General features: G+C 44.6%; 3 pseudogenes across 1 annotated transcript; all 3 read left to right on the top strand.

The window, feature by feature from the left end:
* Window positions 1–9,457: 9,457 nt before the first annotated feature.
* LOC125541039 (uncharacterized) lies at window positions 9,458–22,441 on the top strand (annotated as a pseudogene).
* A 1,310-nt stretch (window positions 22,442–23,751) lies between these two features.
* LOC125535059 (uncharacterized) lies at window positions 23,752–27,686 on the top strand (annotated as a pseudogene). Its single transcript, XR_015615377.1, has 6 exons — window positions 23,752–23,823; window positions 24,723–25,047; window positions 25,378–25,952; window positions 26,607–26,762; window positions 26,863–27,052; window positions 27,342–27,686. The product of XR_015615377.1 is annotated as an uncharacterized LOC125535059 (transcript).
* Window positions 27,687–29,413: 1,727 nt separating this feature from the next.
* LOC147983931 (uncharacterized) lies at window positions 29,414–32,069 on the top strand (annotated as a pseudogene).
* The last annotated feature ends 28,074 nt before the right edge of the window (window positions 32,070–60,143 follow it).

Raw genomic sequence — 60,143 nt, 5'->3', positions numbered from 1 at the left:
CCGTTCGTTTAGTATGTTGCTATTGCTTTCTTCATGACTTATACATGTTCCTATGACTATGAGATTATGCAACTCCCGTTTGCCGGAGGAACACTTTGTGTGCTACCAAACGTCACAGCGTAACTGGGTGATTATAAAGGAGATCTACAGGTGTCTCCAAAGGTAAATGTTGGGTTGGCATATTTCGAGATTAGGATTTGTCACTCCGATTGTCGGAGAGGTATCTCTGGGCCCTCTCGGTAATGCACATCAGATAAGCCTTGCAAGCACTGCAACTAATGAGTTAGCTACGAGATGATGTATTACGAAACGAATAAAGATACTTGCCGGTAACGAGATTGAACTAGGTATTGAGATACCGACGATCGAATCTCGGGCAAGTAACATACCGATGACAAAGGAAACAACGTATGTTGTTATGCGGTCTGATCGATAAAGATCTTCGTAGAATATGTGGGAGCCAATATGAGCATCCAGGTTCCACTATTGGTTATTGACTGGAGACGTGTCTCGGTCATGTCTACATTGTTCTTGAACCCGTAGGGTCCGCACGCTTAAGGTTTCGATGATAGTTATATTATGAGTTTCTGAGTTTTGATGTACCGAAGTTAGTTCGGAGTCCCGGATGTGATCACGGACATGACGAGGAGTCTCGAAATGGTCGAGACATAAAGATTGATTTATTGGAAGCCTATATTTGGACATCGGAAGTGTTCCGGGTGAAATCGGCATTTTACCGGAGTACCGGGAGGTTACCGGAACCCCCCGGTAACCTAATGGGCCTTAATGGGCCTAGTGGAGGAAGACGAGAGGAGGCCTAGGGGCTGCCGCGCGCCCCTCCCCCCCCCCAAGTCCGAATTGGACAAGGAGGGGGGGCAGCGCCCCCCCTTTCCTTTCTTTCCTCTCCTCCTTCCCCCCCAAGTCCTAATCCAACTAGGGAAAAGGGAGGGGAGTCCTACTCCCGGTAGGAGTAGGACTCCTCCTGCGCGCCCCCTCCTAGGGCCGGCCGCACCCCCCCTTGGCTCCTTTATATACGGGGGCAGGGGGCACCTATAGACACAAGTTGATCTCTAAGATCGTTCTCTTAACCGTGTGCGGTGCCCCCTTCCACCATAGTCCTCGATAATATTGTAGTGGTGCTTAGGCGAAACCCTGCGACAGTAGAACATCAAGATCTTCACCACGCCGTTGTGCTGACGGAATTCTTCCCCGACACTTTGCTGGATCGGAGTCCGGGGATCGTCATCGAGCTGAACGTGTGCTAGAACTCGGAGGTGCAGTAGTCTCGGTGCTTGATCGGTCGGGCCGTGAAGACGTACGACTACATCAACCACGTTGTCATAACGCTTCCGCTGTCGGTCTACAAGGGTACGTAGATCACACTCTCCCCTCTCGTTGATGTGCATCACCATGATCTTGCGTGTGCCTAGGAATTTTTTTAAAATTACTACGTTCTCCAACAGTGGCATCAGAGCCTAGGTTTTATGCGTTGATGTTATATGCACGAGTAGAACACAAGTGAGTTGTGGGGGATATAAGTCATAATGCTTATCAGCATGTCATACTTTGGTTCGGCGGTATTGTTGGACGAAGCGGACCGGACCGACATTACGCGTACACTTACGCAAGACCGGTTCTCCCGACGTGCTTTGCACAAAGGTGGCTAGCGGGTCAGTTTCTCCAACTTTAGTTGAACCAAGTGTGGCTACGCCCGGTCCTTGCGAAGGTTAAAACAGCACCAACTTGACAAACTATTGTTGTGGTTTTGATGCGTAGGTAAGATCAGTTCTTGCTAAGCCCGTAGCAGCCACGTAAAACTTGCAACAACAAAGTAGAAGACGTCTAACTTGTTTTTGCAGGGCATGTTGTGATGTGATATGGTCAAGACATGATGCTAAATTTTATTGTATGAGATGATCCTGTTTTGTAACTGAGTTATTGGCAACTGGCAGGAGCCATATGGTTGTCGCTTTATTGTATGCAATGCAATTGCGCTGTAATGCTTTACTTTATCACTAAGAGGTAGCGATAGTCGTGGAAGCATAAGATTGGCGAGACGACAGCGATGCTACGATGATGATAAAGGTGTCGCGCTGGTGACGATGGTGATCATGACGGTGCTTCGAAGATGAAGATCACAAGCACAAGATGATGATGGCCATATCATATCACTTATATTGATTGCATGTGATGTTTATCTTTTATACATCTTATCTTGCTTTGATTGACGGTAGCATTTTAAGATGATCTCTCACTAATTATCAAGAAGTGTTCTCCCTGAGTATGCACTGTTCCGAAAGTTCTTCGCGCTGAGACACCACGTGATGATCGGGTGTGATAGGCTCTACGTTAAAATACAACGGGTGCAAAACAGTTGCACACGCGGAATACTCAGGTTATACTTGACGAGCCAAGCATATACAGATATGGCCTCGGAACACGGAGACCGAAAGGTCGAGCGTGAATCATATAGTAGATATGATCAACATAGTGATGTTCACCAATGAAACTACTCCATCTCACGTGATGATCGGACATGGTTAATTGATTTGGATCACGTGATCACTTAGAGGATTAGAGGGATGTCTCTCTAAGTGGGAGTTCTTTAGTAATATGATTAATTGAACTTAAATTTCTCATGAACTTAGTACCTGATAGTATCTTGCTTGTTTATGTTTGATTGTAGATAGATGGCCCGTGCTGTTGTTCCGTTGAATTTTAATGCGTTCCTTGAGAAAGCAAAGTTGAAAGATGATGGTAGCAATTACATGGACTGCGTCCGTAACTTGAGGATTATCCTCATTGCTGCACATAATAATTACGTTCTGGAAGCACCACTGGGTGCCAGGCCTGCTGCAGGAGTAACACCAGATGTTATTAACGTCTGGCAGAGCAAAGCTGATGACTACTCGATAGTTCAGTGTGCCATGCTTTACGGCGTAGAATCGGGACTTCAACGACGTTTTGAACATCATGGAGCATATGAGATGTTCCAAGAGTTGAAGGTAATATTTCAAGCAAATGCCCGGATTGACAGATATGAAGTCTCCAATAAGTTCTATAGCTGCAAGATGGAGGAGAACAGTTCTGTCAGTGTGCATATACTCAAAATGTCTGGGTATAATAATCACTTGATTCAATTGGGAGTTAATCTTCCAGATGATTGCGTCATTGACAGAATTCTCCAATCACTGCCACCTAACTACAAAAGCTTCGTGATGAACTATAATATGCAAGGGATGAATAAGACTATTCCCGAGCTCTTTGCAATGCTGAAAGCTGCGGAGGTAGAAATCAAGAAGGAGCATCAAGTGTTGATGGTCAACAAGACCACTAGTTTCAAGAAAAAGGGCAAAGGGAAGAGAAGGGGAACTTCAAAAAGAACAGCAAGCAAGTTGCTGCTCAAGAGAAGAAACCCAAATCTGGACCTAAGCCTGAAACTGAGTGCTTCTACTGCAAGCAGACTGGTCACTGGAAGCGGAACTGCCCCAAGTATTTGGCGGATAAGAAGGATGGCAAGGTGAACAAAGGTATATACGATATACATGTTATTGATGTGTACCTTACTAATGCTCGCAGTAGCACCTGGGTATTTTATACTGGTTCTGTTGCTAATATTTGCAAGTCAAAACAGGGCCTACGGATTAAGCGAAGATTATCTAAGGACGAGGTGACGACGCACGTGGGAAATGGTTCCAAAGTCGATGTGATCGCGGTCGGCACGCTACCTCTACATCTACCTTCAGGATTAGTATTAGACCTAAATAATTGTTATTTGGTGCCAGCGTTGAGCATGAACATTATATCTGGATCTTGTTTGATGCGAGACGGTTATTCATTTAAATCAGAGAATAATGGTTGTTCTATTTATATGAGTAAAATCTTTTATGGTCATGCACCCATGAAGAATGGTCTATTCTTATTAAATCTCGAGAGTAGTGGCACACATATTCATAATGTTGAAGCCAAAAGATGCAGAGTTGATAATGATAGTGCAACTTATTTGTGGCACTGCCGTTTAGGTCATATCGGTGTAAAGCGCATGAGGAAACTCCATACCGATGGACTTTTAGAACCACTTAATTATGAATCACTTGGTACTTGTGAACCGTGCCTTATGGGTAAGATGACAAAAACACCGTTCTCCGGTACTATGGAGAGAGCAACAGATTTGTTGGAAATCATACATACAGATGTATGTGGTCCGATGAATGTTGAGGCTCGTGGCGGATATCGTTATTTTTTCACCTTCACAGATGACTTAAGCAGATATGGGTATATCTACTTAATGAAACATAAGTTTGAAACATTTGAAAAGTTCAAAGAATTTCAGAGTGAAGTTGAAAATAACCATAACAAGAAAATAAAATTCCTACGATCTGATCGTGGAGGAGAATATTTGAGTTACGAGTTTGGTGTACATTTGAAACAATGCGGAATAGTTTCGCAACTCACGCCACCCGGAACTCCACATCGTAATGGTGTGTCCGAACGTCATAATCGTACTTTACTAGATATGGTGCGATCTATGATGTCTCTTACTGATTTACCGCTATCATTTTGGGGTTATGCTTTAGAGACGGCCGCATTCACGTTAAATAGGGCACCATCAAAATCTGTTGAGACGACGCCTTATGAACTGTGGTTTGGCAAGAAACCAAAGTTGTCATTTCTGAAAGTTTGGGGCTGCGATGCTTATGTGAAAAAGCTTCAACCTGATAAGCTCGAACCCAGATCGGAGAAATGTGTCTTCATAGGATATCCAAAGCAAACTATTGAATACACCTTCTATCACAGATCCGAAGGCGAGACTTTTGTTGCTAAATTCGGAAACTTTCTAGAGAAGGAGTTTCTCTCGAAAGAAGTGAGTGGGAGGAAAGTAGAACTTGATGAAGTAACTGTACCTGCTCCCTTATTGGAAAGTAGTACATCACAAAAACCAGTTTCTGTGACACCTAAACCAATTTGTGAGGAAGCTAATGATGATGATCATGAAACTTCAGAACAAGATACTACTGAACCTCGTAGATCAACCAGAGTAAGATCCGCACCAGAGTGGTACGGTAATCCTGTTCTGGAAGTCATGCTACTAGATCATGATGAACCTATGAACTATGAAGAAGCGATGGTGAGCCCAGATTCTGCAAAATGGCTTGAAGCCATGAAATCTGAGATGGGATCCATGTATGAGAACAAAGTGTCGACTTTGGTTGACTTGCCCAATGATCGGCAAGCAATAGAAAATAAATGGATCTTCAAGAAGAAGACTGACGCTGACGGTAATGTTACTGTCTACAAAGCTCGACTTGTCGCAAAAGGTTTTCGACAAGTTCAAGGGATTGACTACGATGAGACCTTCTCACCCGTAGCGATGCTTAAGTCTGTCCGAATCATGTTAGCAATTACCGTATTTTATAATTATGAAATTTGGCAGATGGATGTAAAAACTGCATTCCTGAATGGATTTCTGGAAGAAGAGTTGTATATGATGCAGCCGGAAGGTTTTGTCGATCCAGAGGGAGCTAACAAAGTGTGCAAGCTCCAGCGATCCATTTATGGACTGGTGCAAGCCTCTCGGAGTTGGAATAAATGCTTTGATAGTGTGATCAAAGCATTTGGTTTTGTGCAGACTTTTGGAGAAGCCTGTATTTACAAGAAAGTGAGTGGGAGCTCTATAGCATTTTTGATATTATATGTAGATGACATATTACTAATCGGAAATGATATAGAATTTCTGGGTAGCATAAAGGGATACTTGAATAAGAGTTTTTCAATGAAAGACCTCGGTGAAGCTGCTTACATATTGGGCATTAAGATCTATAGAGATAGATCAAGACGCTTAATTGGACTTTCACAAAGCACATACCTTGACAAAGTTTTGAAGAAGTTCAAAATGGATCAAGCAAAGAAAGGATTCTTTCCTGTGTTACAAGGTGTGAAATTGAGTAAGACTCAATGCCCCACCAATGTAGAAGATAGAGAGAAAATGAAAGATGTTCCCTATGCTTCAGCCATAGGCTCTATCATGTATGCAATGCTGTGTACCAGACCTGATGTGTGTCTTGCTATAAGTCTAGCAGGGAGGTACCAAAGTAATCTAGGAGTGGATCACTGGACAACGGTCAAGAACATCCTGAAATACCTGAAAAGGACTAAGGATATGTTTCTCATATATGGAGGTGACAAAGAGCTCATCGTAAATGGTTATGTTGATGCAAGCTTTGACACTGATCCAGACGATTCTAAATCGCAAACCGGATACGTGTTTACATTAAACGGTGGAGCTGTCAGTTGGTGCAGTTCTAAACAAAGCATTGTGGCGGGATCTACATGTGAAGCGGAGTACATAGCTGCTTCGGAAGAAGCAAACGAAGGAGTCTGGATGAAGGAGTTCATATCCGATCTAGGAGTCATACCTAGTGCATCGGGTCCAATGAAAATCTTTTGTGACAATACTGGTGCAATTGCCTTGGCAAAGGAATCCAGATTTCACAAGAGAACCAAGCACATCAAGAGATGCTTTAATTCCATCCGGGATCTCGTCCAGGTGGGAGACATAGAGATTTGCAAGATACATACGGATCTGAATGTTGCAGACCCATTGACTAAGCCTCTTCCACGAGCAAAACATGATCAGCACCAAGGCTCCATGGGTGTTAGAATCATTACTGTGTAATCTAGATTATTGACTCTAGTGCAAGTGGGAGACTGAAGGAAATATGCCCTAGAGGCAATAATAATGTTATTATTTTATTTCCTTATATCATGATAAATGTTTATTATTCATGCTAGAATTGTATTATCCGGAAACATAATACTTGAGTGAATACATAGACAAACTAAACGTCACTAGTATGCCTCTACTTGACTAGCTCGTTAATCAAAGATGGTTATGTTTCCTAACCATAGACATGTGTTGTCATTTAATTAACGGGATCATATTATTAGGAGAATGATGTGATTGACATGACCCATTCCATTAGCTTAGCACCCGATCGTTTAGTATGTTGCTATTGCTTTCTTCATGACTTATACATGTTCCCATGACTATGAGATTATGCAACTCCCGTTTGCCGGAGGAACACTTTGTGTGCTACCAAATGTTACAACGTAACTGGTGATTATAAAGGAGCTCTACAGGTGTCTCCAAAGGTAAATGTTGGGTTGGCGTATTTCGAGATTAGGATTTGTCACTCCGATTGTCGGAGAGGTATCTCTGGGCCCTCTTGGTAATGCACATCACATAAGCCTTGCAAGCAGTGCAACTAATGAGTTAGCTGCGAGATGATGTATTACGAAATGAGTAAAGAGACTTGCCGGTAATGAGATTGAACTAGGTATTGAGATACCGACGATCGAATCTCGGGCAAGTAACATACCGATGACAAAGGGAACAACGTATGTTGTTATGCGGTCTGACCGATAAAGATCTTCATAGAATATGTGGGAGCCAATATGAGCATCCAGGTTCCGCTATTGGTTATTGACTGGAGATGTGTCTCGGTCATGTCTACATTGTTCTCGAACCCGTAGGGTCCGCACGCTTAAGGTTTCGATGACAGTTATATTATGAGTTTATGAGTTTATGAGTTTTGATGTACCGAAGTTAGTTTGGAGTCCCGGATGTGATCACGGACATGACGAGGAGTCTCAAAATGGTCGAGACATAAAGATTGATATATTGGAAGCCTATATTTGGACATCGGAAGTGTTCCGGGTGAAATCGGCATTTTACCGGAGTACCGGGAGGTTACCGAAACCCTCCGGTAACCTAATGGGCCTAGTGGAGGAAGACGAGAGGAGGCCTAGGGGCTGCCGCGCGCCCCTCCCCCCCAAGTCCGAATTGGACAAGGAGGGGGGGCGCCTCCCTTTCCTTTCTTCCCTCTCCTCCTTCCCCCCCAAGTCCTAATCCAACTAGGGAAAAGGGAGGGGAGTCCTTCTCCCGGTAGGAGTAGGACTCCTCCTGCGCGCCTCCTCCTAGGGCCGGCCGCACCCCCCTTGGCTCCTTTATATACGGGGGCAGGGGCACCCATAGACACACAAGTTGATCTCTAAGATCGTTCTCTTAACCGTGTGCGGTGCCCCCTTCCACCATAGTCCTTGATAATATTGTATAGTGGTGCTTAGGCGAAGCCCTGCGACAGTAGAACATCAAGATCGTCACCACGCCGTTGTGCTGACGGAACTCTTCCCCGACACTTTGCTGGATCGGAGTCCGGGGATCGTCATCGAGCTGAACGTGTGCTAGAACTCGGAGGTGCCGTAGTTTCGGTGCTTGATCGGTCGGGCCGTGAAGATGTATGACTACATCAACCGCGTTGTCATAACGCTTCCGCTGTCGGTCTAAAAGGGTACGTAGATCACACTCTCCCCTCTCGTTGCTGTGCATCACCATGATCTTTTGTGTGCGTAGGATTTTTTTTGAAATTACTACGTTCTCCAACAGATTGGATCCACAAAGATTCATCGATGACGAACATCGATTGAATCCTACAAGATTTTCCGAAGACACACCTCCACATGCCCTTCAACGACATTAGACACACTGCCGAAAACGATGGCTAGATGTGAGGACCTTATTCCATTCGCAAGGAGCCGCCACCGCCGCCCCGCCTTACCGAGAAGGACACAAACCCCAATCGACCTTAAAACGCCTAAAATTGAGTAGGAACCCTCCCGCCGGCAAGGGTTGATGCCCACCACGCCTTCATGGCCCTAATACAGCCTGTTTGGTAAACACTCGGGCAGGGGAATGGGAGTTTGCACAAGGGTGTTTATGAAGGGATTAGGCATGGGAAGTAGATTTTTACTGCCATTACCTTGTTTGGCATATGATGGGAACTCTGCTCAGGAATTAACAGGGTACCCCCTGGGAAGAAATCGGTGGGAATTGGCTTTCTCAACTCCCAGTCCCCCTCCCACTTAAACTCCCATTCCCTCTAATCAAACAGTGGACTTTTAATCTCCTTACCCCTCAACTCCCATTCCCCATCTCTAATTCCCCCGATCCAAACACGCTGTAAGGTCACAGAAGACGAGGTGGACCGACGGCGGCATTGACGGGAGGTAGAGATACCCTAATCACCTAGGCAGTTGTGAGAGGAGGCAAAGTGGTACATGTGATCCAGAGTAGTATATCCAATCTGCATTTTTAGCATATATCTTTTCTTTTCCTCAGAATCTTTTGAGCAAATGTCCTTTTTTAGAAACTTCTGAGCGTTTATCCAATCTGCATTTTTTGAGATAAATATCCAATCTGCATCTAGTCCGTTTACGCCCTAACTAACTAGGCCAAAGGCCCATTGACACCTAATCCGTTTACGCCCTAACTAACGAGGCCAAAGGCACATTGGAACAAAACGTGATTTAAGCGGACACCACCCCATTTGCGGAGAAGGCACGTAACAATCACCTCTATCCCCAAAATTTCGAGTTTTCGTTTCAAAAGCGGCAAGAACTCAACACCATTTCGGTGGATCTCTCCGTAAGTTCGATCCCTTCCTCGCTCCCTCCGATCCCCTTCCCCATAAGCACATCCCTCCATGGATTTCCCTGCATAATCTTCATAGCGGGCGTCCCTGGACCTGCACGCACGCCCTCTACCGGCTCGATGAAATGCGCCGGACGACCACCCAGCGCCGGGGGCCGCGCCGCCGCACCGACCAGGCGTCAGGCTCCGGCAGTGGAGGGGTCGACCGCCTCAGCGCCCTCCCGGACGTGATCTTGCACCACATCATGTCGTTCCTCAAGGCGTGGGAGGTGGTGCCCACCTGCGTGCTCGCGCGCCGGTGGCGTCACCTCTGGGAGTCCGCGCCCTGCGTCGACCTCCACCTGCGCTACATGAGCCGCGACGGCGACCCGCCCCAGGAGTTCCGTGACTTCGTGCACCGCCTCTTCCTCCTCCGCTACATGTCGGCGCCCGTGGACACGCTCCGCCTGCAGCCCAGCGACGAGGACGCTGGCTTCAACAAGGAAGATGCCAGCATATGGATCAGGACTGCTCTCAAGCGCAAGGCGCGTGTTATTCATCTCACTGGGCATCACAAGAGAGCCGCGTCGTTGGACAGCATGCCCTTCGTTTCGTGCCACCTCAAGATCTTGAAGTTGTCGTACGCCAGGCTCGATGACAGTGTCCTCCGACAGCTTTCTGCTAGTTGCAAATCCTTGGAAGAGCTGGATCTCAAGGGTTGCTTGGTCACAGGCCCTGGGATTGTGTCCGCCTCTTTGAAGACCTTAATCATGCTTAAGTGCAAGTTCAATTCGGGCTTCTCAATTGGACCTCCTAGCCTCTTCTCCATTGCAGCTCCCAACCTCCTACTTCTGCGCCTCATCATACCGTATGCCCAAGTTCCGTCATTTACCAACTTTGGGTCACTAGTCACAGCCACTATCTTACTTGATGACCATTTCTTGAGAAATGAATTTGAACACATCAACAATAAGGATGACTGCGATGAAACTACTGATGACGATGGCAATGATGATAAGAGGGAGAACTATACGATTCATGATGCCTCATCCTTGAGTGATGATGATGATTTTGGATACATCGGTGATTTGACGAGTTTGGATATGGATATGGTTTTCCCGAGGAAAGATATGGGCACAGTCGTTACAAGAATAATTATAATTATGGCAACGATATTGATAGTGATGACAATACCTATGAATACAGTGAGATTGCAAATGATGCAAAGTATGGCTACAACGGTAAAGGAAAGCTTTCCAGTGAAGATGGTGACTATGGAAAAATCAGTGGTGGAAATTATAGTAACATTCTAGGTGGCCATCTGCTCGAGAGCCTTTCCACAACTACGAGTTTGGAGTTGTTAACTGATGTTGGAGAGGTATAACAATCACCATCTTTTACTAATTTCTCTTTTTCCTCTCTTATTTTCTATTTATATTTTCCTTGGCATGGTCATAGTAATAACGGGACATTTTTTCCTGCATGTTTCACAATGAAATGTCGGGTTCCCTCCAATAGAACAGATGTTGAATGAGCACATTTCCGACCTTCTGATCTGGTGTAGTACTAGTTTGTTTAATCATCAATTGTAGCTTCAAGGGAGTATTATTCATCAATTATGTTCTCATTGCAACTTTGCTATTTTTCTCTTTGTTGCAACAGTGTATCTTTTCAACAAATTAGCTATATATATTTAGTTTTTATAAGAGTGTCTAAGGCCAATGTTCCTCCAGTTACTAGAAAAGAAAGATGAATGATATGAAAGCAATCCGTTCTACTCTTCTAGCAATACATCACTATATGATAGATGTTGTTTTCCCTTCTTTTTTGAGATGGGTATCTTTTTTCTGTTGAATAAACCATCCATATGCATTTTTTACTGTGAGAAGTTGATTCGAGTTACTACCGTTCTTTGCTGAATACTCTTTTGTCTGCATTATGAAGGTGGTTCTGACTAGGGAATTGAGAAGGTGTCCAACTTTTAGCAACCTGAAGACCCTGTCCCTTGGCGAATGGTGTATGGCCGCTGATTTCGATGCATTAATTTTCTTGCTACAACATCCACCTAATATAAAGACGCTTTTTCTCCAACTCAAATTGGTATGTGTGATCACTGAAGGAAATATGCCCTAGAGGCAATAATAAAGTTATTATTTATTTCCTTATATCATGATAAATGTTTATTATTCATGCTAGAATTGTATTAACAGGAAACATAATACATGTGTGAATACATAGACAAACAGTATGTCACTAGTATGCCTCTACTTGACTAGCTCATTGATCAGAGATGGTTAAGTTTTCTAACCATAGACAAAGTGTTATCATTTGATTAATGAGATCACATCATTAGAAGAATGATGTGATTGACTTCACCCATTCCGTTAGCTTAGCACACGATCGTTTAGTATTCTGCTATTGCTTTCTTCATGACTTATACATGTTCCTATGACTATGAGATTATGCAACTCCCGTTTATCGGAGGAACACTTTGTGTTCTACCAAACGTCACAACATAACTGGGTGATTATAAAGGTGCTCTACAGGTGTCTCCGAAGGTACTTGTTGGGTTGGCGTATTTCGAGATTAGGATTTATCACTCCGATTGTCGCAGACGTATCTCTGGGCCCTCTCGGTAATGCACATCACTTAAGCCTTGCAAGCATTGCAACTAATGAGTTAGTTGCGGGATGATGTATTACAGAATGAGTAAAGAGACTTGCCGGTAACGAGATTGAACTAGGTATTGAGATACCGACGATCGAATCTCGGGCAAGTAACATACCGATGACAAAGGGAACAATGTATGTTGTTATGCAGTTTGACCGGTAAAGATCTTCGTAGAATATGTGGGAGCCAATATGAACATCCAGGTTCCGCTATTGGTTATTGACCGGAGACATGTCTCGGTCATGTCTACATAGTTCTCGAACACGTAGGGTCCGCACGCTTAACGTTGCGATGACGATTATATTATGAGTTTATATGTTTTGATGTACCGAAGGTTGTTCGGAATCGTCCCGGATGTGATATCGGACATGACGAGGAGTCTCGAAATGGTCGAGACATGAAGATTGATATATTGGAAGCCTATGTTTGGATATCGGAAGTGTTCTATTTGAAATCGGGATTTTACCGGAGTACCGGGAGGTTACCGGAACCCCTAGGGGGCTTAATGGGCCTACATGGGCCTTAGTGGAAATAGAGGGCAGCAAGGGGAGTGTGGGACGCACCCCCCAAGGCCCAAACCGAATTGGTTTAGGGCAAGGGGGGCCGGCCCCCTCTTTCCTTCTCCCCCTCTCTCTTTCCTTCCCCCTCTCCTACTCCTACTAGGAATAGGAGGAGTCCTACTCCTAGTGGGAGTAGGACTCCCCCTTGGCGTGCCTCCCCCTGGCCGGCCGTCTCCTCCCCTTGCTCCTTTATATACGGGGGCAAGGGGGCACCCCATAGACACAACAATTGATCGTTTGATCTTTTAGCCGTGTGCGGTGCCCCCCTCCACCATAGTCCACCTCGATAATACTGTAGCGGTGCTTAGGCGAAGCCCTGCGTTGGTAGAACATCATCATCGTCACCACGCCATCGTGCTGACGAAACTGTCCCTCAACACTCGGCTGGATTGGTGTTCGAGGGACATCATCGGGTTGAACGTGTGCTGAACTCAGAGGTGCCGTACGTTCGGTACTTGATCGGTCGGATCGTGAAGACGTACGACTACATCAACCGCGTTGTGCTAACGCTTCCGCTTTCGGTCTACGAGGGTACGTGGAAAACACTCTCCCCTCTCATTCTATGCATCACCATGATCTTGTGCGTGTGTAGGAATTTTTTTGAAATTACTACGTTCCCCATCAGTGGCATCCGAGCCAGGTTTTATGCGTAGATGTCATATGCACGAGTAGAACACAAGTGAGTTGTGGGCGATATAAGTCATACTGCTTACCAGCATGTCATACTTTGGTTCGGCGGTATTGTTGGATGAAGCGGCCCGACTGACATTACGCGTACGCTTACGCGAGACTGGTTCTACCGACGTGCTTTGCACACAGGTGGCTTGCGGGTGTCAGTTTCTCCAATTTTAGTTGAACCGAGTGTGGCTACGCCCGGTCCTTGAGAAGGTTAAAACATCACCAACTTGACAAACTATCGTTGTGGTTTTGATGCGTAGGTAAGAACGGTTCTTTCTAAGCCCGTAGCAGCCACGTAAAATTTGCAACAACAAAGTAGAGGACGTCTAACTTGTTTTTGCAGGGCATGTTGTGATGTGATATGGTCAAGACATGATGCTAAATTTTATTGTATGAGATGATCATGTTTTGTAACCGAGTTATCGGCAACTGGCAGGAGCCATATGGTTGTCGCTTTATTGTATGCGATGCAACCGCCCTGTAATGCTTTACTTTATCACTAAGCGGTAGCGATAGTCGTAGAAGCATAAGATTGGCGAGACGACAACGATACTACGATGAAGATCAAGGTGTCACGCCGGTGACGATGGTGATCATGACGGTGCTTCGGAGATGGAGATCACAAGCACAAGATGATGATGGCCATATCATATCACTTATATTGATTGCATGTGATGTTTATCTTTTATGCATCTTATCTTGCTTTGATTGACGGTAGCATTATAAGATGATCACTCACTAAATTATCAAAGTATAAAGTGTTCTCCCTGAGTAAGCACCGTTGCGAAAGTTCTTCGTGCTGAGACACCACATGATGATTGGGTGCGATAGGCTCTACGTTCAAATACAACGGGTGCAAAACAGTTGCACACGCGGAATACTCAGGTTAAACTTGACGAGCCTAGCATATAACAGATATGGCCTCGGAACACGGAGACCGAAAGGTTGAGCGTGAATCATATAGTAGATATGATCAACATAGTGATGTTCACCATTGAAACTACTCCATCTCACGTGATGATCGGACATGGTTTACTTGATTTGGATCACGTGATCACTTAGAGGATTAGAGGGATGTCTATCTAAGTGAGAGTTCTTAAGTAATATGATTAATTGAACTTAAATTTATCATGAACTTAGTACCTGATAGTATCTTCCTTGTCTATGTTGATTGTAGATAGATGGCCCGTGCTGTTGTTCCGTTGAATTTTAATGCGTTCCTTGAGAAAGCAAAGTTGAAAGCTGATGGTAGCAATTACACAGACTGGGTCCGTAACTTGAGGATTATCCTAATTGTTGCACAGAAAAATTATGTCCTTGAAGCACCGCTAGGTGTACCACCTGCACCAGCAACTGCAGACATTGTGAATGCCTGGCAGTCACGTGTTGATGACTACTCGATAGTTCAGTGTGCCATGCTTTACGACTTAGAACCAGGACTTCAACGACGTTTTGAACGTCATGGAGCACATGAGATGTTCCAGGAGTTGAAGTTAATATTTCTAAAGAATGCCCGGATTGAGATATATGAAGTCTCCAATAAGTTCTATAACTGCAAGATGGAGGAGAAAAGTTCTGTCAGTGAGCACATACTCAAGATGTCTGGGTACTACAATCACTTGATTCAACTGGGAGTTAATCTTCCGGATGATAGCGTCATTGACAGAATTCTCCAATCACTGCCACCAAGCTACAAGAGCTTTGTGATGAACTATAATATGCAAGGGATGGATAAGACAATTCCCGAGCTCTTCGCAATGCTAAAGGCAGCGGAGGTGGAAATCAAGAAGGAGCATCAAGTGTTGATGGTCAATAAGACCACCAGTTTCAAGAAAAAAGTGCAAAGGGAAGAAGAAGGGGAACTTCAAGAAGAACAACAAGCAAGTTGCTGGTCAGCAGAAGAAACCCAAGTCTGGACCTAAGCCTCAGACTGAGTGCTTCTACTGCAAGCAGACTGGTCACTGGAAGTGGAACTGCCCCAAGTATTTGGCGGATAAGAAGGATGGCAAGGTGAACAAAGGTATATGTGATATACATGTTATTGAAGTGTACCTTACTAATGCTCGCAGTAGCACCTGGGTATTTGATACTGGTTCTGTTGCCAATATTTGCAAGTCAAAACAGGGCCTACGGATTAAGCGAAGATTGGCTAAGGACGAGGTGACGATGCGCGTGGGAAATGGTTCCAAAGTCGATGTGATCGCGGTCGGCACGCTACCTCTACATCTACCTTCGAGATTAGTATTAGACCTAAATAATTGTTATTTGGTGCCAGCGTTGAGCATGAACATTATATCTGGATCTTGTTTGATGCGAGACGGTTATTCATTTAAATCAGAGAATAATGGTTGTTCTATTTATATGAGTAATATCTTTTATGGTCATGCACCCCTGAAGAGTGGTCTATTTTTGCTAAATCTCGATAGTGGTGATACACATATTCATAATATTGAAGCCAAAAGATGCAGAGTTGATAATGATAGTGCAACTTATTTGTGGCACTGCCGTTTAGGTCATATCGGTGTAAAGCGCATGAAGAAACTCCATACTGATGGACTTTTGGAACCACTTGATTATGAATCACTTGGTACTTGCGAACCATGTCTCATGGGCAAGATGACTAAAACGCTGTTCTCCGGAACTATGGAGAGAGCAACAGATTTGTTGGAGATCATACATACAGATGTATGTGGTCCGATGAATGTTGAGGCTCGTGGCGGATATCGTTCTTTTCTCACCTTCACAGATGATTTAAGCAGATATGGGTATATATACTTAATGAAACATAAGTCTGAAACATTTGAAAAGTTCAAAGAATTTCAGAGTGAAGTTGAAAATCATTGTAACAAGAAAATAAAGTTTCTACGATCTGATCGTGGAGGAGAATATTTTTTTGGTCTTCATTTGAAACAATGCGGAATAGTTTCGCAACTCACGCCACCCGGAACACCATAGCGTAATGGTGTGTCCGAATGTCGTAATCGTACTTTACTAGATATGGTGCGATCTATGATGTCTCTTACTGATTTACCGCTATTGTTTTGGGGTTATGCTTTAGAGACGGCCACATTCACGTTAAATAGGGCACCATCGAAATCCGTTGAGACGACGCCTTATGAACTGTGGTTTGGTAAGAAACCAAAGTTGTCGTTTCTAAAAGTTTGGGGTTGTGATGCTTATGTGAAAAAGCTTCAACCTGATAAGCTCGTACCCAAATCGGAGAAATGTGTCTTCATAGGATTCCTAAAGGAGACAGTTGGGTACACCTTCTATCACAGATCCGAAGGCAAGACTTTTGTTCCTAAATTTGGAGTTTTTCTAGAGGAGTTTCTCTCGAAAGAAGTGAGTGGGAGGAAAGTAGAACTTGATGAGGTAACTGTACCTGCTCCCTTATTGGAAAGTAGTTTATCACAGAAACCGGTTTCTGCGACACCTACACCAATTAGTGAGGAAGTTAATGATGATGATCATGAAACTTTAGATCAAGTTGTTACTAAACCTCGTAGGTCAACCAGAGTAAGATCCGCACCAAAGTGGTACGGTAATCCTGTTCTGCAAGTTATGTTACTAGACCATGACAAACCTATGAACTATGAAGAAGCGATGGTGAGCCCAGATTCCGCAAAATGGCTTGAGGCCATGAAATCTGAGATGGGATCCATGTATGAGAACAAAGTGTGGACTTTGGTTGACTTGCCCGATGATCGGCAAGCAATTGAGAATAAATGGATCTTCAAGAAGAAGACTGACGTTGACGGTAATGTTACTGTTTATAAAGCTCGACTTGTTGCAAAAGGTTTTCGACAAGTTCAAGGGATTGACTACGATGAGACCTTCTCACCCGTAGTGATGCTTAAGTCTGTCTGAATCATGTTAGCAATTGCCACATTTTATGATTATGAAATTTGGCAAATGGATGTCAAAACTGCATTCCGGAATGGATTTCTGGAAGAAGAGTTGTATATGATGCAACCATAAGGTTTTGTCGATCCAAAGGGAGCTAACAAAGTGTGCAAGCTCCAGCAATCCATTTATGGACTGGTGCAAGCCTCTTGGAGTTGGAATAAACGCTTTGATAGTGTGATCAAAGCACTTGGTTTTATACAGACTTTTGGAGAAGCCTGTATTTACAAGAAAGTGAGTGGGAGCTCTGTAGCATTTCTAATATTATATGTGGATGACATATTGTTGATTGGAAATGATATAGAATTTCTGGATAGCATAAAGGGATACTTGAATAAGAGTTTTTCAATGAAAGACCTCGGTGAAGCTGCTTATATATTGGGCATCATGATCTATAGAGATAGATCAAGATGCTTAATTGGACTTTCACAAAGCACATACCTTGACAAAGTTTTGAAGAAGTTCAAAATGGATCAAGCAAAGAAAGGGTTCTTGCCTGTGTTACAAGGTGTGAAGTTGAGTAAGACTCGATGCCCGACCACTACAGAAGATAGAGAGAAAATGAAAGATGTTCCCTATGCTTCAGCCATATGCTCTATCATGTATGCAATGCTGTGTATCAGACCTGATGTGTGCCTTGCTATAAGTCTAACAGGGAGGTACCAAAGTAATCCAGGAGCGGATCATTGGACAACGGTCAAGAACATCCTGAAATACCTGAAAAGGACTAAGGATATGTTTCTCGTTTATGGAGGTGACAAAGAGCTCGACGTAAACGGTTACATTGATGCAAGCTTTGACACTGATCCAGATGATTCTAAATCGCAAACCGGATACGTGTTTACATTGAACGGTGGAACTGTCAGTTGGTGGAGTTCTAAACAAAGCGTTGTGGCAGGATCTACGTGTGAAGCGGAGTACATAGCTGCTTCGGAAGCAGCAAATGAAGGAGTCTGGATGAAGGAGTTCATATCCGATCTAGGTGTTATACCTAGTGTATCGGGTCCAATGAAAATCTTTTGTGACAATACTGGTGCAATTGCCTTGGCGAAGGAATCCAGATTTCACAAGAGAACCAAGCACATCAAGAGACGCTCCAATACCATCCGGGATTTAGTCTAGGTGGGAGACATAGAAATTTGCAAGATACATACGGATCTGAATGTTGCAGACCCGTTGACTAAGCCTCTTCCACGAGCAAAAGATGATCAACACCAAGGCTCCATGGGTGTTAGAATCATTATTGTGTAATCTAGATTATTGACTCTAGTGCAAGTGAGAGACTGAACGAAATATGCCCTAGAGGCAATAATAAAGTTATTATTTATTTCCTTATATCACGATAAATGTTTATTATTCATGCTAGAATTGTATTAACAGGAAACATAATACATGTGTGAATACATAGACAAACAGTATGTCACTAGTATGCCTCTACTTGACTAGCTCATTGATCAGAGATGGTTAAGTTTTCTAACCATAGACAAAGTGTTATCATTCGATTAATGAGATCACATCATTAGGAGAATGATGTGATTGACTTGACCCATTCCGTTAGCTTAGCACACGATCGTTTAGTATTCTGCTATTGCTTTCTTCATGACTTATACATGTTCCTATGACTATGAGATTATGCAACTCCTGTTTACCGGAGGAACACTTTGTGTGCTACCAAACGTTACAACGTAACTGGGTGATTATAAAGGTGCTCTACAGGTGTCTCCGAAGGTACTTGTTGGGTTGGCGTATTTCGAGATTAGGATTTATCACTTCGATTGTCGCAGAGGTATCTCTGGGCCCTCTCGGTAATGCACATCCCTTAAGCCTTGCAAGCACTGCAACTAATGAGTTAGTTGTGGGATGATGTATTACAGAACGAGTAAAGAGAATTGTCGGTAACGAGATTGAACTAGGTATTGAGATACCGACGATCGAATCTCGGGCAAGTAACATACCGATGACAAAGGGAACAACGTATGTTGTTATGCGGTTTGACCGATAAAGATCTTCGTAGAATATGTGGGAGCCAATATGAACATCCAGGTTCCGCTATTGGTTATTGACCGAAGACGTGTCTCGGTCATGTCTACATAGTTCTCGAACCCGTAGGGTCCGAACGCTTAACGTTTCGATGACGGTTATATTATGAGTTTATATGTTTTGATGTACTAAAGGTTGTTCAGAGTCCCGGATGTGATCCCGGACATGATGAGGAGTCGCGAAATGGTCGAGACATGAAGATTGATATATTGGAAGCCTATGTTTGGATATCGGAAGTGTTCCGGGTGAAATCGGGATTTTACCGGAGTGTCGGGAGGTTACTGGAACCCCCGGGGGCTTAATGGGCCTACATGGGCCTTAGTGGAAATAGAGGGCAGCAAGGGGAGTGTGCCCCCCCCCCCCCCGCAAGGCCCAAACCGAATTGGTTTAGGGCAAGGGGGGGCCGGCCCCCTCTTTCCTTCTCCCACTAGTAGAAAACAGGGCTTTGGTCACGGGGCAATATTCACATTAGTCCCGGTTCAGTCACGAACCGGGACTAATGTGAGCATTGGTCCCGGTTCGTGTGGCTAAGGCATTAGTCCCGCTTCACCTGAGCCCTTTAGTCCCGGTTTGAGACATGAGCCGAGACTAAAGGGTGCGATGCCCTTTAGTGAGACTAAAGATTAGACCTTTAGTCCCGGTTTGAGACACAAACCGGGACTAAAGGGTGCAGTGACCTTTACTCCCGGTTTGTGTCTCAAACCGGGACTAAAGGTCCCATTTTCAAACTCCCCCCCCCCCCAGTGGATCGCCTTTTTTGTTTTGAAAAAATTAAAAGAAAATGATAAAGACTTCAAAAAATAAAATCCTTCGAGAGGTAGTTATATTACTACATCTACTAGTTAGGAAAATTTAAAAACTTAAATTTGGACATGTTTTGCAAAAAGTGTATGGAAATGTAAAACGGCTATAACTTTTGCATACGATGTCGGAAAAAATGTATAATATATCAAAATATTCAGAACGAAAATCCGCTTATGATTTTGACGGCCTATGGCCTGTTTGCAAATTTTTTGAATCCTCAAATTCTAAAAGGAAAAAAAGTTATGCTCAAATTTCAGTTTTTTTTGAATTTTTGTTAAATCTGGTCAAACTATGGTCAAACTACTTATTCAAGAAGTATTAGTGTTACTAAATAATTATTCAAGAATATTAGTGTTACTAAATAATTATTTCAGTTTTTCTGAATTTTGGTCAAACTGTGGTCAAACAATGGTCAAACTACTTATTCAAGAAATATTAGTGTTACTAAATAATTATTTCAGTTTTTTTGAATTTTGCTCAAATATGGTCAAACTATGGTCAAACTGTGGTCAAACTAGGGTCAAACTGTGGTCAAACTACTTATTCAAGAAATATTAGTGTTACTAAATAATTATTGTTTTTTAGAACAATAGTTTCAAACTCAAACAGTGAAATGTGTGACTTCATGCTCAAACTAAATTCCTGAGGGTTAATAGGATTGACATCTTACTATTGTTAGGAAACAATAAGTGCAGACTTGGAAACAAGGGAGAATAGAACCTAAAAGTTAAGCGTGCTCAGGCTGGAGTAGTGAGAGGATGGGTGACCGTTCGGGAAGTTAGATGATTTGGAATGATGAGGGGTGATTAGAAATTAAAGGTTAAATTGAGAAGTGATGAGGGGTGATTAGAGATTAGAGGTTAAAATAATTCATAAATTTGAAAATAAAATAAAATTCAATTTTTTTTCAAAAAAATCATAAAATTTCCTTTAGTACCGGTTGGTGTTACCAACCGGGACTAAAGGTGGACCTCCAGGCAGCGGCCACGTGGAGGGCCTTTAGTCCCGGTTCGTATAAGAACCGGGACTAAAGGGGGAGGCTTTAGTACCGACCCTTTAGTCCCGATTCCAGAACCGGGACTAAAGGCCCTTATGAACCGGGACTAAAGGCCCTTTTTCTACTAGTGTCCCCCTCTCTCTTTCCTTCCCCCTCTCCTACTCCTACTAGGAATAGGAGGAGTCCTACTCCTAGTGGGAGTAGGACTCCCCCTTGGCGCGCCTCTCCCTGGCCGGCCGCCTCCTCCCCTTGCTCCTTTATATACGGGGCAAGGGGGCACCCCATAGACACAACAATTGATCGTTTGATCTTTTAGCCGTGCGCGGTGCCCCTCTCCACCATAGTCCACCTCGATAATACTGTAGCGGTGCTTAGGCGAAGCCCTGCATCGGTAGAACATCATCATCGTCACCACGTCGTCGTGCTGACGAAACTCTCCCTCAACACTCGGCTGGATCGGAGTTCGAGGGACGTCATCGGGCTGAACGTGTGTTGAACTCGGAGGTGTCGTACGTTCGGTACTTGATCGGTCGGATCGTGAAGACGTACGACTACATCAACCACGTTGTGCTAACTCTTCCGCTTTCGGTCTACGAGGGTACGTGGACAACACTCTTCCCTCTCGTTGCTATGCATCACCATGATCTTGCGTGTGCGTAGGAAATTTTTTGAAATTACTACGTTCCCCAACAATTACATATTTGGTGTATGCTACTTGATCCTTGACTTCATTGTTATTAGTTTTTTAGTATCTGATCGCACACTTAATGACAATTTGGTTAATGTGCTAAAGAACTTCAGCACAAGGATGGCATTGGAAACATGTATCAAACTACAGGGAAGATCATTTACTTGCAAAGAACTTAGAATGGTGAAGATCAAATGTTCAAAGGACGATGGGAGAGTCCACACGTTGGCACATATGTTCAGGGCAAATGGTATATCACTAGAGAATATTTATGTGCGTCGGAGCGGGAATGCTTGTGAGTCATACCTATACCATTTCGTATTTACTTGCAATATCATCATTTCCTTACTGGTTTATATGTTCATATGCTATTTACTGAGATGTAAAGAGCACATTGCCTTGTTCCTGAAAAGCTAAATAGGTATAAATGGGCATATAATCTGCTTAGTGTATTCATCGATATTCTGTTACATGAGAAGTGTATTCTGTAAAATTAAAAGATGTCCTTTCGTACATGGTCCTAATCCACAGTCATCTACTTTTTGGTATTTCTAACAGATCTCCGTGGCCAGAAGTTTATGAGGGACCTCGCCAAGCAAGAACTGGATGAATGTGGGGACGAGTGGATGTAAACGTCTAGAAGTTTACGAGGGGTCTTCTAGATATTAAATCCTGCCGGCCATCGACCATCCATTATGTAGTTAGCAAGGTGCAGTAAGAACCCTTGATTTCCATGTAGTACTGATGATGCTTTCAAAGCTTCACCGGATCTTTTGACGTCCTTTTTAGTAGCATGGGCTACAAATCGCTGGGATGTTCTTCCTATACTATAAACTAATTCATCTGTATGGTCTGTAGTAAACTTTGCTTTTTTACCAGAACAGAAAATAAATTATGGATGCGCCGTGCCTGAATTGTGGTGCAGCTGAGATACGCTTTGTTATTTCACTCCGACAGTATGACTGTAGGGTTCATTTGTCAGGGTTTTTTTATCTTCGGAAGTTTAGTATAGTTGTATATTGAAATCAATGCAAAATTGAAAATTTGAAATGTGTTTCACATGCAGTGAAAAGGAAATACACTTCATATACGACAGGTTGAATACTGAAGTAAACTTCATGCTCTGAATCATGTGTGCCTACAACTACGAGCGGTGAGGTATTTTCTCTCAGAATAATAGATATTAACACCTGAAAAAATACACCGCATTTTTGTTGTTGAAAAAGGGCACTGGTAATAAGATGGTGAATTTCACTTTTTACCGACTGTTTGTGTATGATAGTATTTGCCCCATTTAAATTTTCGGCTACATTGTACCCCAAAATTGCTGTGATGTGTCGTGTTTAACCCAATTTAACACTTTGCCCTGATTTTAACCAGTTGGGTCCCCTTATCAAGATGATGTGTGTGATGACCAGTATTCCAACTAGGAGTCTAGGAAGCGTAAACAAGATGGCACTATCCTCTACCCACCTAATCGGACTCACGCCCCCGTCCACCTAATTGGCAAAACCTTGCCCCATGGCAAATCTTGATTTGGTTGTCGCCTGACGGCTCCTCTTTGCCGCCCTTTATTCCCTCCGCCCCACCACTTGTGGTCTCGCAGAATGGGCCTGGCTTGACCAAACCACAAAATATGGTGCAGAGCTGGGGTGGTTTTTTATGGGTTGTGCTGGCGAGATATAAGAGCAACTCTACCAGAGTCGTCATACCGTGCATTTGAAAACTGGCATGAGCGCGGCGCCCATTTCGGCCTAGGCTGCCACCGACATTCATTCAAAATACTCGAGGGCGGTGGGTAGGCGGGCACGGACAACGACTGATTCTATCTTACGGTGCGCGTCATCCTCGATCCACTTGAAGTAGTCCCACATCCTCCCCCAGAACCCTCTCTCGGTGTGGACCTCTTAGGTCTTGCTGGGGAGGACGTGACCGCATCGACATGGTCGATGAGATTGAGTGTGGTGGCAGGGATGGAGAGGGCAGGGTGGCGGCCGGTGAAGGGGGCGGTGAGGTGAGTGTGTTGGCGACGGGGATGGGGGAGAGTGGTTAAATGTGGTGCTGATGGCGAAGGTAATGGGTCCATATACCAGCGAATGGGCATGTTCGCGATGGAATTTGGGGCTGATTTGCTATGTACGGGAGGGGAACGTGACGAAGAGCATTAGTTGGCACTCTTCCAGGTGGATACGAAGTTGCAACATTGTCAGGGCGGAAGCGGCAATTGCATGGGCGACAACGACATTGATAGGGCTGCATGCAAGAGGAAGAGTCCGAGGCAAAACTTTCCTCCCGCTCGAGCAGATGGTGGATGATGCATGCTCCAAACCAATGCCCCCACATTATTTGAAGGGTTGAATTGGAGCACCCTTCACAAATTATGCATGCCGAATGCCGGATGACTAGTGCTAAAATGACATTCTCAGTCAAAAGTCGCCATATTGGTCAGTCGACTGCTATAGAATCTGGCCTTTAGTTGCAAAAATAGAAAACTGGAAGCTGGACCACTGGATTGAGGATGGATGGCACAGATTCAATGGGACGGATGTGTACACAGAAATGCACGCTTCTGTGCAAAAAGGACCCTCGTTTCTAACGAATTTGCTCCCGCAATAGCCCTAGCATTGATTGGGAAAGAGGCAGCGACACGGAAAAGGCAAGTGTTGACCTAAGACGTGAAATGACGAAAATGCCCTCGGCGGGGCCTAGAAACAATGGGCGGTGGCACGCTGGAGGGCACACTACTCACTGCGGCAGTGTTTTCGGTTTGATCCGACGGCCAAGGTCTTCCAGGAGCGAGATCGAATGGTCGAAAACGCATCAAGAAATTGATCTGATGGCTGAGAGTGCCTAAGCTCTAAGAGAGTGCGGGGGCGCTCACGGTTCTTATTTCAGGATTTGCTCCCGTGATAGTCCCATCTGACCATCTCCCCTGTTGCTTCACGGCGGCGCTCCAGATCTGGTGCCAAGCGCATCCCTTCCCTTCCCTTCCCCAGCTACTCCGACTCAAGGCCACCACCAGACATCGCGCCCCAAATCTCCGAGCGGCAACCGGTCGTCGTCGTGACGGTGAGCTCCACGGCGGGGCCGGGCCCCGCCGGCATAGGTGCCTTCGAGGCACCACGTGACGTTCATCGTGCCCTCCTCCGGCACATCTACGACGTGGATGAGCCCACGCCGTCCGCGCCCAAGCTGCAGGGTGGCCACCTCTCCCCTGCTTTCCTTTCGCCGCCGCTATGTACAATCATTTTATTACTATTTTAGGTAGTGGATTTGGAGAATTTGTGACATTCCACTCCGCAGTTTGTTTGTGCCGGTTTCCTTAACAAACGGCAATGTGCTCCATATCCTTTGATGATGGTTTTAAAAATCTTCAACTTTGTACTACAAGTCAGGCTCATGTGTACGTGAACCGATCAAGTGCTTCTGCTAGCTCTTGTGTACGTGAGTGTCTCTTGGCGGAATTCAGTTTAGGCCATCTCAAGCAGTCTCTCTTGGTATGTTATGTTCCGTTCCATCATTCAAGGCTGACAAGGCTGAGCCGCGGTGTCGCTAAACCTGCATGCAGATCTTCCGCTCGACGAAATGCACCGGAGCACCACCCAGCGCCGCGGCGCCCGCCGGGCTGCCGCCAAGCCCGACCGCCTCAGCGCCCTCCCGGACGAGCTCCTGCATTACATCATGTCATTCTTGAAGGCGTGGGAGGTCATCCGCACCTGCGTGCTCGCGCGGCGGTGGCGCCATCTCTGGGCGTCCGTGCCCTGCGTCGATCTCCGCGTGCGCCCCTCCACTGGCCGCTACGGCGACCCGCCTGAGAAGTTCCGCGACTTCGTGCACCGGCTCTTCCTCCTCCGGGACGAATCGGCGCCCGTGGTCATGCTCCGCCTGCGGTCGAGTGACGAAGAAGCGGGCTTCACCGATGACGACGCCAGCGCGTGGACTTCACCGATGACAATACCTATGCATACAGTGAGATTGCAAATGATGCAGAGTATGGCTACAAAGGTAAAGGCCTGATTTCCAGTAAAGATAGTATCTATGGTGGATATAGAGAATGCAATGATGCAAAGATTTTAGGTGGCCGTCATATTCTTCAGTCTTTCAAGTGCTAGAACTTTGGAGTTGTTGACTGATGCTGGAGAGGTATAGCTGTCACCACCTTTTATTATTTTCTCTATCTCCGAGTATGAAAAATTTCTTGATATAGCTATAATTTTTTCTTTTTCATAACAACTTTTTTCTGATGTTTGCAAAAGAAATTTATGTTGCTCCCAACAGAATACACATGTACAATGACCACATTTCTTACATAAGTAGCAACACCTGGTTAGAAAGGCACTGTTGACTTGTAGAAGAGTTCAGATCAAGAAATTAGTACTAGCTCATTTCATCATCAAATGTAGTAGGTGAAATCAATGAGATATGAAAGTATGAAGCTTCAAGAGAGCATTATATATTATTTCAGATTATTGTTTCTTATTTTTTACATTCTTGAAGTAGTGTATCTTTTTAAATGATTATTGTTCAAATCGTTGTGTAATTAACTATTTTGAGTCTGTGTACCAGTATAATGGCAATGTCCCTTCACATTATAGAAAAGAATGAGGAATCTTATTTTACCAATAGGTACTAATCATGGTAACACATCACTATATGTCTTAATTTCTTTCTCGTGGTTGGTAAGTTTGTTTTCTTCTCTGCATATTTAATAAACCTCTTATATTCAATATATAAAATATAATATTGATTCAAATCTATGTTTAATTGCTGAACACTCATTTTATGTGCAATGTGTAGGTGGTTCTGAGTAGGGAACTGAATACATGTCCAATTTTTGGCAACCTGAAGACCCTGTCCCTTGGCGAATGGTGTATGGCTGCAGACTTTGATGCATTAATTTTCTTGCTGCAGCACTCACCTAATATACAGAAACTCTTTCTCCAACTTAAAATTGTATGTGTAATTATATATTTGGGGCTTATGCTTACCTGATTATCTTTTAGTTTTGAGTATTTTAGCGCATGCTTAACAACAACTTTTTTATCTGCAAAAGAACTTCAATGCCAAAAAGGCATCAGAAACAGGTATCAAACTACAGAGAAGATCATTTACTTGCAAAGATCTTCGAATGGTGAAGATCACATGCTCAAAGGATGATGGGAGAGTCCATAAGCTGGCAAATTTGTTTATGGAAAATGGTATGCCAGTCGAGAAAATTTATGTCCGCCACAGCGGGAGTGCTTGTGAGTCATACCTTCTCTTCAGATAGCATTTTGTATTTATTTTCATTATCTGTAGTTTTACTTGCTTGTATGTTCATGTGCTACATGCTTACGGATGTCCACTGCATACTGTCTTGGTCCGCTTTCCCTGAAAAGCCACATGCTTTTATGTGCATATATAATCTGTTTAATATCTTGTCAGCATTCTGTTAAATTGGAAGTATGTTTTTCTAACTTAAGTATTGTCCTTCTGTACATGATCCTAGACTACACACTTATACACTTATACACTCCCTGATATTTCTACCAGATCTCCGCAGCCAGAAGCATACGAAGGAGTTCTGGGGGGTGTAACATCCAACATCCTCATGAGCAACTGATCGTGCTCTCAAAGCTCCGCTGGGTTTCTTGATTGCCTCTTTTTGGTAACATGGATGACGTTGGTGATTATTGAATCGTTGGAATGTTGTTGCCAGTGGGATGAGCTGAGAAGTTCAACTAGTAGTAGGTCTAGCCTCTAGTACAACTTTGCTTTGTTCCTGGAACGGATATGAATGCTCGTCGTTTGAATGCTTCAGACTTGAGAGTGGTGCATCTGAGTCTGTCATGCGTTGTGCTATGCTCCAGTAAGCTTTACTACCGTACAAATCCTGATGTCGTGTAAAAGGAAATGAACCTTCATTCCGATTTCGGCGATGAAGGTTTACATTGATGTCTAACTATTCAGATTTCGGTGCTCTGCAATCATATACAATAGGTAGAATATTGAAGTAAGCTTCATGCTCTGCAATCATGTGTGCCCACAACTATGAGCAGAGAGGTATTTTCTCTCTGAATAACAAATACTGACACACCTGAAAAAATACACCACAATTTTTTGGTTGAAAAGGGATATAGTTAATAAGAGAGTTAATTTAACTTTTTACCCATTGTTTGTGTATTTGTGATAGTATTTGCCCCATTTAAATTTTCCGCCACATTGCACCTCAAAATTGTTTTGTTGTATCTAGTTTAACCTGTTGGGTCCACTTGTCAGGATAATGTGTGTGATGGCCAGTATTCCAACTCGGAAGCGTAAACCAGATGAGAGTATCCTCCCTACCCACCAAATCGGACTCGCGTCCTCGTGTGCCTAATTGGCAAAACCTGGCCCATGCAAATCTAGTTCTAGTTGTCGCTTGCCGCCCTTTGTTCATCTTTACCACATCGCTTGTGGTCGCATAGAGTGGATTTGGCTTGACCAAATCACCAAACAAGTGAGCTGGAGTGGTTTTATGGCTCGTGCTGGTAGATGGGGATGTAAGAGCAACTCTAGCAGAGTCGCCATATTGTGCATCACGCGCGGCGTTCATTTCTGCTAGGCTGTTGTTGACACCGAGTCAAAATACTCAAGGGCGGCGGGTAGGTGGGCACGACCGGCGACTGATTCAGCTTCATGGTGCGCGTCGTCCTCGATCCACTCAAAGTAGCCCCACACTCTCTCTCAGAACTCTCTCGGCACGGGCCTCTTAGTTCTTACTGGGGAGAGCACGACCGCACCAACATGGTCGATGAGGTTGAGTGTGGCGGCGGGGACTAATGAGGGTTGAGAGGGGGCGAGGTGTCGGCCGGTGAAGGGGGGCAGATAAGGTGAGTGTGTCAGCGATGAGGAGGGGGGGGGGGTGGTTGAATGTAGTGTTTCTCTGTAACGCTAATCCCATATGAAGTTGTCCTTAGGTCTAGCATCACTTGGTATGCACTGCCACAAATTTACAAACCGGAATACAAGTGGAGTTCACTTGTAAAATCCAATTTGGCTCCCAGAAGCACGTGATCTTGCGCGTGAAAATGATTTTTGAGATGTCGAAAAAATCTTAATTTTTTTTACGTAATCATAGTCACATCCAAATGCTGCCTGCAAAGTCTTAGGCAAAAAGTTAAACATTTTGGCCTGTGCAAAAAATAAATAAATTGAACACCAAATGTTACCTCAAAATGTCATTCAAATATGTTTTTTTCAGCGAGAAACCCTAGTGCTCCGTTTTGTATGAAAATTGCCAAACATGCTTACTAAACTAGCACAAACATCCGCAAAAAAATCAAGAATTTTTAAAAACATTTTACCACTTTTTTAAATTACCGCGCGGGAGCAAATGCTCCGGAGCCAAAACGCCTCCCTCTGCTCACTCTCAATAAGAAAAGACTTTGAGTGTACGCCATCCCACTCCGCAACTCACTCCGAAGCAGCCGCCACCGGAAAACCGAGAAAGCGGCACCAAACTCCGCCCATTTCGCCGAGTTTCTCTCGGTAAGTTCCCTTTCCTCCTCCCGATCTCGTCTCCATATGCATCTCCCCCGCAGAGATTTCAAAATCCTGACTGACAGGGCCTTCTGCTCGACGAAATGTGCCGGAGCACCACCCAGCGCCCGGGGCCGCGCCGCGGCGCCGGCCTCAAGCCCAGATCCCGCGGCCCAGCCGCCGTCAAGCCCGTCCGCCTCAGCACCCTCCCGGACGCGCTCCTGCACCACATCATGTCGTCCCTCAGGGCGTTGGAGGCGGTCCGCACCTGCGTGCTCGCGCGCCGGTGGCGCCACCTCTGGGCTTCCTCGCCCTGCGTCGACCTCCGCGTGCGCCACTCCTCCGGCCGCGACGCCGACCCGCCGGGGGAGTTCCGCCACTTCGTGCACCGCCTCTTCCTCCTCCGCGACGCGTCAGCGCCCGTGGGCACGCTCCGCCTGCGGTCCGGCGACGAGGACGCCGGCTCCGACGAGGACGACGCCAGTGCGTGGATCAGGGCTGCCATCAACCGCAACGCACGGGTCATCCATCTCGCTGGGCATCGCTCGGAGATTGCATCGTTGGAACGCGTGCAGTTCGTCTCGTGCCACCTCAAGGTGCTGAAGCTGTCGTATGCCAGGCTCGACGGCCGGATCCTCAAGCAGCTCTCTTCCAGCTGCACGTCTTTGGAGGAGCTGGATCTCAAGGATTGCCTAGTGACTGGTGCCGGGATTGTGTCTGCCTCTTTGAAGACTTTGATCATGCTCAAGTGCAAGATCAACTGCGCCTTCTCCATTGCTGCTCCGAACCTCCTACTTCTGCGCCTCACCACGCCTTACGTCCGACAACTTGGGGTCACTTGTCACCGGCACTATCATACTTGATGACTCTTTCTTGGGTGATGACTTTGAACACATCAGTGATGAAGATGGCTGTGATGGAACTACTGATGATGATGGGGATGATAGCGATGATAATGATTGGACAGATACCTCTAAGATTCATGATGATGACTCTTCCTTGGGTGATGATTTTGAATATGATCATTTTATAAGATTTGGATATGGAGATACTTTTACTGAAGAAAGTTACACGCAGGGTCGTTACAAGGATAATTTTGATTATGGTAGTGATATCGATAGCGATGACAATACCTATGAATACGGTGAGATTGCAAATGATGCAAAGCATGGCTACAAAGGTAAAGGCCAGATTTCCAGTAATGATGGTAACTATGGTGGAAACAGAGAATGCAATGGTAGGAAGATTTTAGGTGGACGCCATATTCTGGAGTCTCTTTCAAGTGCTAGGACTTTCGAGTTGTTGACTGATGCGGGATAGGTATATATAGCTGTCACCACCTTTTACTGGTCTCTCTATCTTTGAGTAAGAACATTTCCTTGATATAGCCATCATTGTTTTTTTAACAGCCTTTTCTGATGTTTGCCAAAGAAATTTATGTTGCTCCCAACAGAACACACATATGTCCAATGAGCACATTTCTTCTTACATAAGTAGCAACACCTTCTTAGAAAGGCGCAGTTGACTGGGAGAAGAGTTCAGATCAAGAAATTTGTACTAGCTCATTTCATCATCAAATAGTACTCTGTAGGTGAAATCAATAAGATATGGAAGTATGCAGCTTCAAGAGAGCATTATTTATTATTTCAGATTATTTTTTATATTCTTGTAGTATTGTATCTTTTTAAATGATTACAGTTTAAATCGTCGTGTAATTAACTATTTTGAGTCTGCATACCAGTATAATGGCAATGTCCCGTCACATTATAGAAAAAATGATGAATCATATTTTTACCAATAGGCGCTAATCATGGTAACACATTACTATATGTCTTAATTTCTTTTTCATGGTGAGTATGTTTGTTTTCTTCTCTGCATATTAAATAAACCTCTTGTATTCAGTATATAAAATATAAAATTGATTCAAATTACTATGTTTATTTGCTGAACACTCATTTTATGTGTGTAGGTGGTTCTGAGTAGGGAACTGGAAATGTGTCCAAGTTTTGGCAACCTGAAGACCCTGTCCCTTGGCGAATGGTGTATGGCTGCAGACTTTGAAACACTAATTTTCTTGCTGCAGCCCTCACCTAATATACAGAAGCTCTTTCTCCAACTTAAAATTGTATGTGTAATTACATATTTGGGGCTTATGCTTACTCGATTATTTTTTAGTTTTGAGTACCTGAACACATGTTTAACAACAACTTTCTTGATCTGCAAAAGAACTTCAATACCAGAAAGGTATCAGAAACAGGTATCAAACTACAGAGAAGATCATTTACTTGCAAAGACCTGGGAATGGTAAAGATCAACTGCTCAAAGGATGATGGGAGAATCCACAAGTTGGCAAATTTGTTCAGGGCAAATGGTAATACCCCTCGAGAAGATATACGTCCGCCGGAGTGGGAGTGCTTGTGAGTCATACCTTCTCTTCAGATAACATTTCGTATTTATTTGTGTTATCAGTATTATTACTTGCTTGTGTGTTTCTGTGCTATTGGCTGACGGATGTAAGCTGCATATTGTCTTGTTCCACCTTCCCTGAAAAGCTACATGTTTTTATGTGCATATAATCTGCTTGATGTCTTGTCACCATTCTGTTAAATTGAAAGTATATTTGTTAACTTAAATATGTTTCTTCTGTGCATGATCCTAAACTACACACTTATCATCTCCCTGATAATTCTACCAGATCTCCGTAGCCAGAAGTAGATGAAAGAATTCGCCAGGCGTGAACTGGAGTTTTGGGGGATGTAACATCCAGCAGCCTCATTTGCTTTCAGATAAGAAATCCTGTACCATGGTCTCCACGAAGCACTGATCGTGCTCTCAAAGCTGCGCCGTATTTCTTGATGCCCTCTTTTTTTTCAGTAACATGCATGGCTGATGTTTATGGCATCAATCATTGGAATGTTCTTCCCCATATGATGAGTCGAGACTTTAATTTTTTTTTTAAACCAGTAGTAGGTCTAGGCTCAACCGCTCAAGTACATTTTTGCTTTGTTCCAGTAACGGATATGAATGATCCTCGTTTGAGTGTTTTAGACTAGTGCCTCTCAGGAGTTTGCCATGCAACCATGTCGTTTCTACGATGACAAATATTGATCCTTATATAGGCGGCTTTAGTGCCGTGCAAATCCAGATATTATATACTAGTAGTAGAAGGAGCTGACCATTGTTTGACATAAAGACCATTGTCAAACTAGGTGCATATTTCCAACTCGTTCTTAGACGTACAGTAACAGGCAAGATGCGGCAGCATCAACTGAATGCAGTGCTGGTAATACCGGCAAGTAAAATCCACAAACACTTAGGGCTCACATTTGGTTGTTGAGTAGGAAAAAAACCGGGAAAATAAACCCTTAGGGGAGATTCTCCTGTGCACATGAGATCTCTTCCACCACGTGGGAGAAGTTCCCACTACCCTGGGTGCCCAAATGGCAACAAGGGGAGCTCCTTCCCACACTAATGCCTTTTGTATTTCAAGGCAAATTAAAATAAGGCATACTCCCTCTGTTCGCGAATAAGTGTACTTCTAGCTTTTGTCCAAGGTCAAAGTTTTAAAACTTTGACCAACTTTATAGGGAAAATTACTAGCATTTATGACACTAAATTAATTTCACTAGATTCATTTTAAAATGTACTTTCATAATATACCAATTTAATGCGATATATGTTATTTCTCTTTGTATATAGTTGGTCAAAGTTTCAAAACTTTGACTTAAGACAAAACCTAGAAGTACACTTATTCACGGACGGAAGGAGTATGTCTACGGGGAGCTCTTGGCTAGTTCATTGTGACTTATTATCATAATTATTTTGCTACTCTATCTATTATGTTGTCATCAATGCCAAAAGGGAGAGGTTAAAAGGGCATTTGTGCCCTTAATTGTTTTTTGTGCTAATGACAACATAACTTGCTGTTCTAACCATATGCTTGAGTCTATAAATAGTGCTGCCACATCAAGGAAGAATGCATCGATGGTTAGATATGCTCCTCAATTTGAAAAAGGTAAAAGAAGAATTTTGCTAGTGTCTTTACTTCTTAATATTTTAGTCCATAATAGGGCAACCACACTATCAAGAGGGGGTTCAGCATGAAGGTATTCTGTGAATCGACTACACGTACACCAAATATATGTACCTAAGTCATACAAAAATGTGCGAGGAGAGGTCCTCTAAATCTACTAGGGTACACATTTTTTGAAAACCCTAGAATCTCCAGGGTAGCCAGGAACTTCTGAGGCAAGGTTCAGGAAGCTTTCGGGGCGTTGAGAGAGATTGCACAAACTGTGCAATGTCTCTAGAAACCTCAGAACCTGCCAGGAACTTCTGAGGCAAGGTTCAGGCAGCTTTCGGGGCATTGAGAGAGATTGCACAAATTGTGCAATGTCTCTAGAAACCTCAGAACCTGCCTGAAACTTCTAGTGGTCAGAACTTCCAGGACTACCTGGAACTTCCAGGGCTAAAAGAATATGTGAAAATCGGTTGGATTTCCGGTGACCTTATAAATAGTCTTTTTCTTCTCCAAGAAGGTGATGACTCCATTTCTCTCACTTCCATTTTTAGAACTTGATTTCTAGGAGATCACCCCCTAGCCACCCAAAGCTCTTGATCTTTTGAGGAGTGAAGGAGTAGTGCTCCACCTACACATTCACCAAAGCAAAGGTGATTCCTCCTTGTTTTCATGGTGAATCTTGTTACTCTCGGAGGTTGAAGACTCCTAGGTGATAGGAATGCTCTGGTGAGGAACCAAATTGTGATTTACCCGAAAAGTTTGTGAAGGTTTGGAGCCGCCTAAAGGTCTACGGTCTACCACTAGTGGTTGGGCATCACATTTGTTGTGATATCTCAAGGATAATAGGGGTGAGCCTTCATGGTAACACCCAACCCTCCAACGGTGACTAGTTTCCCTCCAAGGAAGTGAACATTAAGATACATCCTCATCTCCAGAGTTTGGTTATTCCTAACCCTAGCTCCTTACTTGTGGTTACTTTTTCCTTGTCCTTGCGGTCGATATATCGTATTATGTTGTTTAATTTGTACTATTATTGCTATCATCTTTGCTAGAAACTTGACTCACCTTTGCAATTGTTAGGCGTACATTGATATTCCCCATTTTCCTAAACTTGCTAATTAACAAGTAAATTTTGAATTTTTTTCTATCCACCCCCTCTCTAGGTCCATGTCAATCTTTTCAGATGACATTCATCAGATTTTCTCAGACTTGATCTTTGTCGTGGGTTTGTCACGGCAGATGTCCTTGTGAAAGGACTTAGTCGTGGAGCCATCGCAATGGGTTAGCTTAAAGGGGTTAAACCGGACACGGGGACACGGGGAGTTTATACTAGTTCGGCCCCTTCAATGAAGGTAAAAGCCTACGTCTAGTTGTGATTGGTATTGCTAGGGTTTCGAAGGCCAGTGAGCGAATCCGCTTTGTCTGGCTCTCGAGTTTGTTGTCTGTCGTCCCTAAACCGCTGCAGGGTCGTCCCTTTATATACATAGGTTGATGCCCGCCGGTTTACAGAGTCCCGAAGCCGGATCATAAACGTGTCCGGTTCGGTCTCTATCCTTCCTATCTTACAATGCAAGTTACATAACAAGGTCGGTTTACATCTACAGGCCTTAACTCGCCTCTGGGCCTTGGGCCTTCATAAAGCGCCATCATTCTTATGTCTTCATGGGCTTCTAATCTTCATAAGGCTAATCCAGCTACCCCTGGCCGGTTTACGTCCGGTAGTAATATCCCCAACATTAGGCCCCAGATTGGTTTGAACTTGTTCATGTCAATCTTCAATACTTAGAAAAATTCCTCCCTTGCATCTTCACCTTGATCTTTTAAACCGCCGTGACGTCATACTTCAGGATCATGATAAACCGCCCTGACGTCATCTATCCGTTGAAGCTGAAGATTACCTTCATTAATGCATATCCAGTCATCGAAGTGACACCATTATTAACTATCCATTTTTGACCTCCTCGATTCCCGCACTTGTCGCCTTATCGCTCACCTTATAAATAGGGCCACGGGTCCTTATCATTTTTCCCCTCGTCTCGTCCGCTTCTTCTTCCTCCTCGTGACACCTCCGCACCTGAGCGCCGCCGCCATCGTCAAGCCTCGCCTCTGCCTCACCATTGGCCGCTGCATCAACCTGTTCGTACCAGAGTTCCGCAGCACACCTCTGCTGCTTCCACGGCCACAGTAAGTCCTTTCCTCCTTCCTTAGATTCATTAGGGTTTCCCTGTTCTTCGTAGTTCTCTGAAGTTCATCAGTGCTTCGGTGCTGTTCTTCCCTGTTCCTCCTTAATCTATAGATGGACACTTCACGCCTGACGTATCCCTTGCCGTGGCTAATCTTCTGTTACCACCACAAACCCTTATGCGCAAAAACTTATCTAGTCCTTCATAAACTGTTTCGGGTCCTACCCTTTTTAGGTCAAAATATTTTTGCCTTTCTGTCTTCGGTAGATCCAAAATTCCCATGTGATCCTGTGAAACTTGTTTTTCCTTACTTAGCCCTTTTCGCCTTAGATCTGTATCCTCTGTACTACGTAGGCGGTTTACCTTTGCAAGAACAATCTATCTCATACCATTAGTCCCCTAGTAAACCGGCAAACCTTCTTTATGTTGATTGCAATAGTCCGGTTTAACAACACATGTATGCCCTTGATATGACTTTGCCATTCACTATTGTATTTGTCTCCGGTTTATGCAATTTCACATACATGTATATCTTTTATTCCACTACATCTTGTATACCACCGTGAATGATTTGTAAACCGTCATTTCTTTTCCAGCTTTTTGTTTCACAATGGCCAAACAGTTTGCCGCTTGCAATTGGGCTCGTTCCCGGGTCACCGAGGAACAGTTGAACGGGATGGTCAGCATTGGCACCTTGCCTAAGAAAACTGAAATTCGATGGCGAGTTCCAGGAACAGAAAATCCTCCAACCCCAAGGCAGGGCGAGGTTGTGGTCTTTGTCGACCACATAGGCCATGGTTTCAAACCGCCAGGGTCAAAGTTCTACCAAGATGTGCTTGCCAGTTTCCAACTCCATCCTCAAGATATCGGACCCAACTCGGTGTCCAATCTATGCAACTTCCAGGTCTTCTGTGAAGTGTATTTACAAGAAGAACCGCCTGCTGAACTGTTCCGGGACCTCTTTCATCTAAACCGGCGCACATAATTTGTAAATGGTCCCAACACTGAACTTGGCGGTGTTTCTATTCAAAAGCAGAAGGAAGTTGAATTCCCTCATGCCAAACTGCACAGCCATCCTAAGGAATGGAACCAGACTTGGTTTTACTGTAGAGATACTTCTCTTGAAGATGAAAATTCCCTTCCAGGCTATCGTGATCACCGGCTTTCCAACACCCATCCAATGCCGCAATGCTTAAGTTCTGCAGAACGGGCCAAGTATGCCCCTCAACTCGCCAAACTCCGGGCTTTTATGTCCAATGGTTTAACAGGTGTTGATTTCGTGCGCTGTTGGATATCTTGGAGCATCCTGCCGCTAAGCCGGCGCCCCGGTTTAATGTGTGAGTACACCGGTGATGTTGAAGACCCTCAACGCCATATCAACATTCAGGTGACCGATGAAGAAGTCACTGAAAGCGTAAAGAAAATTTTGAATGAATCGGAATCAGTCTGTAGTCAAACCGGCTTAAACCCCTTCTATACCAAGAACAAACCGCCTGCTGTAAGCACTATACTTCCTTTTCATCTTTGATGTCTTTAACTTGTTCAACTTGTAATCCTTCTTCTGTTTATGTATGAATAGGGTGATGATCCCTTCTGGAAACGGAAATCCGTAGATAAAGTAGTAAAGCCAACCGGGTATAAAGCGGTCAAACCATCTCGTCCCAAAACCAAAGCCGTCAAGCGGATCTCAAAGCGGAAAATGGCTGACCGGATCAACATGGAACTTGATGACGATGCTGATGATCCGGAAGTTGAGGTAGAATTTGACTCACTTGGCTCACTTTTCATGCACCTCATTAACAATGATCTTTATCAGGAGGACGTAGAAGGCAGCCAAGCTGATGATGTAGAGGTAATTACCCTTTCCTCCGGTTCAGAGTCTATGCCAACACAAAAAAACCCGTCAAGCAGTCCGGAAAGTAAGCTTTTCTCATCCTCTTGCTTACTTGGACCCAACATTTATTTTGAAGACACAGCAGCATGAAGCTCGCCGGACAACCCGGCACAGTGGCCAACAGGTCACTTCGGCCGGTTTACCTGATACTCCGGCTCGGAAGCGCCGGTCTGAGGTCTCTTCCACTTCTGACCATTCTTATCCCAAGGCAGGTTATTTCAGACAACCTATTAATCTGTCCGATTCAAATTATTAGGTGACACCTCCCTCATCCTCTGGCGAGTCGACAGCAACCCAACTCCCTCCTCTAAAAACTGTGGCTGGGTAAGTTTTCAAACTCCTTCTTCCAATGCGTTAGAAATCTTGAATAAGATGCTAACCCTCTTTTAATTTATTTGCAGAGCCAAAGCCAGATCCAGCAAGAAAGTTCGGGTCAACAATCCATCAGAAAACCAGGCAGTTTTTGAAGAAGAGCAGAGAGGTGAGCCGGACCAAACTCGTGAACCGGAGGATCCTCATCCTGAAGCCGCCTCTGATGAACCGCCCCTTCAAGATCGGAATACTGATGAACCACCAGAAGCTGACCCTGCCGTGCCTGACGCTGAACCGGCAGCTCCAAACCGGGCTAGTCCGATGAGAGATACTGAAACTCCATCATCACCCGCAAAACCACTGAAGGCCAAGGAGATGATGTTATCGTTACTGGTATGGGCCACAGCTCTCTGAGCCATCCCGTAGTCTTGGCCCAACATAGTGCCAAAGAAGAGCGTGCTGCTAGGGAAAAGGGCAAATGGAGTACTGACTTATCAAGTCATGCCCATCTCAACGCTGAAGAGCTTCACTCCGGTTTCTTAAACCGTCTGCACTCAAACCGTGACTATGAAGCCGGTTTAGTGAATTTGATGAAGGAACGCTATAAGGTATTTTTATCTCCCTTTATTTCTTGATTCCAAAGTTGATATGCCAGCCCAAGTAGCCCCCAGGGGCCGTTTTATGATGTTAATCGTGAACCGGGTCTTTGTAATACTTTAAGTCTCTCCCACTGACCCTCAAAATGTTAGGTCCTTAGTGAAAACCAAGGCCGATACTTTACCAATGTAATGATATAGCCCCCAAAGGCCGGTTTAGCTTTGTAAGGTAATCCGGGTTTTAATCAATGCGTCCGTTTTGAACAGATGTACATTAGCCCCCAAGTGTCAAGGATAATGCTTGCATTGTTCTGGAGACTTTAGAAAAGATGTAGTGAATCAGAGCAAATAGGCATTAGCCCCCAAGTACGAAGTGCATAACTTGTTATACGCTTTGTACTTTAGAAAATATATATCCTGTTGTTTGACATTTCTTCATTGTTGTAGGACGAACTAAGCAATAGATATGCCCGTACCACTGATTTGCAAGAGAATGTGAAGTCCCAACAAGCAGAAGCTGCGAAAGCTAAAGAGGAGCTGACCAAAGCCCTGACAGCGATGGAAAAGCTGAAAGAGTCTTTTAATAAAGATCGTGCTGACTGGGAAACCGAGAAAGCCGGTTTAACCAAAAAAGCTGAAGACGCTGAAGCAGCCCTGAAACCAGTTGTAGATGAACTAGCTGGTTTGAAACGGCAAATCAACGCCATAACTTCCGCTGTCTTTGGTAAGTATCTCCTTGTGCAGTTTATCCAATTCACTGAATCTTATCATTGATCAGAACACTGATTTGAAACCGTCACAGGCACTCGTATTGCTCATCTGGGCACAGATATGCGGATGAAGCTTAAAGCGGCATATACTTTGATTGAACAGTTGTACTCTGGGTCCCAGCGGGCTATTTTTACTGCAGCTTACAATAAACCGGCACCATCATTGATAAGGAGACTCTTGAGAAGCTGGCCATGTTACCAGCCCGGATTACCGAACTGAAGAAGGCAGTTGCAAGAGCAGGCGCATTAACCGAACTAATCAGAGCCAAGGCATGGATCCCTGATCTTGAAGTTGAGGACATTATTAAAGGATATCCAGGTGTAAAGGAGGACGGTTCAAACTTCAACAATGATGACCTCCGAAGGCTGACCAAAGAAATGCGGCCAATAGCTAGCAAACTGGCAGAGGACACAGGCTTGTCTCATTTCCAACCGGCTTATGACGCTGAAGGGAAGAGACAACCTACCGAAATCCATGAATTCGAAGAACTTGTGCTTCCAATCCGTAAGCATACCTTTGCTCCTGATATTAACCCCTCCAGCATTTTCCATGAAGAAGTCATGTTTCAAGTTTTAACTGGAATCGATTGGTCAACGGTTGATTTCCAATGTCTGGGAGGGATGAAGAAGAAGTGATCGCACCAACTAACCCACAACTGTCAAACCATCCAGACGAAGCATCTTAAACCGGCAGCCGGTTTACTAGTTATTGCGTGCCAATGTTTAAAAACAACTATTCAATTGGAGCCGTTTGAAAGCTTCATGTAATAGGATAGCAAAAACTCCTTTAGTTGTCATGCCATCGAGCATGTTTTGTGACGCTTTGATGATGTGAAAACTTGCTCTACCTTTTGGGATCGATTTATGCTTAACCCAGAAGGAGTTGTGTTCCTGGATACAAGAACTTGAAAAGTGTCCTAGTGGTTTACCACTGGACGGGTTATGATGCTCAACAAATATACAATACTTAGATGAATGAGCAAAGTTTTTGTATAAAAAGTAATATGTGCAACATACCTCATTGATTGACCAACTGCTTGTATGTTAAGGGTGCTAACAGTTATCCGGAGTGTTGATAACTTCGTCCTTATTTTGCCGGATTATGATAATAAACCGTATCGGGATATAAGAATCACCGGGTTTTCTTTATAGCACTGGTGATTTAGTCAAACCAGACCGGGGGTAAAGAACGCCGGTTTGTAACTGATCATGTACTGACAACTTGTAGTTGAGAGCCAAGCCGGGTCAAGGACACCGGTTTATCATAAGACATTATGAACCTCAATAAAGTCAAAAAACTTAGCAAATAAGATTCAAAAAATAAATATGCAAGGCTTTTTACGAGCTGCCAGGCTCCAAATCGAGGCTTTTCATGGGCTGCCAGGCCTCCGAGTTAAACCATTTAACAAAGCCTTTTAAGATGGGCCTCCAATTAACCAATCGTCATTTTAACTTTGACAAGTTCAGGGTCTATATAAGATTGACTTGTCAAACGTTCGGCGGTTCATACCAGGATTCCCTGGATAGGAGTGGCTTACTTGATGAAGGCAGGTTAACCCAGGGTTTTAGGTGAATACACCAGGCTTCCAAGCCGTGGCTTGATAGCCAATTACAAGGGTCCTTTCAAACTCTTTGTTGCTTTGCACAAAGAGCCCCCAAGTAACTTTGTGAGCTGTGCTTAGTGGGTGCCCATGTTTGAGTTTGTGCTTTGTGCAACACTCTCTTTGGCCCCACGTAATTTCCTTTGTGGCTAAACGCCTATCAAGAGGTGTAGCTATGGTGTGATAACAACCAAGCCCCCTAGTGATATCCCTTTGTGGTTTCAAACCGATCAAGAGGTGTAGCTATGGTTCAGATATGACCAAGCCCCCTTGTGATTTTATTTATATCCGTGTGGCTGCAGAGACCGGTTTAACAGAAGAAAACTCCGCTTTGTCAGTAGAAACTCTTGTAAGCACACACATGATGTAAAAAGAACAGAGACCCGGTTTTAATGGAGGCTCTGGTTTATTATATAATATATACATCATCATAAATATGTACATATGAAGAGCCTATGGCTCAAGTATAGTAAGGCCGAAGAAGAGCTATGTTCCACGGCCGCTTGGTCTCCTCCTTCGATTTACGTGAGTCTTTGTGCTCTCGAACATCAATGAGGTAGTATGACCCGTTGTGCAGATTCTTGCTGACCACAAAAGGTCCTTCCCAAGGTGGGGATAATTTGTGCATATCAGTTTGATCCTGGATAAGCCGGAGCACCAAATCGCCCTCTTGAAAGGTTTTGGTCTTAACCTGGCGGCTATGATAACGTCGGAGATCCTGTTGATAAATCGCCGAACGTGATGCTGCAAGATCACACTCCTCATCTAACAGGTCCAGAGAATCTTGACGTGTTGTCTCATTATCCGCTTCAACATAAGCTGCCACCCGGGGCGAGTCGTGACGGATGTCACTAGGGAGAACCGCCTCCGCTCCATAAACCATGAAGAAAGGTGTGTAACCCATCGATCTGTTAGGTGTGGTGTTGATGCTCCATAACACAGAAGGTAATTCCTCCACCCAACAACCCGGTGTCCGCTTCAAAGGAACCATAAGCCGGGGTTTAATACCTCTCAAAATTTCTTGATTTGCCCTCTCCGCTTGACCATTAGATTGGGGGTGAGCCACTGATGCTATATCAAGCCGGATGTGCTCACGTTGGCAAAATTCCTCCATCTCTCCCTTTGACAGATTAATACCATTATCAGTTATAATACTGTGTGGAAAGCCAAACCGGAATATCACATTTTTGATGAATTGAATCGCCGTGGCCGCATCACACTTACTGACTGGCTCTGCTTCCACCCATTTGGTGAATTTATCAAATGTCACTAATAAGTGGGTCTTTTTGTCCTTGGAGCGCTTAAAGTGTCCAACCATATCAAGCCCCCAAGTCACAATCAGCCATGTGATTGGAATCATCCTCAACTCCTGAGCCGTAATGTGAGCACGGCGTGCGAATTTTTGGCAACCGTCACATCTCTTGACTAAATCCTCCGCATCAGCATGAGCTGTTAGCCAGTAAAAACCGTGGCGAAAAGCTTTATCCACCAAGGACTTTGAACCGGCGTGGTGACCACAATCCCCTTCATGGATTTCTCGCAAAATCTCACAACCCTCCTGAGGAGAAACACAACACTGAATTGCCCCTGAAACGCTGTAACGATGCAATTCTCCGTTGAGTATAGTCATTGATTTGGAACGCTGGATTATCTGTCGGGCCGAGGTTTCATCCTCTGGTAACTCGCCCCGGTTCATGTAAGCCAGGTATGGGATTGTACAATCTGGTATAATATGCAAAGCGGCCACTAATTGATCCTCCGGGTCAGGAATAGCCAACTCCTCTGTTGGTACTTTGACCGACGGATTATGCAGCACGTCAAGAAAGACATTTGGTGGGACCGGTTTACGCTGAGAACCAAGGCGGCTTAAAGCGTCCGCCGCTTCATTCTTTCGCCGGTCTATATGGTCCACTTGATAACCCTTGAAGTGACCAGCCACTGTGTCCACCTCTCGTTGATATGCAGCCATGAGTGGGTCTTTAGAATCCCAAGTGCCAGACACCTGTTGAGCCACCAGATCTGAATCCCCAAAGCACTTGACCCGGCTTAAGTTCATTTCCTTAGCCATCCGTAGACCGTGGAGCAAAGCCTCATACTCAGATGCATTGTTAGTACAAGGGAACATTAAACGGAGGATATAACAAAACTTGAAACCTCTTCGTGAAGTTAGTATGACTCCATCCCCCGAGCCCTCCCACTGTTTGGATCCATCAAAGTGAATAGTCCAGTACGTATTATCTGGCTTCTCCTCTGGTGCCTGCAACTCCGTCCCATCATTGATGAAGTCCACGAGTTCTTGGGATTTGATCGCTGTGCGAGGTGTGTACTTGAGCCCGTGAGGTCCAAGCTCAATAGCCCATTTGGCAATTCGACCCGTTGCTTCTTTGTTTTGAATGATATCTCCCAGAGGGGCTGAACTGACCACTATGATAGGATGACCCTGAAAATAGTGTTTAAGCTTCCGGCTTGCCATAAACACTCCATACACCAGCTTCTGCCAATGTGGATACCTCTGCTTTGACTCAATGAGCACCTCACTGATATAATAAACCGGCCGTTGAACCGGATATTCCTTCCCAGCTTCCTTGCGCTCCACTACAATGGCCACGCTAACAACTTGGGCATTAATAGCCACATATAGCAATAACGGCTCCTTATCGATCGGTGCTGCCAGCACAGACGGTTCAGCTAACTGCCTCTTTAGATCCTCAAACGCTTTATCAGCTGCCTCGCTCCTGACAAAATTATCTGTTTTCTTGAGCATCTGATATAACGGGATAGCCTTCTCCCCAAGATGACTGATAAACCGGCTCAAAGCCGCAATTCGGCCGGCCAGACGTTGAACGTCATCGATACACGCCGGTTTAGCCAAAGATGTAATTGCTGAAATTTTTTCCGGATTAGCCTCAATGCCTCTATTTGACACCAGAAAACCCAAGAGTTTGCCTGCCGGTACACCAAAGACATACTTTTCCGGATTGAGCATCATCTTGTAAACCCGGAGGTTGTCAAAGGTTTCTCTCAAATCGTCTATTAATGTTTCCTCCTTCCTGGACTTTATCACAATATCATCCACATATGCATGAACATTGCGCCCAATCTGCTTATGAAGACAATTCTGAACACAGCGTTGATAAGTCGCCTGCGCACTCTTGAGCCGAAAGGGCATGGAGACATAGCAGAAGGCTCCAAAGGGAGTGATGAAAGTTGTCTTCTCCTGGTCCTTAACTGCCATTTTGATCTGATGATAACCAGAGTAAGCATCCTGAAAACACAAACAGTCACAACCCGCCGTACCATCAATGATCTGATCAATACAAGGGAGGGCAAAGGGCTCTGCAGGACAAGCTTTGTTCAAGTCTGTGTAATCTATGTAATCTACACACATACGTCAAGTGCCGTTTTTCTTAAGAACCAGCACGGGATTAGCCAACCACTCTGGGTGAAAGACTTCCACGATAAACCCTGCGGCCAACAACCGAGCTACCTCTTCACCGATAGCCTTACGCATTTCTTCATTGAAGCGGCGAAGAAACTACCGGACCAGTTTAAACTTAGGATCAATGTTAAGTGTGTGCTCAGCAAGTTCCCTCGGTACACCTGGCATGTCAGAAGGTTTCCATGCAAAGATGTCCTGGTTCTCATGGATGAACTCGATGAGCGCGCTTTCCTATTTGGGATCCAGCTTAGCGCTGATGCTGAACTGCTTGGATGAATCGCCAGGAACGAAATCAACCATCTTCGTATCTGTGGCCGATTTAAACTTCAACACCGGACCGTGTTCCATAGTTGGCTTTTTCAAAGAAGTCATATCTGCCGGATCAACTTGGTCCTTATAAAACTTCAATTCCTCCGTGGCACAAACCGACTCAGCATAAGCCGCATCACCTTCCTCACATTTCAAACCGATCTTCCTGCTCCCGTGCACTGTGATGGTCCCCTTATGACCTGGCATTTTAAGCTGTAGATAAACATAACACGGCCTTGCCATGAACTTAGCATAAGCCGGTCGTCCGAACAAAGCGTGATACGGACTTTTGATTTTCACCACCTCAAAAGTCAATGTTTCTGACCTTGAATCATAGTCATCTCCAAAAGCCACCTCTAAGGCTATCTTGTCTACTGGATGCAGACTTGGCAGGCACCACACCGTGAAAAACAGTGTTTGACGGTTTAAGACTCTTATCTGTCAACCCCATTCGACGGAAGGTATCATAGTATAGAATGTTGATACTGCTTCCCCCATGCATGAGTACCTTCGTGAACTTATATCCCCCATCTTGAGGCGCCACCACTAGGGCCAAGTGACTCGGATTGTCAACCCAGGGTGGGTGATCCTCTCTACTCCACAAAATGGGTTGCTCAGACCAGCGCAAATATTGAGGCACTGCCGGTTCAACAGAGTTTACTGCCCTCTTGTGAAGCTTCTGATCACGCTTACACAAGCTAGTGGTGAAGACATGATATTGCCCACTATTTAGCTGCTTAGGATTGCTCTGATAACCCGACTGCTGCTGCTGGTTCCCCTGATGGTTGTACCCTAGTTGCCTTGGTGCCCTTGACTGATGTGTCCGGTTTGATTGCCTTGAAATCCTGAACCGGAACTGCCACCTCCGTAACCCGACCCGTGGAAACCACCTCCTAAACGGCCGGGCAGGCCATTATCGTACTGGAACATATTGGAGTTCTTGAAATCTCGCATGATATAACAGTCCTTCCAAAGATGCGATGCTGGCTCCTCCTTTGATCCATGCTTTGGACAGGCCATTATCAATGCTTTGCACAGGGTTGATTTAACAGGCGCTCCAAATTGGGGCCTGAACCTCCGCCCCTCTAGGGCTGCTTGCCCTTACGGCGCTGGCCATTCTCCTGAGCATTGGTGTTAGCGACAAAGTCCAAGCTGTTGTTGGCCTTGCGCTTACCACTATTCCCGTGGCCTGCCAGATTATGCTGCTGACCCTTGGCATTGCCGTTCTTTTTCCCTTTCCCCGGTTTGTCGTCCTCTAAGTCAGGGTCTTTGGTATTATCAGAATCGGCGTACTTAACTAAAGCGGCCATAAGCGTTGACATATCATTGTAGTGACGTTTGAGCCTTCCTAACTTCTGTTTGAGCGGCAGAAAACGGCAATTGCCCTCCAACGTTAGCACTGCGGTATCTGCATTGATACGATCCGATGAATGCAAAATCGCTGAGACCCGCTTGACCCAATGGGTCGTGGACTCCACCTCCTCTTGGACACAGGCGGCCGATCCACAATTGACATGGGCTGCTTACAAGTATCTTTGAAGTTCTGGATAAACCGGTGCTTCAATTCAGCCCATGATCCAACAGAGTTAGTTGGTAAGCTTTTCAACCAAGTACGAGCTGTTCCTTCCAACATCATGGTGAAGTACTTAGCACATACCGCTTCATCCACATCGAGCATGTAACGCCCTCGATGCGGCTATATCTCCCACGTGTCGAAGCACGACTTAGAGGCATAACCGCATTGAAAGCAACGTCGCAAGTGAGGTAATCTTCACACAACCCATGTAATACATAAGGTAAAGAGATACATAGTTGGCTTACAATAGCCACTTCACACAATACATGAATAAAGCATTACATCATCCAGATGTTGGGAAACATAGTAATTTCAAAATTTTCCTACGCACACGCAAGATCATGGTGATGCATAGCAACGAGAGAGGAGAGTGTTGTCTACGTACCCTCGTAGACCGAAAGCGGAAGCGATAGCACAACGCGGTTGATGTAGTCGTATGTCTTCATGATCCGACCGATCCAAGTACCGAACGCACGACACCTCCGAGTTCAATACATGTTCAACTCGATGACGTCCCTCGAACTCCGATTCAGCCGAGTGTTGAGGGAGAGTTTTGTCAGCACGACGGCGTGGTGACGATGATGATGTTATACCGATGCAGGGCTTCGCCTAAGCACCACTACGGTATGATCGAGGTGGATTATGGTGGAGGGGGCACCGCACACGGCTAAGAGATCAAGAGATCAATTGTTGTGTCTTTGGGGTGCCCCCTGCCCCCGTATATAAAGGAGTGGAGGAGGGGGAGGGGGAGGGGGAGGGCCGGCCTTCTCTATGGCGCACCCTAGGGGAGTCCTACTCCCACCGGGAGTAGGATTCCCCCTTTCCTAGTAGAACTAGGAGCCCTTCCAAGTAGTAGGAGTAGGAGGGAAGGAAAGGGAAGGGAAAAGGAGAAGAAGGAAGGGGGCGCCCCCCCTCCCTAGTCCAATTCGGACCAGCCCATGGGGAGGGGTGCGGCCACCCTTTGAGGCCTTTCTCTCCTTTGCCGTATGGCCCATTAAGGCCCAATACGAATTCCCGTAACTCCCCGGTACTCCCGAAAATACCCGAATCACTCGGAACCTTTCCGATGTCCGAATATAGTCGTCCAATATATCGATCTTTACGTCTCGACCATTTCGAGACTCCTCGTCATGTCCCCGATCTCATCCGGGACTCCGAACTCCTTCGGTACATCAAAACATATAAACTCATAATATAACTGTCATCGTAGCGTTAAGCGTGCGGACCCTACGGGTTCGAGACCAATGTAGACATGACCGAGACACGTCTCCAGTCAATAACCAATAGCGGAACCTGGATGCTCATATTGGCTCCCACATATTCTACGAAGATCTTTATCGGTCAGACCGCATAACAACGTACGTTGTTCCCTTTGTCATCAGTATGTTACTTGCCCGAGATTTGATCGTCGGTATCTCAATACCTAGTTCAATCTCGTTACCGGCAAGTCTCTTTACTCGTTCCGTAATACATCATCCCGCAACTAACTCATTAGTTGCAATGCTTGCAAGGCTTAAGTGTTGTGCATTACCGAGAGGGCCCAGAGATACCTCTCCGACAGTCAGAGTGACAAATCCTAATCTCGAAATATGCCAACCCAACAAGTACCTTCGGAGACACCTGTGAGCACCTTTATAATCACCCAGTTACGTTGTGACGTTTGGTAGCACACAAAGTGTTCCTCCGGTAAACGGGAGTTGCATAATCTCGTAGTCATAGGAACATGTATAAGTTATGAAGAAAGCAATAGCAACAAACTAAACGATCAAGTGCTATGCTCACGGAATGGGTCAAGTCAATCACATCATTCTCCTAATGATGTGATCCCATTAATCAAATGACAACTCATGTCTATGGTTAGGAAACATAACCATCTTTGATCAATGAGCTAGTCAAGTAGAGGCATACTAGTGACACTCTATTTGTCTATGTATTCACACATGTATTATGTTTCCGGTTAATACAATTCTAGCATGAATAATAAACATTTATCATGATATAAGGAAATAAATAATAATTTTATTATTGCCTCTAGGGCATATTTCCTTCAGTCTCCCACTTGCACTAGAGTCAATAATCTAGTTCACATCGCCATGTGATTTAATACCAATAGTTCACATCAGCATGTGATTAACATCCATAGTTCACATCGACATGTGACCAACACCCAAAGGGTTTACTAGAGTCAATAATCTAGTTCACATCGCTATGTGATTAACACCCAAAGAGTACTAAGGTGTGATCATGTTTTGCTTGTGAGAGAAGTTTAGTCAACGGGTCTGCCACATTCAGATCCGTAAGTATTTTGCAAATTTTCTATGTCAACAATGCTCTGCACGGAGCTACTCTAGCTAATTGCTCCCACTTTCAATATGTATCCAGATTGAGATTTAGAGTCATCTGGATCAGTGTCAAAATTTGCATCGACGTAACCCTTTACGACGAACCTTTTTGTCACCTCCATAATCGAGAAACATATCCTTATTCCACTAAGGATAATTTTGACCGTTGTCCAGTGATCTACTCCTAGATCACTATTGTACCCCTTGCCAAAAACAGTGTAGGGTATATAATATATCTGGTACACAGCATGTCATACTTTATAGAACCTATGGTTGAGGCATAGGGAATGAATTTCATTCTCTCTCTATCTTTTTCCGTGATCGGGCTTTGAGTCTTACTCAATTTCACACCTTGTAACACAGGCAAGAACTCTTTCTTTGATTGTTCCATTTTGAACTACTTCAAAAACTTGTCAAGGTATGTACTCATTGAAAACTTATCAAGCGTCTTGATCTATCTCTATAGATCTTGATGCTCAATATATAAGCAGCTTCACCGAGGTCTTTCTTTGAAAAACTCCTTTCAAACACTCGTTTATGCTTTGCAGAATAATTCTACATTATTTCTGATCAACAATATGTCATACACATATACTTATTAGAAATGCTGTAGTGCTCCCACTCACTTTCTTATAAATACAGGCTTCACCGCAAGTCTGTATAAAACTATATGCTTTGATTAACTTATCAAAGCGTATATTCCAACTCCGAGATGCTTGCACCAGTCCATAGATGGATCGCTGGAGCTTGCATATTTTGTTAGTACCTTTAGGATTGACAAAACCTTCTGGTTGCATCATATACAACTCTTCTTTAATAAATCCATTAAGGAATGCAGTTTTGTTTGTCCATTTGCCAGATTTCATAAAATGCGGCAATTGCTAACATGATTCGGACAGACTTAAGCATAGATACGAGTGAGAAACTCTCATCGTAGTCAACACCTTGAACTTGTCGAAAACCTTTTGCGACAATTCTATCTTTGTAGATAGTAACACTACTATCAACGTCCGTCTTCCTCTTGAAGATCCATTTAATCTCAATGACTCGCCGATCATTGGGCAAGTCAATCAAAGTCCATACTTTGTTCTCATACATGGATCTCATCTCAGATTTCATGGCCTCAAACCATTTCGCGGAATCTGGGCTCATCATCGCTTCCTCATAGTTCGCAAGTTCATCATGGTCTAGTAACATGACTTCCAGAACAGGATTACCGTACCACTCTGGTTTACCTATGAGGTTCGGTAGTAACTTGATCTGAAGTTACATGATCATCATCATTAGCTTCCTCACTAATTGGTGTAGTAGTCACAGGAACAGATTTCGGTGATGAACTACTTTCCAATAAGGGAGCAGGTACAGTTACCTCATCAAGTTCTACTTTCCTCCCACCCACTTCTTTCGAGAGAAACTCCTTCTCTAGAAAGGATCCATTCTCAGCAATGAATATCTTGCCTTCGAATCTGTGATAGAAGGTGTACCCAACATTTTCTTTTGGGTAACCTATGAAGATTTTACTTCTCCGATTTGGGTTCGAGCTTACCAAGTTGAAACTTTTTCACATAAGCATCGCAGTCCCAAACTTTAAGAAACGACAGCTTAGGTTTCTCGCCAAACCACAGTTCATACGGCGTCGTCTCAACGGATTTAGATGGTGCCCTATTTAACGTGAATGTAGCTGTCTCTAATGCATAACCCCAAAACGATAGTGGTAATCGGTAAGAGACATCATAGGTCGCACCATATCTAATAAAGCACGGTTACGACGTTCGGACACACCATTACACTGTGGTGTTCCAGGTGGCGTGATTAGTGAAACTATTTCACATTGTTTTAACTGAAGGCCAAACTCGTAACTCAAATATTTTACTTCTGCAATCATATCGTAGAAATTTTTATTTTTGTTACGATGATTCTCCACTTCACTCTGAAATTCTTTGAACTTTTCAAATATTTCAGACTTGTGTTTCATCAAGTAGATATACTCATATCTGCTCAAGTCATCTGTGAAGATCAGAAAATAATGATACCTGCCGCGAGCCTCAATATTCATCGGACCACATACACCAGTATGTATGATTTCCAACAAATCTGTTGCTCGCTCCATTGTTCCGGAGAACGCAGTCTTAGTCATCTTGCCCATGAGGCATGGTTCGCAAGCATCAACTGATTCATAATCAAGTGATTCCAAAAGCCCATCAGCATGGATTTTCTTCATGCGCTTTACACCAATATGACCTAAATGGCAGTGCCACAAATAAGTTGCACTATCATTATTAACTTTGCATCTTTTGGCTTCAATATTGTGAAAATGTGTATTACCACGATCGAGATCCAACAAACCATTTTCATTGGGTGTATGACCATAGAAGGTTTTATTCATGTAAATAGAACAACAATTATTCTCTAACTTACATGAGTAACCATATTGCAATAAACATGATCAAATCATATTCATGCTCAATGCAAACACCAAATAACACTTATTTAGGTTCAACACTAATCCCGAAAGTATAGGGAGTGTGTGATGATGATCATATCAATCTTGGAACCACTTCCAACACACATCGTCACTTCACCCTTAACTAGTCTCTGTTCATTTTGCAACTCCTGTTTCAAGTTACTACTCTTAGCAACTGAACCAGTATCAAATACCGAGGGGTTGCTACGAACACTAGTAAAATACACATCAATAATCTGTATATCAAATATACCTTTGTTCACTTTGCCATCCTTCTTATCCACCAAATACTTGGGGTAGTTCTGCTTCTAGTGACCAGTCCCTTTGCAGTAGAAGCACTTAGTCTCAGGCTTAGGACTAGACTTGGGCTTTTTCACTTGAGCAGCAACTTGCTTGCCGTTCTTCTTGAAGTTCCCTTTCTTTCCCTTTGCCCTTTTTCTTGAAACTAGTGGTCTTGTTAATCATCAACGCTTGATGCTCTTTCTTGAATTCTACCTTCATCGATTTCATCATCATGAAAAGCTCGGGAATCGTTTTCATCATCCTTTGCATACTATAGTTCATCACGAAGTTATACTAACTTGGTGATGGTGACTAGAGAATTCTGTCAATCACTATTTTATCTGGAAGATTAACTCCCACTTGATTCAATCGATTGTAGTACGCAGACAATCTGAACACATGCTCACTGCTTGAGCTATTCTCCTCCATCTTTTAGCTATAGAACTTGTTGAAGACTTCATATCTCTCAACTCGGGTATTTGCTTGAAATATCAACTTCAACTCCTGGAACATCCATATGATCCATGACGTTCAAAACGTCTTTAAAGTCCCGATTCTAAGCTGTTAAGCATGGTGCACTAAACTATCAAGTAGTCATCATATTGAGCTAGCCAAACGTTCATGACGTCTGCATCTGCTCCTGCAATAGGTCTGTGACCTAGCGCTGCATTAAGGACATAATTCTTCTGTGCCGCAATGAGGATAAATCTCAGATCATGGATCCAATCCGCATCATTGCTACTAACATCTTTCAACTTGGTTTTCTCTAGGAACATATCAAAATAAAACAGGGGAGCTAAACGCGAGCTATTGATCTACACCATAGATATGCTAATACTACCAGGACTAAGTTCATGATAAATTTAAGTTCAATTAATCATATTACTTAAGAACTCCCACTTAGAAAGACATCCCACTAATCTTCTAAGTGATCACGTGATCCAAATCAACTAAACCATAACCGATCATCACGCGAAATGGAGTAGTTTTCAATGGTGAACATCACCATGTTGATCATATCTACTATATGATTCACGCTCGACCTTTCAGTCTCAGTGTTCCGAGGCCATATCTACATATGCTAGGCTCGTCAAGTTTAACCTGAGTATTCTGCGTGTGCAAAACTGGCTTGCACCCGTTGTAGATGGATGTAGAGCTTATCACACCCGATCATCACGTGGTGTCTGGGCACGACGAACTTTGGCAACGGTGCATACTCAGGGAGAAGACTTTTATCTTGAAATTTAGTGAGAGATCATCTTATAATGGCACCGTCAATCAAAGCAAGATAAGATGCATAAAAGATAAACATCACATGCAATCAATATAAGTGATATGATATGGCCATCATTATCTTGTGCTTGTGATCTCCATCTCTAAAGCACCGTCATGATCACCATTGTCACCGGCGCGACACCTTGATCACCATCGTAGCATCATTGTCGTCTCGCCAATCTTATGCTTCGACGACTATCGCTACCGCTTAGTGATAAAGTAAAGCATTACAACGCGATTGCATTGCATACAATAAAGCGACAACCATATGGCTCCTGCCAGTTGCCGATAACTCGGTTACAAAACATGATCATCTCATACAATAAAATTTAGCATCATGTCTTGACCATATCACATCACAACATGCCCTGCAAAAACAAGTTAGACGTCCTCTACTTTGTTGTTGCAAGTTTTACGTGGCTACTACGGGCTTAAGTAAGAACCGTTCTTACCTACGCATCAAAACCACAATGATAGTTTGTCAAGTTGGTGCTGTTTTAACCTTCGAAAGGACCGGGCATAGCCACACTCAGTTCAACTAAAGTTGGAGAAACTGACACCCGCCAGCCACCTGTGTGCAAAGCACGTCGGTAGAACCAGTCTCGTGTAAGCGTACGCGTAATGTCGGTCCGGGCCGCTTCATCCAACAATACCGCCAAACCAAAGTATGACATGCTAGTAAGTAGTATAACTTATATCACCCACAACTCACTTGTGTTCTAATCGTGCATATAACATCAACGCATAAAACCTTGCTCGGATGCCACTATTGGGAAATGCAGTAATTTCAAAAAATTTCTACGCACACGCAAGATCATGGTGATGCATAGCAACAAGAGAGGAGAGTGTTGTCTACGTACCCTCGTAGACCGAAAGCGGAATCGTTAGCACAATGCGGTTGATGTAGTCGTAGTCTTCACGATCCGACCGATCCAAGTACCGAACGCACGGCACCTCCGAGTTCAGCACACGTTCAACTCGATGACGTCCCTCGAACTCCGATCCAGCCGAGTGTTGAGGGAGAGTTTTGTCAGCACGACGGCGTGGTGACGATGATGATGTTCTACCGACGCAGGGCTTCGCCTAAGCACCGCTACGATATGATCGAGGTGGATTATGGTGGAGGGGGCACCGCACACGGCTAAGAGATCAAGAGATCAATTGTTGTGTCTTTGGGGGCCCCCTGCCCCCGTATATAAAGGAGTGGAGGAGGGGGAGGGCCGACCCTCTCTATGGCGCACCCTAGGGGAGTCCTACTCCCACCGGGAGTAGGATTCCCCCTTTCCTAGTAGAACTAGGAGCCCTTCCAAGTAGTAGGAGTAGGAGGGAAGGAAAGGGAAGGGAAAAGGAGAAGGAAGGAAGGGGGCGCCCCCTTCCTAGTCCAATTCGGACCAGCCCATGGGGAGGGGTGCGGCCACCCTTTGAGGCCTTTCTCTCCTTTCCCGTATGGCCCATTAAGGCCCAATACGAATTCCCGTAACTCCCCGGTACTCCCGAAAATACCCGAATCACTCGGAACCTTTCCGATGTCCGAATATAGTCGTCCAATATATCGATCTTTACGTCTCGACCATTTCGAGACTCCTCGTCATGTCCCCGATCTCATCCGGGACTCCGAACTCCTTCGGTACATCAAAACATATAAACTCATAATATAACTGTCATCGTAGCGTTAAGCGTGCGGACCCTACGGGTTCGAGAACAATGTAGACATGACCGAGACACGTCTCCGGTCAATAACCAATAGCGGAACCTGGATGCTCATATTGGCTCCCACATATTCTACGAAGATCTTTATCGGTCAGACCGCATAACAACGTACGTTGTTCCCTTTGTCATCGGTATGTTACTTGCCCGAGATTTGATCGTCGGTATCTCAATACCTAGTTCAATCTCGTTACCGGCAAGTCTCTTTACTCGTTCCGTAATACATCATCCCGCAACTAACTCATTAGTTGCAATGCTTGCAAGGCTTAAGTGTTGTGCATTACCGAGAGGGCCCAGAGATACCTCTCCGACAGTCGGAGTGACAAATCCTAATCTCGAAATACGCCAACCCAACAAGTACCTTCGGAGACACCTGTAGAGCACCTTTATAATCACCCAGTTACGTTGTGACGTTTGGTAGCACACAAAGTGTTCCTCCGGTAAACGGGAGTTGCATAATCTCATAGTCATAGGAACATGTATAAGTTATGAAGAAAGCAATAGCAACAAACTAAACGATCAAGTGCTATGCTCATGGAATGGGTCAAGTCAATCACATCATTCTCCTAATGATGTGATCCCATTAATCAAATGACAACTCATGTCTATGGTTAGGAAACATAACCATCTTTGATCAACGAGCTAGTCAAGTAGAGGCATACTAGTGACACTCTGTTTGTCTATGTATTCACACATGTATTATGTTTCCGGTTAATACAATTCTAGCATGAATAATAAACATTTATCATGATATAAGGAAATAAATAATAACTTTATTATTGCCTCTAGGGCATATTTCCTTCACCAGATACACACAAGGTCCGACTACGGAACCAAAATAAAAGAAGACTACCCCAAATGCTACACAGATCCCCGATCGACCCCAACTAGGCTCATCTACTGATCAACTGGAAACCGAACAACATAACGAACACGAATCTCATCGAGCTCCTCCTAGAGCTCAGTTGCTTCACCTGCATGGTTTCATCGGCACCTGCAAACTGGTCTTGGAAGTATCTGTGAGTCACGGGGACTCAGCAATCTCACACACTCGCGATCAAGACTATGTAAGCTTATAGGTAGGGAAAATGTATGAGGTGGAGCTGCAGCAAGCACTGGCATATATGGTGGCTAACATACGCAAATGAGAGCGAGAAGAGAAGGCAAAGCACGTTCGAGAAACTATGATCAAGAAGTGATCCTAGAACAACCTACGTCAAGCATAACTCCAACACCGTGTTCACTTCCCGGACTCCGCCGGAAAGGGACCATCACGGTTACACACGCGGTTGATGCATTTTAATTAAGTTAAGTGTCCAGGTTTTCTACAACCGGACATTAACAAATTCCCATCTGCCCATAACCGCGGGCACGGCTTTCAAAAGTTCAATCCCTGCAGGGCTGTCCCAACTTAGTCCATCACAAGCTCTCACGGTCAACGAAGGATATTCCTTCTCCCAAGACAATCCGATCAGACTCGGCATCCCAGTTACAAGACATCCTCCACAATGGTAAAACAAGTCCAGCAACACCGCCCGAATGTGCCGACAAATCCCGATAGGAGCAGCACATGTCTCGTTCTCAGGGCACACTCAGATGAGACATCCTACGAGTAAAACCAACCCTCAAGTTGCCCCGAGGTGGCCCCGCAGTCTACTCAGTCGGACCAAAACTCAGAGGAGCACTGGCCCAGGGGGTTTAAATAAAGATGACCCTTGAGTCTGCAGAACCCAAGGGAAAGAAAAGGCTAGGTGACGAATGGTAAAACCAATGTTGGGCATTGCTGGAGGAGTTTTATTCAAGGCGAACTGTCAAGGGGTTCTCATTATAACCCAACCGTGTAAGGAACGCAAAATCCGGGAACATAACACCGATATGACGGAAACTAGGGCGGCAAGAGTGGAACAAAACACCAGGCATAAGGCCGAGCCTTCCACCCTTTACCAAGTATATGGATGCATTAATTAAATAAGAGATATTGTGATATCCCAACAAATATCCATGTTCCAACAAGGAACAAACTTCAATCTTCACCTGCAACTAACAACGCTATAAGAGGGGCTGAGCAAAGCGGTAACATAGCCAAACAACGGTTTGCTAGGACAAGGTGGGTTAGAGGCTTGGCTCAACAATATAGGAGCCATGGTAAGCAAGTGGTAGGTATCGCGGCATAGGCATAGCAAAAGAGCGAGCAACTAGCAAGCAAAGATAGAAGTGATTTCGAGGGTATGGTCATCTTGCCTGAGATCCCGCAAGGAAGAAGAACGAGTCCATGAAGAAGACAAAGCGGACGTAGTTGAACGGATCCTCACAAACACGACGTTACCGGAACTAACCCGAAGGAGCAACACCGGAAAGAAGCAAACAACAAAGTAAACAACCACCACATAAACATAGCATGATGCACAACCAAGTATGACGCATGTCCGGTTTAAATATGCATGGCATGGCAAAGGGCACAAACAAAACTACAAGTTAAGTGGAGCTCAATATGCAACGAGTTGCATATTGACGGAACACCACATCAATTATTTAGTTCTCTCTCGTTTAGGTACCCAACAATATTAAATGTTGTTAAACAAGGCAAGAGGTGAGGCATAACAAAACTACACCATCTAAACAATTTAAATGGGACCGGATATAACTAATAACGAATCCGGTAAATCCCCATATGCCTTAGTAATTTATTGCAACAACAATTTAAGCATTTTTAATTGTTGTTATCATGATGCGGATGTCATGGACAAGTTTGTGCAATTTTTATTAAAAGTTGACAAGAGCATTATGAAGCATTTGTCACCGTGGTGGAAAGAAAGGGATGCCACAGCAACGAATCCGAAAATGATGCCACGGCAACATATCGGTTCCGGTAGCTCATGGAGATACCGGTGCAAAAGGAAAAGTGACGTGAGCGTGTCATGCAAGATGGTGGGGTGATCCCGGTAACCGGGTTTCCACGGGTTAGCGACAAACGAGGAGGACCGAGCAAGCAGCGATTCGACCATGGTGCAAACATGGGTATCTCATACAATACATCACATGCATAGGGTTCATGGGCATCGCTCCGGTGGTTATACCTTCGCAGAAGTGCAATTACGAAGTGGTTCGAGTTCGGTAAAGGAAGTAGGCGTTCTGGCGACGGTAGTGGTACACAGTCGTCGTGGAAGTAGTTGTTCACGGGTCGTTGTGGGAAGTTGTCTTTCTCGTGGCGACGGTAGTTGTTCACCCGACGGTCTTTGGCAACTGTCGCGACGTACAGGGTTCGTAGATGTTCGGGTCGAGGGTAGCGGTACTTAGTATCTTGTGGAACTTGACGGCCCGTCATGGTACTTGGCGGTCTCGATCGGAGCAGCAACACGTAGCCGAACTTGGGGTCTCGGTCCTGGCGATCAAAAGGGTACTTGCGGTCTTGACGAACCCGTAGTGGTACTGGGCGAGATCATGGCCATGGTAGTCTTCGGACTTGGAGTTTTGTGTAGTCGAACTTGAGGTGGTCCTGGACCAGCTGGACTTGGCGCATCCGACAGCAAAAGATACACAAATCGGGGTCGGTGGTGACTATGAGGAATCGAATGACGAGGCACTCGGCATCGAGGTCCCGCAGCGCATCAGCGGCAGGAGGCAGGCCCTAACAGAGATGGAACATGGCGGACGCATGCGGAGGGGAACACGGCGAAGTGGACGGCAGCGGCTTGCTCGCCGGCAACGGCTGGAGACGGAGGTCGCCGGCGCAGGGACTCGACCGGAGTCAACGACGCGGTCATCGCTGGCCCACGCGATGGGTCAGCGAGGCAGGGACGCTGGCGATGCAAAGGTCAGGGCGGTACTGAGGTGGCGCCGCACTGCAGCAGAAGAAGAAGAGGGAGGCGCGACAGAGGCGATGGCACGCGGGTCCGGCGAGCTCCGACCCGTGGCGGCGCACGCGCAGAGGTAGGTCACGGCACGCGCGAGGTGGCCTGGTGGCGGCGACGGGCGACGCCGGGAAGAGCAGCTGCAGCAGGGCATGGAAGGAGGAGTAGCAGAGGAAGGGGGCCGCGCGGAGGGGCGACGTGCTCGCCGGCGTGAGGTGCGCATAGGCGAGGAAGAGTCAGGGAGGAGACGTGCACGTCGGGGTCCTGTGGGTGGCTGCGCGAGGGAGATGGGGATCGAGGAGATGTGGATCGAGGGATGCGGGCACGGGCTAGGTTTAGACGGGGCACCGGCTGGGCTACAGGCAAGGGTTTAGGTGGGCCTTGGGAGAGGGAGGGTGCTTGGGAGGCCCAGGGTTAGAAGGGGGGCGCCTGGGCCTTGGGCCACCGGACGCTGGGCCTCGGAAGTGGATGGGCCGGATGGAAAGGAGAGGCCCAGGGGTCTTTCCTTTCTTTTAATTTTTTTAGTTTATATAAATAAACAATCAACAAAGGGGAAAATCCAGGGTTTTTTGGTTAGGGATATGAGATATATAAATATATATCTGGAACCCTGGATTTATGTAGGGTTTGAATAATTTGCTCTGTCATTTTTAGAAGGTAGAAAAATAATTAGAGTTTGAATTATTCTCAAACTCCAATCTTTTTTGAGCCTGACCAAAACAAATTCGAATGGGATGAAATCTGGCAGAGAGGGTGTAGGAAAGAGGCAAGATTTATAGGGAAAAGATGAACATTAATGGAGGAGGAATAAAGTCACTTGCCAAAGACATGAAAGAAGAAGGAAGTGAGAGGTGATGATGCATGGGTATGGCTTGAGTGAGAGATGACAAGGAAGTATATGAAGTTGAGTCGGATAAAAGAAGAGTTCAAGAGTAGTGCAATTGTGTTATGGGTTATTCCAAGCTAATGGAATATTTTATAATATCTCCCTAAATATTAGGAGGATATGTTATAAAGAGAACTCACCATGTGAATTCCCTCGATTTAAATGGACCGAAGATCCATGCAATTTATATAGTTGAGTTGGAAAGATTAAAGACATGATGGCATGATGACATGATGCAATGCACATGATGCAAAAAAAAGAATGCAATGAACCAAACAAATCACCCGACGAAACTCGGAAAACATGGAAGGCATCTGGAGCTCCGGTCTTGGGGCATTACAACACTCCACCACTACGAGAGGATCTCGTCCCGAGATCTAGGATGGCACCTGAGGGGAAACAGAAGAGGAAGAGAAGAGGTAAAACTAAGTTGCTTCTTTGACAAAGGAGTGAGACCAAAGAACCTTGAAAGGTTACACAAATTGAAAGAAAGAAAAACGATGAAGATGTTCAAAGTTGAAAACACTCCGTTGGAAAAGAGGAACAAGGAACATTACGGAAACCTTGTAGGTTGAAAGACATAAGAAAAAGGTTGCAATGGACAATAAGTACATGCAAGCACTCCGGTTGAAACAAGATGTACAAGGAACGATAAAGATCAATTACGACAACAGTCCGGTTGAAAAGAGATGCAAGACTTTATAAGGAGAAAAGAAGTTGAGCAGAGGACACAACACTCCGGTTAAATTGATAAGCATGAAAAGAAAACAATCCTCGCAATTCAAGATGATGATTGAAAAGTGCAACATCACAAAGCCCCTGGGAGAAAGAATAGAAGCTAGATCGTTGGAAATGAAAGAATTGAGAAGAAAATGACAACTTCTACCACAATTGAGCTTGGAAAACACCCTTCCAAGAAAATTATAACGGAGTTGTTCGAAAACCAACAACGAAATGAATAAGCTTGTAGTGGGCTTATGGAAAACATCCCAAAATTATGAGGTGAAATTCTGCCACTAACTGAAACAATAGATTGGATAGATATGAACAAGGAGACGAGAAACTTATTTCACCGGGAGGATAAATGAAGAACTTAGGTCATTTATAAGCACCATAAATAGCAATAATCCTTAGGGAAGGCTTTAGGTGAAACATGACACAAGATACCTCCAATGACGAGATTGATGGATTTAAAATAACTCATTATTGATAACTTGTGAGACATGAAACACGAAGGAAAATCATCAAGAATGACATAACACCATCTCAAAAGATAAGATAGAACGAATTGTACTCCGGAATGCAAGATGAAGAATACTTGAGCTC

This window comes from Triticum urartu, chromosome 2A, assembly GCF_056163025.1.
Source record: "Triticum urartu cultivar PI428250 chromosome 2A, HENAU_Tu73, whole genome shotgun sequence".
NCBI classification, from domain to species: Eukaryota; Viridiplantae; Streptophyta; class Magnoliopsida; order Poales; family Poaceae; genus Triticum; species Triticum urartu.
The sequence above is the reverse complement of the archived record's forward strand: the minus strand, read 5'-3'. Positions and strand labels throughout refer to the sequence as shown.